This window comes from Gordionus sp. m RMFG-2023, chromosome 2, assembly GCF_954871325.1.
Source record: "Gordionus sp. m RMFG-2023 chromosome 2, tfGorSpeb1-WG-v2, whole genome shotgun sequence".
NCBI lineage: Eukaryota > Metazoa > Nematomorpha > Gordioida > Chordodea > Parachordodidae > Gordionus > Gordionus sp. m RMFG-2023.
Genome location: NC_088776.1, coordinates 50,848,897 through 50,920,985, shown reverse-complemented (window position 1 = coordinate 50,920,985; position 72,089 = coordinate 50,848,897). Strand labels below are relative to the sequence as shown.

The window sequence follows — 72,089 nt, the reverse complement described above, 5'->3', positions numbered from 1 at the left end:
TATTTTAAAAAAAACAGATCATTTTGATCATAAACAAGCACAACCTATGTTTTTTAAGATAATTATGAAATAAATATTTAATGTTTTCTTATAAAACGTGTGACATTTCGAAATGAAGTCAGAATAGCTTTTAAGAAAATTACTTATTTTTTTAAATTGAAAGAAAATTAATATGTCATGTCATAATATTAAATCACAATGGTATCTATCTTATCTATCATTTATTTATAAGGTGATAAATAAGTTATAGTTTTAATGTTAACTAAAAAAAAGAGGATGATTTAATGATTTTTAGTTTGAAAAACATTGTTTAACATGAATGGCATATTTAAATAGGGAAAACTTGTTAAATATTATACTCAAATATAATATAATTCTGAAAAAAATAAATAATTAAACATGCAGTTTTGTACCAAATTAAATCTACGAAATTTTTGAACGCAGGAAATATCTTATTTACTTAATTCAGGTAGTAATTTAATTTGTCATAACAACTGTAAGAAAGTAATTGAATTCAGGCGTAGCGAGGAATTTTCTACGGGTGAGGGGTATTTCTTTTATATTGTAATGATTTTTTTTTAAAGCAAGAAAAATTTATTAAAACTAATCCTCATATAAAATTTATTAGAACCAATCATATTTGAAAATATGATAATTTCGAACACAAATAATAAAATATTGAAAAATACATATTAAGAGCGAATATAATAAGGTTCAAAAATATTATAGCTATATAAACCGGTATTTAAATCACAATAAAATATAAAATTAAACATTTTTATAATGATTTAAAAAGTTAAAATATTGTTCATAAATGAAAATTTAAAATTCTTTGCGATTGCGTCAATTTTTTAATAATTTGTTTGGTGTTGGAGATTAGATCTCGATGAGTAAAGCTAGTCTATTCAATCAATTTTAAGATGTCATACTTTTGATATAAGTTTTTATTCTCTTTAATGAATAAAAAATCCTCCCATTTGTGCTTCTACTAATTGGTATCATTGCTAAAATATACAGTAATTTTAATATATTTGTAAAATTTATAAAATATATTCTAAAGGAAGCAATTCTCTGTATTTCTTGGAGGATTATCTACAAAAATGAATCTTTCATGCCATTTAAATTCTGAAATTAATTGGCCTTCAGATATATTTATCTCTCAATAAAATTTATCTAAATATTTAATTTTTCAATATCAAGATTTGATATATCCTCAAACCAGAGGGAGTTATGATTTTAGTTTTTGTAAATTGGGAAAATTTTCGTGAGATAAAATATTGATATACAAGAAATATTTTGAATGTAAAAATAAAATAGGAGCCTAAATTATTTTATAGAATTTATTAATCAATAAAATTTAATAAATTTTAGCTTAAAGTTTATAAAGTTGTGAAACTTTTACGAAAAAAAAAGAAGCAATTATTTTATATTATTAAAATTTTAATAAGAAATGAAGTATATAAAAATAATTTGGTAGGAATCATAAATTACAAAATTTATAAAACTTTAAAAAAATTTAATGAAAGATTTCGGACATGTTTAATAATTTTATAAAGGTACGAAAGTTTTAAAATTTTGAGGATTTTTAAAATATTTATTAAGTCATAGAAATTTAACATTAATTTAATTTTGAATTAAATTCAAACTTTTTAATTCTAATTTTAATATTAAATATAAGGGAAACCAGGGCTAGTCGGCCCAATTTTTGTCAAAATCATCATAGCTCCGAATGATTGTATAAGATCTTACAAAATCCAATCAATACCTTAAACATTTAGCTATAAATATAGTCTGTTATAATTTATAAATTTAATAATTTTTTCTCTAAAAAAGGTTAAAAGTGATTTTATAAACCTAGTAGCTCCAAACCCGTGGTTAGTTGGATCATTGATGTAGCTAACCAAATCAAGTGGTTTATTAGGCTATCTATGAGAAACAAAAAAATTTTCTTCAGATCTTCATATATGCTTTGTTTATATAATATTATTTAAAATTCAAATAAAATAGCAATCTTTCTATAGGACCCATGCGCCCAACCTTTACATACTCTGCATTGAAACCAATCTTCAAAATTATTAAAAGTTTATAGTCCTGTTCATATAATACAAACATCTTTTAATAATATTTTAGTAATATGCTTTTTGACTTTTTATTTTGCTGTTTTAATCGAAGTTGCTTTTTGAATGGTGATGAGTTAAAAATCTCGGATATAATTTTTTAAATAACTTTTTAACAGATAAACCATAGAAAGTTTTACTACATGAAATTAGATATTCAACCATTTTATTTTCCTCCTCATCAAATATTTTTTGTTTATATTGACTTATCTTGGGCATAGTGCCAACCATTTTATATTTTTCATAATGTCTTAAAAAATTTTGGTCTGGGGGGGGGGGGGGGGGGGGATAATAAAATTTTTTAAGAAATATCATTGAGCATAAATTTATTAGGACTAATAACTTTTCTAATACACAATTTTAAATTAATGTGAATTATAAAAAAATTATATTAAACCGGCATTTAAAGAACTATAAAATAAATGTGAATTAAAAAATATTGAACGGATATAAATGGCGGTATTGAAAAACTATAAAATAAATGTGAATTATAAAATATAAAGTGAATATAACCATCATATGAATCACTTAAATGACCCAAAATAGAAAATTGAATTTTTTGATTTAAAATTTATATATAAAGTATAAAAAATTTAATTGTTGGAAATATAAATTAATACACAAAAAGTTTCTTAGGAAAAATTGTATTTTGTATGTTTTGAGCTAATTTTTCAATTATCTCATCCTTGCTTGGCGTTAAATGCCTAAGAATATTCAAAATATTCAAACTATTCAATCTACTTTCCGAAGTTTTACTGAAATTTTTTTCAAAAAAACGCCCAGGCTGGGGCCTGAAAATTTTTTTAAAAAAAAACCCCGAACAGAGTCGAAAAAAATTTTGAAAAAAAAATCCAGGCCGTGCCCTGCAGGGCTCTGTTATTCTTCTTAAAAAGAGAATGTTCTCTCATTAGTTTACTAATGGGAGGAGTTGCTAATATATTTATAACCATTTTAATACATTGGGAATCTAAAATGTGTTTGAAATAATGCAAAGCATCCATAGCATTTTTTGGGATTATATCAACCATAGTTAATCTTTTAATCATAGTTATTCAGCTAATAAGGCATCATAAGATACTTTAATATATTCAAGAAATATTTAATATATATTTTATTTTTCTCTATCACCATCAGAAAAAGGTTGAAGACTTTTGTGGAAGTTCCGCAGATTGGTAAGTTCTGCATGATGAATTAAAAACCATTCATTTATTTGGGTTATAAATGTATCTAAGAGTTGGGACATTTGTTTTATAATACTGATCCTATATTAATGTTACGATGAGCTTGCTTGCTGCAAGTCAAGGGGGACAAATATTAAACACGTATACTGCCTATGACTCAACAATAATATATAAAATATGAAATTCTTTTCAACATTAGCTCTAATTTCCTTGAGTTCTAATAAAATGCTCTCCGCTATTCTCATCTTCTTAATCAAGTCAATGTCATGTTTATTACATAAAATAGTTGTATAATTAAATAATACATTCTAATGAGAAAATAAATTTGGAATAAGTATTGAATCCAATAATTTTCTTGCTTCTGAGGAAATATTTCTTTCAAACCATTATGATATTTCAGTAATAGCATTAATTATCGGCTCTTCTAACTCCATAAAAGCTGTTACTGCTTGATGGCGGAGACTCGATCTCGTTGTACAAGCTTGCAATTTCTTTCTCCCTGTTAGACAAGGAGTTTCAGAGATAATTATTATTTGACTAGAAATTTAGATAAATATTACGCCAATAATATTTGAAAATAATTTGTAAATTACGCCAAGGAAAACTTGAAATCGAAATTAATTGATAAAATAACTTAGTAGATGAATGTGATAAATAAATGTATTTAAATATATATGAGAAATATATATTAACAAATATAAATAAATATTAACAATAATATTTTTGAAAAATATAATCCGGCATCTGCATTTTTTGGCTTTGGAGGGGGATTTGTTCCCCTGCCTCCCTCCCCCCGCTGCGTACGCACCTGCTAGTAGGTATACCTAATAAAGTAAATAATAAATTCACTTATGGATCTTATTAGCAGGCCAAAATAAATATCCCGATATAACTAAAATGTTCATGTCTATTTAAATGTAATAATTTAAATCATATATATTGTCAATTTATATGAAAAACTTTGTTTGCTAGATATAATTCATTTTAAATAATTGATTATGGTAAATAAATAAATGTTCATATCTGTCTGATCGATTAAATATAATTATAAATAGAATTTAATCAATAATATGTCAATCACAATATACGAAGATTTTAGTTTTCAAGATTTTATTTAGGTCTGATATTTTATTAAAATTGAAATGTATTATGATAAATTACATTGATAAATTTATAAAATATTATATTTTAACCTGTAATTGATGTTACATTTCTTGATGACATATCACTTTCATACAATTTTATTGCTTCTTCATAATCCTTTATGGTTTCCTATTTGGAATTTTTATAAATTTGATTACCATAATATTATAAAAATTAATATAATGATTGCCCCGACAAGCTACAATTCTAATAACCCCAATGGTGATAATATTACTAATATGATTTTAGCATATATTTAAGCCTTGCATATCAATCTAAAACTTTCCCGAATATTAAAATAGAGTTTAACTTTCATATTTTGTCCATTTTATCATGTTTAAAATTTTAATTTTTTTTAATACAACCTAATAATGTAAAGGGAAAATATTATATAAATTATTTACTTCCCCAAATATGGATATCATAGAACTCTATTTTAGTACAAAATTATACTTTATAATCGTTACTGGGTTTAAAATAAAATTCTCTGAACCGATATAGCCCTGGTTTCCCCTAAAGATTGAATTATATCGAAAAAGTAAATATTTCAATTTAAGAATTGAATATTTTAATTTAAGAATTAAATATTAGAACATAAATTCTATGTTTAAAACTTTACACTTGTAAAATTTTTAAATTTTTAAATTTAATATATACCAAATGTATCAAAGATCATACATACAACTCTATGATCCCCTATTATATTAATAAAAGGTGTCGTAACTGTCGGTTCAGGATTATTTGAATATATATATTTGAAAACAAATAACATTATAGCTTTCAAACTCATATTAAGCATTTTACCAGCTTCCTACTTTGGAATAAAAAACCGCTTGAAGAATAGGTCAGCAAGAATTTTATTAATATTTTAAACTTTGTCACTAAATCTAAATTAGCATGCTTAAAAATTACGATTTTATAAACATAGAAATAAAAATAGAAAAAGTGACAATTATTATAGTATATAAGACGTTGAAATAAATAGAAAATCACACAAATTTTGTAGTATTCTTTCTTTCTTTCTTTCTTTCTTTCTTTCTTTCTTTCTTTCTTTCTTTCTTTCTTTCTTTCTTTCTTTCTTTCTTTCTTTCTTTCTTTCTTTCTTTCTTTCTTTCTTTCTTTCTTTCTTTCTTTCTTTCTTTCTTTCTTTCTTTCTTTCTTTCTTTCTTTCTTTCGAATCTGATTATGTTACATCATAAATATTGACAGTTTTTACCGCCAATGCTATTAATATGTCGAAGGTAAATATCTTATTTTATAGATCTGAAAAAATAGTATCTAAAACAATCTTTTTTTCCTACTTAAAAAAGAATAAAATTTATATTTATGAACTTGCCTCCTTATTAATTTTTTTTTTGTTTTGAGAAATTTAAACAACTCTCATTTTAAAATTATTAATAATTTTTTAAAAAAGAATTTAAAAAAATCGAAAATAAAATATATAAATGAATTTAACGAACATTAGTTTTGCACTAATAAGATCGCCCAAGATTAAATTTGGGAGGCATTACCCAGAACATTGGCTGAAATACCCTCCTACTCCACATTATTTGCACCAGATATTCACATTTTTTATATTCATTATAGGAGCCCTTGGTATATCCGAGAATGTTGTTTCTCTTTACCTTTTTGCCACGTATAAATAAAATATATAATTATTTTTTGTTACTTTAAAAAAATTTACGAGTATATGCAAAGTATATTACTAATTTGGAAAGGTAAGAATTTTTTTTAAAATTAATGAGTAATTATTAGTGTTGTTAAACGGCTCGTTTTGAGCCGATTTTTAAAAACGGCTAACTCACTATTTCATCCAGAATAATTTAACTCAAGCCTGAAGATTTTGTTTGTAGAAGGAACAAAGGTTTGGACATCTATTAGCGAAATCTCAAGGCTTAGGCTATATTTTTCAGGCTACAATATTGAGTTAACCGTTTTTAAAAATCGGCTCAAAATGAGCCGTTTAACAACACTAGTAATTATATATTTGAATAGATTAGCTAGGCTATGGCAAAAATAAACTTCAAACAATATGACAACTGTTAAGAATCATTTTAATTTTTTATTAAAATAAGGCGCGCTTGCAAGATATAAAAAAAATATCGTATTAAGATATGCACGGGGATTTGAATTTATATCATTTATTGAGAGATTTTCAAATTTGAGAATTCTGATTTCACCGGAAAGACTTCCTACTCTATAAAATTAGACAATTTCCGCTATAAACTTTTGTGTATTTTTTACAATTTATATGGAAATTTATTTAAAAACGGATTTAAATTAAAGTTATTTAAACAGTTTTAAGAAAAATGGTTCGAGAATTCTGATCTGTATGTTGGGTTACATATTTTTGATCAAATCAAATTTTCTAATTAAAAATCGCCTTCAGTAAATGATATGATTTGAGAGATTCCCACACACATCCCAATGAATTCTATATCCCAATACTACATATATGTATGAAAATCTAACTATAAATTGATCAGGAGCTTTCAATTACGTCGCTAGCTTGTTCAACTTGGAGGGCTTATTTATTTTATTTTTTAATTCAAAATTTCCAAAATTAGTTGTTTTTTTTTCACAAAAAAAACGAAGGTTAATCAAAAAAATATTTTTTTTAGGGAATTCTTCAAAGTTCTCAAGGAGTCTTGAGTTTTCTGTGCCATTCACTAACTACATAAAATTTGTAAGAAGTTGTCAAAAACATTAAAATAAATAAAAGGGTTTAACAATACAAATCGAAACCATCTAATAATGAATTATATCAGCGGGAAGTAATAAAAGAAATGCAGTGTACTAAATCAAGGATTTACCTAAAGACCAAAGTAATACCTCGGTTTAGCCAAATTTGGAAAAAAAGATTTTTCATTTTTCAAGTTATTTACTACTTTCAAAGTTCAGTAAGCTTAAATTATACTTAAAAGAATTATCATATTAAAAATAACACAGTATCTTGTTTACCTTTTAAAATATATATGGATTTAGAAAAAAATACGATTACTATTTAGCTATTCACCTTTGGAATTAGTCTGCCAAAGTTGTAAAGATTTATAAGCAATATAATAAATATTTAAAAACCTCATATTTATACTATAATAAAATTTTAAAAAGTAGCAATAAACGTAATTCATTTACTAATACAAATAACGTTTCCGTCATTAATTTTAATTGAGGAATTGATGTTATACTACAAATTGTTGATAATTTATTAGGATTGAAGTTACTAGACCCTTAAGGTTACAAAAAGTTTAAAGAATAAAAAATCTTAAAGGTTTTAAAATCAAGGAGTTTAAAAAAGTCCGATGAACACTCAAATAAAATTGATTAATAATAACATCCAGCGTAAAGTCAATGCTAGAAATCAAATTTATCCTGCTTTCACAGAGACATTTTTGCCCACTTCGCTGGGAATTGGCCCTAACTATGAATTGCGAAGTTGAACGGATTCAAAAAAATAATTTAATTTCGCTTTGTTTAAAATATTGTTACAGATGATATAAAAACTAGCTGAATAATATACAAACTATCAGAAATATTTTTGTTTTGATTATTTTTAAAGATTTTAGAGGTATATATGATTATTTTAAATAAATTTGTTAATGTTTCTCATTTTCAATATATAGACTTTTGTATATTTTTCCCATTTTTTAAATATTTTATGATTTTTAACTTTTTTCTTTTTTCCATTTTTCTAATGTTTTCGAAGTATTTTAAAAATTGTAATCTTATTTTTTCTCCAATGTATTTCTACTTTTGAACATATTTTTAACCCATTTTTTTGATTCATTTTTTTAAAAAAGATTTCTTATTTCTTTCTTTTTTAAAATTTTTATTTCCGCTTGTTTTTTCAGTTTATTAATAGAAAATTTTTAAACTTATTTCTTCATTTTAAGATAGTTAATTTATATTTTCATTTTTCTGTATATTCGTCACGTACCATATCAAAACATTTTCAGCTCCCACTATTATACTCAAAATAGGGAATCCAGATATTAACCTAATTTCCTACTTTCAAGTGAATATAGGCATTTCCGGTATTTTCATAGGGTGGAGGTTTTTGAGTGGCTTTTCCCGATTTAAAGTTTTTAGCAAGGTTATTATTCAAAAAAAAAAATGGTTACATTATACTTATTGTTTAAATTTTTTTTTATTGTTTATGGGATGCTATTTCCTTTAAATAATATTTTTAAAAACCTTGCAAATTTTTCTTGGGGAACAATTTCCTTCCTCTCAGGTTACTTTAATACTCAAGGAAAAACTGTATTAGATGGAGCAAGCATCTTCTCAGCTTGTTTTGGCATTTTGATTAAAAAAAATTCTACAACCTGGCATAACGTTATTTAAATAAAATTCCTTTTTTCATTTTTCATTTTCCTCGTAGAAACAAAGTAATTGCCAAACAAAATTCTCAATATAAATCGGAATTTTCGGCTAGAAATTGTTTTGCAAAAAATTGTTATTAGTGCATTATATTTTAATAATTTATATTAGATTTAGTATTTTTAAACGTCTAGATATTAGCCGATCTTTAAAAACTACTAACCCAATATTTTAGCTAGAAAAATGGTGCCTAAGTCTGGAAATTTCGCTAATAGATGTCCAAAACCCTTGTGCCATCTATGAGCAAAATTTTCATATCTGCGTAATATTTTTCCCGATAAAATATTGATCGGCTCTAATCGAGCCGTTTAACAACACTAACTAGATTAGATGAATGTTTTTTTTTAAAATATATACAATTATTATAAATATCATGACAAAATATAAATTAATCTGAGACAGTTTAAAATTTGGGTTCGTATTCACTCCAAGAATGCTCTCGCGTTATTTTTTTATAACGAATTATCTCAAGGATTAAATCCCAATTACCTCTAGAATCAAACTTTTAAATATATTTTTTTTACCAATGATTAGAGATATGGCTATCCCCTTGATAAAATTTTGTATGTTATTACAACACATTTCCATTATACTAATTAAACTTCTTGACATTATATAAAAAATAAATAAAAATTTTTACATTTTAATTAAAATTTTATTTATTAATGTAGCTTTATAAAATAATATTCTGAAGTATTCGTTCGGGAGGCACGATTTAAATACAAACTATAAATTATTTTTTACAAATCAATGACATTAACATGATAGATCATGTAGAAAAAAAAATAGATTTAAAAAAACCATTTTTCGAAAAAGTTTTAATTAATTTCAAAAAATAAATTTTAATTATTATTTTTTTTTAATCTAAACAACTATCAGAACAGATATATATGTTTTACTGGGAAAGGGATCCGTGGGAATTCGTAATATCTCTATTTTAAATCCTTTACCTAGAGCGATTTAAACAATTTTAAAATCCGATTTAACCAGAAGTATATTCTAGTATGAATAGAGTATTTACCCTATAAATTTCAGCCACCCGCCATTGACATTTTAGTACCTTTTTAATTTATATGAAAAATCCATATAAATATTTAATATAAAATAGTAGTTTCTAAAGTTCATGGCAAAATTGTTTGAAATTTACAGTTTGGATTCTCTATACTTGTTGAAATACAATTTCTGTCAAATCAGATTTTTAAAATTTAAGAATCGCCCTTAATAAATGATTCAAAATCGAGGGATACTAAATTCACATGGATTCCATATTCCAATACGACATGTATATTATATTACAAGCCATGTGCATAATCGGACAATATATTTGCTTAATATCTTATAGAATCCTCTAAAAAAAATTTAGGGTAAGTATTTTGCACATGCTGGATGCCATTTCCGGAATAGGTGGATTTTTTTAAATATTAAAAAACTCGCTTACCAAATGATGGAACTATTTTTTTCCCCATCTTTAAATCATTTTATTTATGGTGTTTAATAAATTTGAAATTCTGATTTTACCGGAAATGTATTCCAGCATGCGTAGAACCGTATTTACGTTAATACCGCAAAACTTTTTCGCTGAAAAGATTTTATAGCGAATACATAACGGCGAATGTTGATTATCGAAAAAATATATTTCTGCGAAAACATTACCGAGAAGGCCTTACAGCGATTTGGCGAAAATATTATCGCGAATGCATTAAAACAAATTTATTGACTCAAGGGGGTTATGGCGATAGCGGACTTATTTTTGTGAGTGTATTATCGTGAATACGTTACAGCGAATTACCGCGAAAAACATTATCATGATTCTATTCCAGCGAAATCAATATCACGAATGCATCACAGTGAATTTATTACAGCTAAAACATTATCGCGAATAACAGCGAATTCAAATATAAACTTCACAACGATTTATCCTTATATATATTTTTTTTATAAAAATTAATGAATTTATAAACCATTTCTGTTAAAATCATCTGACGAGTAATTAAATCAACTTCATAATTGAAAATCGTGTTTCATCGCCTAATTCGGGAAAGATTATTTGCCGATATAAATTCGTGCAATTAATACTACACAAGTCACTTAAAAAATTATATATTAAAATTAATGACAAGAAACTCAAAGATGGAAATGAAGTGCTTAAAAAAGGATGCTTGCGTTTGCGTAAGCACCTATGATGCCTGTCCTATAAATTCGAAACTTAAAGTAGCTATCATCAATTAAACTGCAAGTTAAGAATAATTTTGGCTGGGCTGAGAAGTTTTTTTTTTCTCTTTAGCTTTCACTTTTTCTGGTGGTAAGCTCCTTCAACATCTCTCTCCACTTTATGTTATTCATACAATCTCTTTTATCTAATTTATACTTCTTTATATTGGCCCTAACTTTATGGCCCCATTGAAGTTTTGGCCTTCCTCTTTTACGTTTGCTCACTTCCAAACTCTCAACCTTATTTCCTATGTAGTTCATAGGCCTTCTCATTATTCGCCCATACCACCTAAGTCTGTTTACCATTAACTTAGTCTTAATTGGCACTACCTTTAAACTACTTAGTATTCTTGTACTGCGAACTTTATCCTTTCTTGTTACTCCAGCAATCATCCTCAGCATTCTCATCTCCATATATGTAGACTTCTCTCGTCTGATTCCTTAGTTGGCCATGTTTCTGAACTATATAGAATAGTTGGTTGTACTATGGAACTGTAAATTTTTCCCTTTAATTTGTGTGGGATTCTTTTGTTAAATAGCACTCCAGATAAATATCTCCACTTTAACCACCCTTGATTAATTTTACTCTTTATCTCATTTTCTATTGTGCCGTTTGTTTGTATAGTGGAGCCCAAATATTTGCAGCTTTCAATTGCCGATATCTGCCATTCATTTATATCAATGCTCTCTGTTTCTTCTCCTCGTATCACCATATACTCCGTCTTTTCTCTATTTACTTTTAGTACGTGCTTTTCTAGGATATTTATCCAGTTCACTAATCTTTCTTTCATTTCATACTAGGATTCGGGCAAGTATCACAATATCATCTGAAAATATCATATTCCACGGGACTGTTTGTGGTATAGACTCTGCTAATACATCTATTACTGTTATGAAGAGAAGTGGGCTGAGACCCGACCATAGATGAACTCCCTCGGCTATTGTGAAGCCTGTTGAAGTACCAGTTGTGCTATGGACCATTGTTGTATGGCCCATATACATATCCTGTATTATTCTTATATATTTTTCGAGAACCTTTTTGTGGCGTAGCGCCCGCCAGATAGGTTTTCTTGGGATTCTATCGAAGGCCTATTCTAGATCGAGAAAGACCATGTGTAGCTTTTTGTTCTTTTTCCTGTATTTTTCACTCATTTGCCTAATTGCGTGGATAGCATCAGTTGTTGATCTTCCAGGCATAAAGCCAAACTGAGTCTCTCCTATTTCGAGTATGTCTCTTAATCTTTTTTCTATTATTTTTTCGTATAGTTATATACATTATGACCTATTGTTTCAATGTCTGCATTGATAGCAAAAGCATCTGTCATTGATTTTAATCTACCCCATTTGATGCATGGTTCTAATTTTATCTTGTTTAAAGTGGATTTATTTGTGAAGTGTAATCCATGACTTGTATGTTATTAAATGACTGTCTTTTTTCCGATAGTAGGTATTGGTTAAGGCAAGGTCGAAGGCTTGCGCAAATTTCAATACGTGCTCTTCTTCATCATTTCTTTCTCCATATCCAAAACCACCATGATGCCTTTTGTAGCGGTCTCTTGCTTTCTCCACATCGCATTTAAGTCACCACCAATTATGACTAGATCATCCTTAGGGATTTTCATTACAGCTTCATCAAGGATAGCTCTAAAGTCATCTTTCTCTTCTTCCTTGCAACCCGTTTGAGGAGCATATACTGAAAAGATGTGTAGTATTGATTGACCAATGCAGAGTTTTATCTTCATTAGTCAATCAAAGATCCTGTTGACTTCTGCTACTGAGGAGGTTAGATCTTGCTGAGGGTGATGCCGACGCCGTTCCTATTGCTAGCAATCTTGTCTTCTTTACTTTGACCTTTACTTTACTTTTCACAGGATGGAGGTCTACACCCTGCGCGTCGCTTGGAGGGAACGCCCTAGCTTTCATATTCATATTTCCATTTGTTTCCTTCATTTTGTTTATTGGATAGGTATCCTTAGCACCTGGCTGTCCAGGCTTGTCGGTTACTGGGGTTCATCTCGCTCTGAAATTCATCTTACCATATGTCCTTACACATTAGTCATCGAAAAAAAACTTGAAAGTATTTATGTCCTTACCAGGATTGAACCTGCGTCCTTCTTCGTCCTTCTGTTTCCAAGCATACATCTAAGGCCACCCCGGGGATGGGCTGAGAAGTATTTATAATAATTAAAATTAAAATTCTCAATTCTTTTACCTTTTTAAATCTAAACGTGATAAAAAGATACTTTTTTTCTTCTTCTTAAATTTTCGAATATATATAATGATTTTAAAAAAAACCAGAGGGTGTATTTTCAGAGTTGTTAAAGTATTCTAGATGTGTCTGTATCTAGACTTGATATATTTTTATAAAAAGTAACGGTATTGGTATCTAGACACTATTTTGGAAGTATTGTTATCTATAGATGCTTTGATATAATTTTATTTTACATTTTTTTTAAAATACCAAAACAAATAATATTTGAATCAAATTCATTTAATAATATGTCCGAGTTTGTTTAATTAAAAAGACAAACCAGACAAATTTTATTTTACACAATGGATGACGACAACATGGTAAATTTTATATTATTATTTGTATAGAAATATATATTATAATTTTTAGATTATATTTCTAGACAATCTCCGAAAAGAAATCAAAATATTAGATTTTGGGCACCCCTTAGATGATATAAATATTTATATAAGTTTTGACACTCAAATTTTAAATAATTTTTTTTAAAATGAGTATCGGAATTATATTATATTTAATGATTATACCAATTTGGAAAGTTATTCATTAATTATAATTTACAGTCAAGTGCCCTGGTAAGAGTTTAATGTCGGTAAAAATGACTTTACAGTTAAACAAGGGTGCTAATGATAAAAATTTTGAGAATATTTTATCATTAAAATCTAACAATTATTTTTTATATTAATAATCAAAACAATCATTATTATAAAAGTCCTTCAATATTCATTTCCTCAGAATAATTTAATAGAAAGATAATTTATTTGGAATAATAATTTTGTAGGGATAATTTAAAGGAATACTAATAGCTAATCATATTTTTATTTCAAGTCATTTTATTTATAATTAACATTGATTAAAAATTTTATTATATTTTAAGAAAAAAAACTTCTTCTGTTTTAAAATATAAAATCAACTAATTAAAATATGCAATAATTGATCGACATTTCATAAAATCTATTTTTTAATTTATATTATTTAATTTATATGTTCGCCAACTGCCACAATTATATTAATTATATATTTGTATACAGATACTATATAAGCTCAATAAATGTTTTGGCTCACTTGGAAATTTGAATTGCAATAATAGAATCCTATATTTAGTATTATGCACACCTTATATAAATAAAAATTGTATCTTTACTGGATTCATTTTCAATTTTAGACGATGTATCTGTATCTAGATTTATTTTTGACAATGTATTTGTATATAGATCCATTTGGAAAATATCTTTTAACAACTCTGATCCTTTTTGTTTTGAGACATCATATAATATTTTACATAAATTTAACAATTTTGTGGCATTTTTATATTATTAGCCAGAAAAACAGTGCTTACGCCTGGACTTTTTTATTCTATATGTCCAAACATTTTGTGCCATGAGCAAAATATTTAGGGCATAAAATATTGAATTAGCCCTTTTTAGAAATCGCCTCAAATCGAGCCGATTAAACAACATTTAGGTTTTAAATTTTGATATATTAACAAATTATTATATAAATATGTATATATATATATATATGGAATTCAAACATCAGCGAAAAAAATCTGAGATCACCTTCAAATTCAATCATCATGAATTTAGCCCTGTCCGATTTATTCATGTTAACTAGTAATTGCCCATTGAATTTTGTATCAGGCTTGTACGGAAGATGGGTATTTGGAGAAATAGGTTTTATTTTTTTTTTTGCTAATATGAATAAATGTTAACAATATCATATACCTAATCTAGATATGTAATTATTATTAACTTCTACTACATAATATTAATGAGATGCATCACCTTGTAGGTAAAAAATTTTAAATTCCACCCCTAGACACTTTCACAATTTATAATGTAAAATCAACAATTAAATGATAATTTCATATTTAGTGGTTTTTGATTTATGAAATCCACTAGGAATTAGGAATCTCGCATATTTTATTGCCCGTTCTAAATCACTAAAAAAAATCACTAAAAACAAAATAAAAATTGGGAATTTTGCTTATATCTTCTACAAAATTTTTATGGTAAATTAGATAGGGGAAATATCCAGGGTTGACAAGTCGGTCAGTTGACCGGTCAAATTCATTCAATTGACAGGAAGAGTATTTGACCTGGTCAAATACGGTCAATTACTCTAAAATATCTGAAGAAAACAATTAAAAATATGTTTGAAAAGAAGAAAAAAGATATAAATACATGTTATCACAATGCTGCTTATCTATTGGATCCCCAATATCAAGGGGAGCTTCTTATTAGTAGTGGATTCAATTATGTGATATAATACAAGAAATATGCATTTTGCAAGGTCATGATAATCAAATGTCAATAGATATTAATTTCAGAAGTAAAAGCTGAATGTGTAATAGAAACGTATGTAGAAAGCAGTAACTTCCATAAGAAACAATCAGATTCCGCCTCAAGTTAGTGGTATGAGTTTTGCCCACCATTATCATTAAGAGTAGTGACATTTTATTACTAATTCCTAGTTTTACTTCTTCTCTAGAGAATTGGTCGACTTGGGTTGACATTCTTACTAAATCAGAAATCGATTGAAGATCCGGACAACGGTGAAAAAAAATTGATTAAAAAATATTTTATGAAATGCTGATATTGAATATGAAACAGTAAAGATTCTGCTATGCAGAGCGAAACATTAGTTAATTACAATAAATTTAAAAAATATTATAAAATTAATATTATAAATCATAAAGTCAATATTATCTTAAAAATATTCATTTTAATTTGTCATATTTGATTGTTCAAATAACATACCCTGAAAATATCATCAATATTCCCAAAAGTTGTTTCCAATTCTGGGTACAGTAATTGTATTTCCTCCATCTTTAACAATTTTTTTTTTAAAAATCAATTTAAATGCAAAGATTTACTTCCCTGGCATCCATGATTATTATTTTTAATATTACTTTAATAATTTCCTAGGCGATATAAGAAAGATTCCCAATTTTTAGAGATTTTGTTTTCGCGATTTCGAACGTTATTATCATTTTTACTGGGTGCGACATTTTAAATTCTAAAAAACCTGATTTGAACGGAAATGTTGGCATGTGTAGACTTACTCACACTGTCAAATTCCAGACTATCTTGCCGTTGAAATCAAAAATTGTTTGAAAATTTATAGAGCAATGTTTTCTCTATACACGTGCTAGAATTATACATTTCTTATCGATCAGATTGATTTTTAAAAGTTTAAAATTTGCCCATGTTAAATGATTTTAAAAAATTAATAGATTATGAATCCTTAAAAATTGTTTATCCAAAATACAACATATATCGTATGAGAGTTATTAGAAGTATTCTAGATAACTTATACTCAAATCGGATATCTTAAAATTTTTTTTTACAAAAAAAACAAAAGGTTGTGATATATATGGGTTTTCGGGTTGTGTTTTTGGCCTGACCTCTATCAATACCATAGCCTTAATATCCATAGACCGCCTCTACAGTGTTATGATGTCGCTTCAAAGAAAAAAAATATCCTATGTCCTTACGACAAGCTACATCAGCGCCGTTTGGGTTTATTGCATAATATGGTCTGCTCTGCCCTTCTTCGGCATAAACGAGTACGCGTTAGAGGGATTTTTGACCACTTGTACCGTCAACTACACTTCTCAGGTTAAAATTTTTAACGATCGTCTTGCTCAAAAGAAAAATTCATTAAATTTTAAAATTATTTTTTTAGTAAATTTTAATTCACTTTTTATCGTGAAAAAAAATTTCGTAAATTTTTTCATTTTATTAAACAGTATCTATCATAATACTATTAATAAAATATTCAATTTTCTTTATAAATTTAATTTAACAAATTCCAAAATATATTGTTACACATGGAATAATATTACTCCATTTTAATAATATATCAATGATAGAATTAAATCTGTTATGATGATACTGACTCATTATTTCATTTTTTTTTTATGATTTAACACCAGTTTAATGAGTTAAGGATTATAAATATAATTATATTTATGCTTCTATTAGGATTTCATCAGTAATATTAGCGGATCGATGACCTATTTTAAAAACGGCTACTTATTTATCCAGAAAAATACTATGCAACCCTGAAGATTTTGCTCATTGATGACGCGAAGGTTTGGACAACTATTAGCGAAATCTTAAGACTTGGCAATATTTATCTGGCTAAAATATGAGTTACCCGTTTTATCGGTTCAGAACCGTTTAACCATTAAACAATATTACATCATTTTAAAAAAATCATCGTTAAATCCACGTTTTATTTGATTTAAAAACAAAATGTATTTTTTTCATTATTATCTAGAAAAGAGTTTCCAAGATATACAATCTATGCTTATTTTTGTTCTGTTTTATCCTACCTTTATTAATTATTGCTGGAACCTATACCAAGATATTCCACATCTTGTCCAAACATCAAGCAGATATGAAAAGTCAAATTAAGAATCTCACATCATCCGAAGGAAAACTTTTGACAAAAAACTTTAACAAAACAGTTAAAATGGCCAAAATTGCATTATATTTGTTAACCGGGTATGATATTTTACTTTAGACTATGTCAAAAATATCAAAAAATTTGATTCGCAAACTTTTAAAAACTTTATCGAAAAAAGAAGAAATAAGATTTTTTTAAAAAAAATAAATATATGAATCAAAGATCTGCAGAGGTGTCATTTACTCGGCCCGAATTTTTTAAAAAAATTTTTTGGTATGGCCGGGTCCGGGATTTATATTTTCAGGCCCAGCCCGGATTTGTTTTATAATATATTATATTTATTTTTAATTTTTATAGGTAATAATGGAAAATTTTGGTTTTAAAATATAAGGCCCGGTCTTTTTTTATGCCCGGTCAGGTCCGGGTATATTTAAAAACTAAAATATGGCCCAACCTGTGCACCTGGGCCGGGCTTAGGGCCGGGCCTGCAGGTCTCTGATAAAAAGAAAAGTCCAATAGTTCCAGAAAATTTAAAAAATTTTATAAATTTCGATTTCATTAAAATTTTAAAACTTTTGTAAGTTTTAAAACTTTTTGAGTTTTTAAAAAAAATATTTTGGACCAAGTCTTCAAAGAAATTTAAAAAAAAATAATTTCCTTTTTATTTCATTTAAAATTAAATGAATTTATGGTAAAAATTAATCACACAATTCAGCCAAAATACCTCCCCCCCCCCTCCCAACACTTCTTAATTGCATTTAGAAGGCTTAAATGTGGGAAATGGTGTGAACTAAAATTTAAAAAAAAATCGTCTTCTTCAAAATTCTTTCTATCATTTTAAATTTTTGAGATCACGTACTAGGATTTTAACCAAATAAAAGTTCCAAGTAAAAAAGTGGTTATATTTATTTTAAATTAGCATTTATATATATGTTAGCGGAAAAGTGTTTTCCCGGCTGGTAACTAAATCATTATTTGAGCGCAAAATATAAAAATATCTTTGGAATACCTACCTTATGAATTTCAGATAATGTTACCATGAACTTTTTAACTTAATATAATTTATATTAATTTTTACATAGAATTTTTATAAAAATTATAAATGGCTCAAAGGATAATGGCGAAATTGTCTATAATTCGTAAGATAGATATTCAAAACATAAATACATTACCGGATTTTCAAATTGAAAAAATAAGCGCTTAAAAAATGTTTGAAGTTGAAAGAATAACACATTCCCGGAAAAAAACACATATAGCTAACATATATATTTTTTTATCATTTATTTAACTCTTTTTTCTATATTCAAGTTTAATTCTGTCCAGCATGATAAATTTTCAAACATTTAATAAAAAATTTTAAAATTATTATGGAATTTTTAGGAATATTTCTAAAAACAACACTGTCTATTCACGAATTCGAAAAAAAATAAAATAGTGGTAGACAGATTTTTTTCTTTTTCTTCTTAGTTAATTGTACTACATTAACTAGTGGTGAATTTATTTAACATCTTACTTCGCTCAATCACATTTTTCTTATCGATTTTATCAGACTCTTTTAACATGTGGTCCTATTTTAGTTTAATTTATTTTTAAAAAAAAATTTTCTTTATCTAATATTCATATTATTCAGTAATCCATTGTGCACATAAACTGGAGAGGGGGAGACAATATCTTAAAGGCTTTTCGGGGAGGAGGTTAAAATGTAGAGGACTGAATTCCAGCATATTATCTCCAAATTTTCTTGTCCCATGTAGACCCTGCACTAATTTACTTAAATGATTTTTTCCACATCCTATGAATTATCTTACATATTGTAAACAGGTTCTTTATACGTTCATTTTATGTTGTATCTACTGTCGCTTAATCCGAATATCCCTTCATCATCATTGTCTCGAGACGAACATCCTCCCTTTTCTCATATTTAATTCTCAACACTATATAGAAGAGTAAGGACGCATAGACTGTGTCGCTAACCAATTACATTTCGATTTCGGTAATTTGTGTATTATGTCTGTTTTACTCCGCACAAATCTCATCATTTCATCCAAATATCTGCATCTTTTAAATCCTATACAACATAAATGCCAATTATGATCTCAATTGTGATCTTAACTAAAGTTTGCCCTCATATTCGATCTTTTTCCTATTTACTCTCAACCCATAATTTTTTATTTATTTATCTCATTCATGTCGACATCATAGCCAAAACGGAGTACTTCCATAAATATCTGTTTTGATTATAATTTGCACATTTGTGATAGATATGAGTAATGATAACAGGGCCTTTAGGACACCTACTTTTATGGCAAAAATTGATTGATCTTCCGTGCATCTGATATACGTTTTATGATTATGAGATGACCTAGCATATCTCTAATAGGTTATCTAAAACTTGGAACATTTTAATTCCTGAGACAGGAACAATATTTTGACCTTGTTGTCTAAGTCGATAAAATGGCGGAAAATATTTCTTCGGAAAAACCTCATATTTTTTTCCTGAGAACGGAGAAGGGCTATTTTTGATGTTTCCAGGGCTTTAACTTTAAAATTTCACAATCAATTTTCTGATTTAATTTCCCGGTAGTTAATATACCACAATCCTATATATCAATATCGGATTACTTTCTCTTTATTAAAATGCCTTACCAGTGCGTCTATCTTCTTCATTATCCCTATTCTTTTGAGTTTTGATTCGTCATAAGTAGGGTGTGTACCATTGGTTTAGTGTTTGCTTTATATCTCTAAGGGGTATTCATTAGTTATTAATTTATAATCATCTCCTACACTACCTTTTATTTAAACTATCTTTACTTCAAAAGCTTCAATATTTCCATTTATCTATATTGCCTTTATAAAATATATCATATTCTCGCTATCATCATACCTTCATCCTTTATTTTCAAAAGTCCCCTTAGGTGTTTACCTAACCTTATACATAAGCATCTATTTTCTTTTTCTTTATCCAAACTTTATATAATTTTCTTTCAACTTATCCTGACACTCCTATTGCCAACTTTTCTTTTTCATAAGTTAACAAGATTTATTTTCTCCGATAACCCTTCATCATCTCATCTCATTCACATAAAAATCTTCGCATTTCTTAGGTTTTGTGGTTAAAACACCACACTTGAAGTTTCTCTCTATTATTTTTGATATTTACTTCGAACCTCATAATATAAAATGATATTTGGTGCACTTTTGTTAAACTACATAATAATCATTCATTCTCGAAATAACCTCGATATATATATATATCAAATATAATTTGAATAATTATAAATTAAATATTTTAATCTAATAAATAATACGAGGTTTAACTTTCAATCAGTGTCAAATTATATATAAGTAATACAAAAAGGTTATTCATTTATTCAAAAATATTATAATAAGTTATTTAAATAACAATTCAACAATTTTATTATTCATTTTTTCGTTATGAAATCGGTTTTATTATTTTAATGAGGAATCTTGGCGTATATACGATAATTTGTCAACTCAGGGAATGTTCAACTGAAGGATATTTTTTAATTGGATGAAATATATTTAATATTGACCAAATATCTGAAGTATACGAAGTGGGGATTAAAGGTTAGAGAGATATGGATTAGGGGTTATTTACAGGTTTGAGAAATATGGTTTAAGGTTTTAGATTGGTTTTTAATTAAATGTAATTCTTTCTATTAATAACCTTCAAAACCTGTCAGGTCATGTGGTTATAAATAGACGAAATTTTATAAAATTAAATCAGCTGTTATTTGGTCCATAATAATATATTTCAAATATTTAGTTGTTTAAACGTCTATAGGCTTATAACAGAAAGGTTGGGCAAAACAAAAGCCTCTACGCAAGAACTACAATAGAATTTTATTACTAAAAAAAATTAATCATGTAAATTAAAAGATCAAAATCTCTTTATTTATAAATTTAAAAATAGTTTTTATATTATAAGAGATTTATAAAATAATATGGGGTGTATATAAAAAATTAATTTAAAAAAAGGAATATTGAGACCAGTAAATAACTAATTTTAAAAAAAGTTGTGGAATCATCCAAGGGTGGAGAAGATGATCAGGAAGTTAGGTCGACAGATCTTTATAGAAAGAGATCCACCATCTTAAGTAAAAGTCTCTGGTTTTGATCTTCGTTGTCTAAAGTTAATATTTTTCCTAATTTTTTTAATTAATTGAATGCTTCTTCCTAATAATTGGAAAGTCACTTTCCCAAAGATTTTTAAGGCGTTTGTAATTAAAATTAAAAATGTAGTTTTTGAAGGTCGGAGTATTTTTTAAGATTTCAGTGTGAACCAGGGCAAAGTGTCAATTATTTTATATAACTGATACAAGTATAGTCCGTCCCAGGCTGGGGAAAGGTCGACTCATCCATGGAAATATTATCAATGTAGTCGATATTGGGGTTTATCGTCGATAGTTTTACCATAATCAATGTGATTAGATTATGTTATTGTATTACAACCTAGGCAGAGTGCGATAAAGATTAAACTGTTCTGATGAGAGGAGCATCCCGAAGTCGGATCTGGGTATTAATCTCAAGCCATTCAATGCCAGTTTTAGGCTTTAAATATTATTGGTATTGATCTGAAGGTCACCATTCGTAAGGAGGCAATCAACGGAATAAGCAACAATTAGAGAATCCCAGTTTTTTGTGAATGGGAAGTTGGTCTAATATGAGATAGTGGGCAAATTTTGTCCCACCTTTTGGCGAAGGTTAGGACGTCATAGGTTGAGGTGGTTGATGAATTCATGGAAGGAAAGATTAGATAAAAACCGATCTAGATAGGCACATAGGTGTGCGGATATCAAACCCATTTGATTTACATGCCAAAGTAGTGGCTTGTAGTTAAACAGAAGGAAATTTAGCGATTCAATTAGGCTTTTATTTTTAATTCCTGCGAGGTCGGAAGTTCCCAATTTCGATTAAGTGGATAAGAATCTATATATATTACTATAAATATTTATTAATGGTTTGTTATAGATACCTTATAGCATGGGGACCTTACTCTATAGTATACATTTTAAGTGCCATAGGATATGGTGAAAATATTACCCCTTTCATGTCTATGCTGCCAGCAATATTGGCGAAAACGTCTGGCATATATAATCCTATCATTTATGTTGCATCACATGAAAAGTTTAAAGAAGTAATTTTATGTTTCATTCATCAAAAACTTATTATACATGGTCCAGTTATTTAAAAAATTAATATAAAAATAATGAATATATCCAATGTTGAATTAAAATCAATTTAATTATTTTGAAAATAAATTCTATTAGAATGCAATTCAGAAATTTTCTAAAAAATAAGAAAATTAAGACGCGGCCCTTAAAATCTTATTCTCTATAAAGAAAGCAAATTATATATTTTTTTTTAAATAACGGTTATTACTTCAGTTTTGACTGTGACCTAAATATTAAATATATAATTAATAAACTTTCGTAATTTTAACAAAAAAAATGTAAATTAGCTATTTTTAAATAAAATAGGGCCTAAATCATTTTTTTGAATTTACGAAAAAGCAAGAAATATTAATTTATATTTTTAAAATTATAATAAGAAATTGACAGTTAGTTATATTAATCAAAATGTGAAGTATTTAAATTAAATGAAAAAAATAAAAAATAATTTGGTGCAAAACTCTTAAAAAAATTTTAATGGAAGATTTTGGACATGTTTCATAATAGTTACGAAAGTTTTGAAATTATTTTAAATATTATATCACTCCCAAATATAATTTTCTTGCTATGAATTTAATTATTCAAAAAAAATAACTTTTTGTAAAGCTATTTTTGATAGTCCACAGAGTTAATTTCCCCTTGTCTAGCCCAATTTATTCACACCTATTTGTTTTATATAACATTTATATAAATATTTTTTTACTTATCGTTTCTGTAATAGATTTTGAAAAAGAAATACAAAATATTCCGAACTGTATTAGAATCCTTTAAAGAAGAAGAAAGAAAACGAAAAGTGGTCAGAGCGGACACAGACGTTACTAACGAAACGTCTTATTCACAAAATGACCCTGAAATTGGATCTCTAAATATTAACCCCGCTATATCATATATCGCTACCCCTGATATATCAAAAACTAAAACAGTTGATAATTCAGAATCAAATCCCAAAAATGTTGATAAAAGCCCCAAAAAGGTATTACAGGAACAGCCTACTTCCGACTTTCATATTAAAGAAGCCCAAATAAAAATTGTGGTAGCTGAGGTAAACGAGACTCTTAATAAGAATTTAGAAAAAAATATAATGGTTATGTCAAATATAAACACTGATTCGAATATATCAAACCTTACTCCTATACCCACGAGGTCATCAGAAGTCACCGAATTATAGATATAAAACCCAAATGAAAAGTAATCTGCTTCTAGCATTATTCACGTAATCATATTATGTGTTTCAATTCACCTAGCTAGCTTAAATGTTAAAGAAAAATATTTGTGCACCATTGACAACACCAAATAAAACTTTTGTTTTTATTACACTTATTAACAGTTTCAAATTATTTATATAAATTTTTAAAATTATTTTGTGATCTATGCCTATTTATTATATAAAATAAAAATTGATAATCTAAATTCACATTTTAATAACACGATATTTCCAATTTTTAGAACGAATAAAATATATGTTACTCACGCTCATAGCTAATGTGTTATTTTAATTTTACCGATTTTCCATCAGTTTTTAAATATTTTACAGTTAAACATTATTTCTAAAAATAGTAGCGCATTGTCGTTACTTGTTATTTTTCTGAAAGTAACGCGTTATCACTTACTTTTCTAGACTGAAATTAATTGCGAAATTAAATTAAAATAAATTTAAAAAATGACCTTTTATTCTATCATTTGAATAAGGTAAAGATAGACGACGATTCATTTATAAACGTTATTTTACAGCATACGTATTTTAAGTATTTTTCGCTAAATTTGAACTATTTTTAAAATAAAATTTTTTTTCTCTAAGTTTTTATCGAATATAATTGATTTTGATATCTATTAATTCGATAATTCATTATATGGCAAGATCCAATGCAGATAGTATTAAAAAATATATAAAGTTACCTTGATGTTGTTAAGGTTATTTATGGTATCTTGATATACGAATATAAAGTATTCGAAGGAAATGTACTGCATAACTAGTATCAAAAAAAATTACGATTATTCGATTCATATTTTTTGTTTTTTTAAATAGAAATAATTCAAAATACTTAAATATCCTTTTTTTTAAATATATATTTTACTAAAATAATCTTAAAAATTTCATACACAAACTTTTTATCAATAAAATTCTGGTTAAAATTGGAATTAAAATCTGGAACTATAACGACTTTTGTTTTATAAAATATATAGTTTCATTATTTATATAAAATGAATCGAATCGAAAAATACATTATGAATATTCGACAAATAATAATATTCAAATTCAATATTCGATTAAGGAAAGAATAATAGGTCTAGCCGATGGAGCGAATGTAGTTTGCATTGATTTGCATTTAGGATAGCTATGGACATCCTCTATTCTAGAAAAGGTCTCTCGAGGCTTGTCAGAGAGCTTACAGATATAAAATCCCAAATCTTTGAAGAAAAATAAAGGAAGTTTAGTTGAGAATTAATGAAGTAGATATAATTATAGGTATGCCCATATTTGGGCCGATTTTAAGGCTTGTTGGAGCAGAAATATTTATTTGTTGTGCCTGACGACCTTTACACGATTTGCATTGAAACTAATATTTCATATAAATATTCAATATTGAAAAAAAAGGAAATATAAAGGGAATTATAAAAGAATATCAGCAATAGCAGGCGCGTACGTAGCGAGGGGGGGGCAGGGGGACAACTATCCCCCCCCCCCCCCCAAAGCAAAAAAATGCAGATGCCGGATATATTTTTCAAAAATATTATTGTTTATATTAATTTATATTGTTAATATTTATACCTATCTCATATTAAATATATATTTAATTACATTTATTATCACATTCATCAACTAAGTTATTTTATTAATTAATTTCGATTTCAAGTTTTCCATTATAATATTTACTTATTATTTTCATATTTTTAGTGGCGTAATATTTATCTAATTTTTAAATTTCTAGTCAAATAATAATTATTCTGAAATTTTCCAACAGAGAGAAAGAAATTGCAACCTTGTCCAACGAGATAGAGTCTCCGCCATCAAGCAGTAACAGCTTTTATGGAGTTAGAAGAGCCGATTATTAATGCTATTACTGAAATATCATAATGGTTTGAAAGAAATATTTCCTCAGAAGCAAAAAAATTATTGGATTCAATACTTATTCCAAATCTATTTTCTCATTAGAATGTATTATTTAATTATACAACTATTTTATGTATTACTTTTCAAAAACATGACATTGACTTTAAGAAGATGAGAATAGCGGAGAAAATTTTATTAGAATTCAAGAAAATTAGGGCCAATTTTTATGAAGAATTTCATATTTTATATGTTATTGCGATATGGGATCACGAATGGCTGTGAACCGTTAATTGAACGTGGTTAGCTAAGGCCCAACAAACACCCCTTCAAACCCCTATAACAGTGGAGTGTCCAACAAAATTTTCCGGATACAGTGGCCTTAAGAGATCTCAAATTATGGAAAGGGGCCTCATAATCTTTTTTTATAAGGGAATATTAGGCAAAAATGGAAATTTTATTTATTTACTTTAATAAAATCAAATATGTAATAATATTAATTGTCCTTTTTTATTTACAAATTTAATAAATGAGGGTTATATTTGAAATAATCTAGTTACTAGTCCGATACAGGAAAGGTTATCGCAAGTATAAAATGAGTTATTACTAGATTTATTAAACGATCAAATAACACACTAGACAATTGAATAAATATTATTTGGAATTTTAGGTGAAATTTGATCAAGAGCATTCATAAAAAAAATCTTCTTTTAAAATAGCCATTATTTTTAAAAATCTTCCATGATCAAAATTTTTAAAGAATTTTTTATTTTTGAGAAAATATTAAACTCATATTTTAAATGATATTTTCAAATTGGTAAACGTTTTTTTGCGTTTTATAATATTTAAAAAAACGCAAAATAGTTTTCATTTAATGTTTTATTTATTTTAACATTATTTTATCACATATTGCACACTTTTTCTAGTAATATTATATTAAACCTGTCTGCTTCTAAAAATATGTAACCCAGCCAAAAACCTGCAATAAGAGGACTTAAAGTTTTGAAATCTATGGAAAACCGAACTAAAAGTCACCCACCCCCCAAAATTCTGGCTATGACTGCGATTTAAAAATGATGCGTTAATTTTTTTTGTAGATATATATTGCAAAGAACCAATCTTTATTTTGAACTATTAGATTGTTTGAAAAAAATTCGGAATAATATTATGGCGATAGTATTTTTAAAAAAATTTATATCAAACTGTCACATCGGTAGTGACAGCTAACAAATATCGTGTCATAATTTTCAAAGTATCAGTGTATTTAAAATAAAATGTTTAAAATTGACAAACATAAATCCAAAATTAATCTTAGCCATACATTTACTAATGAGAATGAAGTATTGGACATGGGTTGTGATGAAGAGGCATTATTAGAAAAATTGGTATTAGGAAAATCTTTAGTTAAAAAAAGAGTTAATAATTAATTTTATATCACTTACAAGATGAATATTAGTTCTTTGATGATGGAGAATTAGACATTGAAGAAGATAAAAACTTTGAATTTAATAAAGAGGAAACAAATAAAGTACCAGCTTGGGAGGATCCTGATGATGCACAAGAGTTTATTTTATTAAAAATTATATTTGAATATCATTTGATATAGAATTAATGTAAATAGTAAAAATTTTGGAATTGCAAGGCCTCAAGAGAAAAATATCCCTGGAATGAAATATAATCAGCAAATTAAAAAAAGGTAATAAATATAAATAAGGAGTTACTATTTTTTTAAAGATATCAAAAATCTATGGCTCATAACACTGATTGGGTTACAAAAAAGCATGATATACAAGATGAATTTGAAGGTAATGTCTATCATTATGTTCTATATTCATAATCTTATTAAGATTTAGAATTTAGTCATCAGGCTTATGATTATATTGCAAAGGGTGAAACAGGGGATCCAATTGCTGATTCCTTAAATGATTCCAATCTGTTAAAATATAAATGGCTGAGAAATTTAAAAAATTATAGACCATCAATAGATTCAGATCCTATAGAGCAAAACTCAGATAAAAGTCCCACATTTAATTTTAAAATGAATATTGACAGAGCTAGAATAACCAGCCTAAAATTTCACTCAAAATATCAAGTTTTGCTATCATCAAATATCAATGGTCTATTTAGATTGAATCAGGTTATTGTCATTAATTTTTTTCATATATATTGATGCCATTTATCTTTACTGATGTTCAAGGAAAGGTATTGGGGATCCTACCAATACTACCAACTAGTGTGGTTAATTAGTTGAGCTAAACCATATTGCCTATATGATTATGAGAATTTATTGTAAAATATTGCCAATTTTTTCTCCCTTCTAACCCACATATTTTTGACTGATCTGATCTAATATCAAACCTATTCAAATGCTAATTAATTTTTATTTACCATCTATCAAGCAATGCCATAAGAGTTCAATATTTCATAATTAATGTAAATATTGACCCCATCCAATATTTTTTTAAAAAAAGTTAGTATCAGCACAGCCCAAAATTTTATCAAATGTGGAATAATATAATGGTTTTTTAATAAATATATTTTTTTATATTATCCATTAAATATTAATTATAGAAAAGCCAATTTTTTGCCAAAAAATATTAAAATTGTTTTTAAACTTATAAACTCAATAAAGAAGGAGGTATGAAATGAATCATAAAAAAATTATAGCTTTCTGTAATCGGCCTTATATTTGGTATATATACACCTCCATATAATATCATTACTTTTTGTAAGATAAATCTCACAATGTTTTTAAAATTTAATGAACCATCATTCATAGATTGATGGAAAAGGTAACAAAGAACTACAAAGAATAGAGCTTGAAAATTTTGCAATATCTGGCTGTGATTTTATTACTCCTGAAAAAGATCAAATATTATTTGTGGGATCCAATGTACGCTACTTACACACTTTTGATCTATTAAGTGGCAAAATATCAAAAATATCATTAAAAAGTTTGTTAGATTACATTTGTACTAAATATACTTAAATTATATATATTTAAATTTTTTAAAAATTAACTTTTGAAATATATGCATAAAAGCTAAATATACCTCAGTCAATCCCAGATTTTGTCAGATGTCTCAGGATGGTCAATACATTGCATTATATGCACACCAGTCTGGCAAAATATCTCTTTTATCTCAGAAGGTTTGTACACTCATTAAATCAAAATATATGTTGAAATAATCTTGTGATTAAATCCTTACAATTTTTAAACTAGATTTTTTTTAATTCGAGTTTGAAACTGAAACCCTTAGAACTGCGTTAAATCAAAAACCATATTATTTTTTTCCCAAAATCAATCTAATTATCAGGGATCCAAACTGAACCGAACCACTAAAAACTGGTATTTTTTATCGAACTTAAACCGAACCTAAACCACTAATAAATTTCTAGCCAAACCTGAATGAACCGCTAAAATACCTCTGAACCGGTTTGAGTCTCATAATTTTATGCTTATAAAATAATGTGTAAGTTGATATCATACTGGCATTGCCAGCTACCCAAGTTAGTGTGGAAAGATGTTTTTCAACAATTAAATTTTATCTCCTTATAGATGTAATTCGAGTGAGACGAATTTTGAAAATATATTAATTGTGCGGCTTAATAAAAAAAATTTAAGTAATTGTTCATATTAAAATTATTCATTGATATATTTATTTGTTATATTTATAAATTATATATTATTTTATAATATGCAATTAATAAAAATGAAGGTTTTTATTTTAATTATGTAATAAAAAAAAAATTCCTTATACATAATCCTAAAGTAGGTTTGAATACAAGAGTGTTCAAACCGGTTTTTAGAGGTTCGAACCGAACCGATATTTTTATTTTTGCGAACCCAACCTGAACCTTGAACCGTTATTTTTATTCGAACCTGAACCGAACCGATATTCGTTTCGGTTTGATCCCTGGTAATTATAATTTTTTTTCTACATATAATTAATCATTTGTAATAAATTTATGAATAAATTTTCGATAATATTGTAGTAATTTTTTACATGATTAACCTCAAAGTTTTTGGAAGTGACGCTTCATAGAAACTAATTTATTTATTTCTAAATTGTTATATCTAAAATTCATGCATATCACATTTCTTTTTTCAATTGAATACATATATTTAGTCAAAGGAATTCTTGCATAACTTTTACACAACAAGTTCGAATACCAGAGCAGTGCTATTCTCACCCGATTCAAGATATTTATTAGCCATATCTGGTTTATTTTTTTATCATTTTCATCAACATATTTAAAATTCATGATTGTACATAAAATAAAATTATAAATGTCGTGTTTGAAATTATAATTTTTATCATAAAATACATTATTTGAATCAATTTATATGTCTTAAATTAAACTTATAAAAACCAAGTTGCTCTACTAAATGCGGACGAAAAATATAACAGATTGTTGTTTAAAGTAATGACTAAATTTTACATACAATATAAAGTTAATTGATAAACGATTGATTCAAAACCTATATACTCATCTTTATTATTTTCCGTAATAGAGAACTGAACCTTCTTGAATCATGACCTAAGCTAAAGTGCAGCCTTTACATAAAATGGTTTTGGCCCCTGATTGTGATAATTTGATGAATATTATTTTTTTTTAAATAAATGCTTAATTTATCTCATTTAGAAATTGTTCAGCAAAAACAGACTAAGAAAATATTAATTTTTTAAAAAAATTATTAGAAATGGGAGAAATATCTGCTTGGGATCTATACTACTTTCGGAACTCTAAATGTTCGCTTTTTAATGTAAATCTCATGTCATTTAGCGACAAAGGCAATTACCAAGCCACTGTTTTGGATCTAACTGCGGATGGAAAATACTTATTCACAGGGTTTGTTTTAATTATATTTTTTAAGCAGTTTAGAAAGGTACCATTTTAATTGGTCAGCCAACTTGACAATTTGAGACATTTTTTTGCAAATGACCTATAACAAAACATTTTAAATTTAACATAAATACTTCGTGTTGTTAAACCATTCAGTTTGAGTCCATTTTAAAAAAACGGTTAACTCAATATTTTATGTGCCTAAGCCTCGAGATTTCGCTAATAGTTGTCTAAACCTTGGTATCATAGGCGCGAAAACCGAATCAAATAATGAGTTAGCCATTTTCAAATTGGTTCAAGTCGAGCCATTTAACGACACTATAAATACTCATCATAGCTATGTATTATTTTATAGAAATCACTAACTTCTATCAATTTTATAAGAGTGCTAACCATTTTAAAAGAGAACTATATCACCTGACATAAATAAAAAAACTATATTTAAAGTTAGTTTTTTTTTATATAGTTTAACAGTTAGCCTTCACACTAACTTAATTTAAGTGTAGATATTTAGATTTTTTTAAGAAAGTATAAACTTTTTTATACAGAAGTCATAGTGGTGTAATCAACGTTTACGACATAAATTCGTCTTTTTCGACTATCGGTATGAGTAAATTAGAACCGGTATTCGTTAAAAGTCTCAAAAATATATCAACGCCTATTACGCTACTCAAATCGAATCCGCAATCGCAATTACTCTTGGCCGCATCTAATTATAAGCAGGATTGTGTGAAAATGGTTTTTTTCCCTTGTATTAAATGATGTGTTATAATATAATACAATATAAAACATACGAAATACTGAATGCCAAAGAACAAATATTTTCTTCTAGTTTTAGGATAAAGATCACTAAATTACGGAATAAAATCATATTTATTAAATTTGATATTGAATTTTGGGACTAGATATTGAAATATTATTTTTTTGTGACTTATCGATTAAATTTATTATTTTTTAATAATCACAGGGGGGGGAGGGCGTTTGAACAGCTTTTCATATATCAAGTTTTAGGGCTTTCATATATTAATTTATAGAAAAAAATGAATGTATCTAATATTTTATGTCATTTAGTTTAAAACATGCTTTACGTATTTATGGGTTCCAGATTTTTGTTTGATTATTTTATCGTTCTCCCATACATTGTATATATTTTAAGAAATCAGTGTTTATTTTTTGACTATTAATTTTTAGACAATTTATGATAACCTAATTAATATAATTTGTATTGGGGTTTTAATTTATTTATTTTAATAAATCGTTATTATAGGTGAACTTGCAAAATCTCTCAGTTTATTCAAATTTTCCAACGGCACCCAAAAAGAGTAGACTTAAAGATGACCAAACTACCCTTCATACTTATTTGAATAAAGTCAATGCATCCGACTTCTCCCCTTCCTCGGGCTATATAGCCATCGGATCCGATAAAGGAGACATTAATTTATACAGGTTTTTTAAAACAAAATTTTAAGACTGTTAAGATGATATTTTTGATTTGGTTAAATATATTTGTTTAAAACTTTCTAAATTGTTGAATACTTGTAAGATAAAATTGTAAGAAAATGAATAAATTATCCTAGTTATGAAATCGATTTTTATTAAGGATTATTAATTTTTTTTAAAAAGGTGAAAAAAGTTATTAATTTAAAAGCATTTATATATATTTAATACTTTTTCTATCTGGCGCTCTTAGAAAAATAGTTATTTTTGAATCCAAATGGCTACTGCCTGTTACGATTAGTGTTCTTAAATGGCTCGATTAAAAACGGCTAACCCAATATTTTAGCCAAAAATATTAACGCAAGCCAGGAGAATTTTCCTATAGGTGACTGAAAGGCTTGATTATCTACTAATGATTATTTTGGCTAAAATCTTAATTTAAAATCGGTGAAATCGTGCCGCTTAACAACACTAGTTGCTGTTTTATTAATTTGTTGTCTTTTATAACTCGATTTTTAAAAATCTTAATTATAATTTTTTTTAAAAAAACATTTACCTTTCAGATTGAAAGCATATGGCCAATATTGAAAAAGGAACATATTTTCTCATTAGGTAAATATGACAAGATATCTTAAATATATCGAAAAAGAAAATGGCGATGAATGAATGTGTTTACCAAATGTGAATAAAAAAATATATTAGTGAGTCAGCTGTGTCATAGCTCTTCATTTTAGAAATTTTAATATTCTTAAATAGCTGGGTGAATATATGATTTTAATAATTAAAAAAAGAAAGAAAACACACACCTTTAGTCTTTGGGATGTAAGGTAGGAAAAAAAATAACGCTAATGGTTATATAAACCATAGCTCATTTCACCTTCATTTTAAAATTGTTTCAAATGTCTATATTAAGCTTTGATATTTTAAAAATGGTGCATTCTGCACATATAAAAATAATTAGATGGTTTAAATATGACATTTTTTCAATTTTTTTACAAAAGTGATTTTTTAAAATATCTTTAGCTCTTGGTCAAATAGTATAAATTATTTATAATTAAATATTATAAGTCAATAAGTTTTTTGGAATACTTCGTCGTTATTTATGAATATTTATTTGGCCTAATTAGTATATTTAAGAAGTGTATCGAATAATATTCCAATTGTTTTAACTTTTGTTAACGTAAATTTTATTATTGGAGAAAATTATTTTTTAGTTGCATAAAATGATCTTACTAACCCCAGAATTAATTTGCATCAGTAGAACTTCCTCGTCAGCATTTCAATTAGTTTCGGAAAGTAAATATTATATGACATCTACCATATCGTATCATATACTGGGGAGACTATCCTACAATTAAGTGGGCACTCCACCGCACTTAGGGGGCGGATCCAATGCAGTGGTTTAATGTCCATTTAATTACTAAAAGATGTGTTTATTTTTATAGTGAATTTTGTGGGAGGTAATTAGTTTCTTTTTTGTATTCTGAGGTTACTTTGGGATGAATTCTAAAAGCCGATAAAATATTAAAGTGGATAAAAAAATAACTGTTGATTGTGCTTAATTAGCCTTGTGTTTGCCCTATTTTTTGTCATTAAGTTTAATGGTTCTTTTTACCATTTTACAAAAGCAGATGATAATCAAATCACCAGATTTAAGATTATACCATATTTTATATGGTAACCTCAATGACGAGGCGTGAAGTTTACAACTATTGTATTACAAGGATCATAGTGTATTTGTAACATATTATAAGCATATTGTCTGAGTAATACAATTTTTTATATTTGTTACCAATTTGACCATTAATTAAGTTCAAAGAGCAGATCGAACTAGATAAGCTTATGGATTATTATTAAATCCACTCCAGAAATTTTAACTCCAAGTGGTCTTGTGTAAGCTAAGAAAAAGCCTTCAACAAATGTTATTATTTTATAGTAATTGATAAGCTTAAGTTATAATTTAAATATAATATTCATTTTTGGTTTTACCCCAATAATAATTCCTTCTCAAGTTCAATACTTGGCATGGGAAATATTAACCCGTTAGCACTTATAATATTTTGGCAGTCTTATAAACTTACTCACCTGTTAGTTTTAGAAATTTTAAAGTTTTAATGCATTTTAAAATGCAATTCATATTTTAGAATAGAATTTTTTAATAACAGGGCTTTAAATCCTTTCCCAAGAAAATTTCTTTTATTAAGATAATCAAACATTCTATAAGATTGTTTATTGATCAGTCTTATTATTTATACTGATCTACCATCAATATATAGTTAATTTTAGTATCACAATTGTGAAAGTCAGGAATGTCTTGTTGAGTATAAACTAGACTTTTGGCAATGGGCACTAAAAATAAAAAGTTCAAGTTATAACTTTAAAAAAAATTCAATATATTGAGATATATTATCAAACTTTCATTTTTTTTGTATGTGGAATTCATATGATCTTTACGCAATTTATTAGCATCGGTTATTCCTTCTAGCATTTGTAGTTTGTGTAAATTCTCTATATCCAATCTATTAAATATAAATTCAAAATAAATAGTTAGGCAAATTTAATATAGCCATATCTCCAGTTGAATCATTTATTAAAATTTCCTCTTCAGCAGAAAAATTTCTTAATAATTTTAGTAGCATGTATCCATCTTCCAACTTAACTTCCTCTCTTTATAGCACCTGTAAAAGTCTTTCAGCCTATTTTCTATTTTACAAATGAATTCAGATTTCTTAATAAATTTAGTGAGAAGCATTGCTCAATCTATATGAAACAAGAGTTATCTGTACAGCCATAGTCTGTTAATGTAAATCGATAAATAAAAAAAATGGGCAAACTATTTAGTGCTAGCATGGATCCAGATAATATAATATCAAGGAAAGTAATATAATAAGTCAGAAAGATATATATGTAACTTAGATTTTTAATTTCCCTTTAAAAACAGATGGAACTTAGAAGAATAATCCTCAGCTGGCTTGAAATATTTTTAAAAAAAATCAAGGTATGGAGAGAAAACCGAAATTTTTTTAATGCGCGCCGGCTTAAAATTTAAACCAGATCATATCTTTGGTTTAATAGTTAAAAAATAATACAATTTAAATATATATTATTCTTTTAAGTTATATAATACCCACTTATAAAAAACACAGTCTTAATAAAAAGCTATAGAAATTCAGGTTGTATTATAATTTGCCAAAAAAATTTGTCATGGTGGTTTAATATAAATTCTTAAAATAAATCAAGATTTCTCAAAATATTTTGAATTATTTACCTTAGTTTTAGAGGGTGTCACAGTTAGTAGAATTTAGGATAGGAGATTAGAACCATTGTCAAATAATGAAAAATTATAGATTGAATATGTCCTTAGAACATAATGTTTCGGCCAACAAATGTAGTGGTTGAGAGAATTTAGAGAATAAAATAAATAGTATAAATAAATTAACTACTAATACTTTATTAATTAATATAAATAGTAATTACATAATCATAACTAAAATTAAATTAATATAACAAAAATTAAATGATTAAAAATTATGTTCGCAAATTCATAATAATAATTAACAAGTAAAATATCCTCGATTATATACACTTTTCTACCCTGTTCATTTACATCGTCACCACTCAAATAATCTAATAATTGATTTCGTTTTTCTATTTAGCAGTCGACTTGAATATTACTTTTTTTTTCGATTTTATTTCAAAGTAAATTTACATATTACAACAGAGGGCTTCCCTTTCTTCTACGGAATCTTTCATATTTATATAAGGATTGAGAAAAATTAGATCAGTTTTCCGGAGCTAATTTTCTGGTATTCTATAAAATTATATTATATTCGACAAATAACAAAAAAAATTTCACATCTCTAATTCTTTAAATAAATTGGGATCAGGCTCGGATTCATTTTTTAACCGGAAGATTAATTAGTTTCAACCTAAAAATAAGTAAAAATTTATCTCTATATTCTCCTATTTGTTCATTAGAACATGTTATTATAGACTTATAAACAGAACTATAGGCATAGCCATAATTTTTTGTGGGAGGTGGGGGAGGGTTGGCAGTACTAGTAGATTTGGTTTTCCTTAAATTTTATTTCAGATCTTTAAGATTACCAATTGTAGGCTTTTTATGTTAAATTTTTTAAATACTAGCTATTTTTCACTCTTTATTCTATAATAAGGCTTTTATACCAAAATAAATGTACATAATATTTTCAAGATTCATGTATGTAATGAAAAACAAATGAAATTTATACTAAATAACATGCTCATTTCAACCCAAAATTTATAATCACATATTATACTCTTAATGAAAAAATGATAATGGCAAAAAAAAAATTATTTTAAGAGAGTAGGAATTTATAAACATACATTATTATAAAGTGCCTGCTTTCCAATTAAAAAGATGTAAAATATTTGCTAGAAATAAAGTTGTCAAATCATTTAGTCTAATGGTCCGATCACATACTGGTTAAAATTTTAAAATTTTACTAAGGTTTTTTACTATTTCCGGGTTTTGTATAATTTAATGATAATTATATATTTTTTTATGAACTCAGAATAATTATTTTATTAAAATATTAAAAGTTTATAATAAAACTAATAGAATATATGTTATATTTCTTAATTTTAGTATAAAGCATTGATAAAGATAATAAATCAAGTAATATAATATAGCCACACCCAGAGTTGGGCAGGTCCTCCAGAAAAAGAATCTAGATACAGATGCAGATTCTTTATAAAAAATGAATCTTAGATATAGATACTAGTATCTTTTTCAAAATTTCAAAAAGATACAAGATAAAAGATACTCGTATCTTTTACTAAATTAGAGTATCTTAAATACAAGATACTTTTAAATTAAAATTATCATTACTAATTAAATTAGAATAGCTTATAAAATACAGTTTTTATTATTTGTGTTTGTGAAGAACATAGCATACACATATAAGAATAAATATTTGCAATAATTAATAAAATATTTATTAATGAAGTAATTATAATAACCAGGGATTTTAATATTAGTTTTTGCTTATTAATAGTTTAAACAGGGAAGGGAGAGTAATATATTTAATGGGAGTTGAAAATTTGCAAATAGGAAGAAAATATAAATCAAATGATTTATTTGAATTTGCAGGTTATTTTCTGTGTTGTTTTAAATATAGCTTATATTCGGAGTATATGGCTAAATGGCATATCTAAAAAAAATATACTAGTTTTATTTTATTCATTATCTTTAATAAGTAACTTGTTTGTGATATTTATGTATCTTGTAAAATTAGTTTATTTTCCATTATTATGACTAATTAATTCTTGCGTCTGTAATATCATACATATAAATATTATTTAAATCTCTTTTCAAAATATTTTTATATATTTCTTACAAAATCATTAATTATATATAAAAAATATGAAAATAATGTACAACATTTTATTATAATTATTAAATACATAACAATTTCCTTTAATGCATTTAAAATTGATTAAATTTTGTAAATAAATACTGTAATGTAATTTTTATATCATAAATATATAAAAGTAACTAATAAAGTTAAATTCTACCTCATTATAATTATTTTATTAAAAGCCCTTTAAAATTATCTAATTTTATATATCAATTGTACCTTAAATATTTCCTCTAATAAGAACTTGCTAAAATAATTATATAAAAAATATATTAATGATGTGCCGATATTTTTTATCGGATCGGATCGGGCCGATTTCACCCATTTTAAAATATTGTTTATCGGCCAATATTATAAAATTTGATCCGATATAAAATGGCTTCTTTAACAAAAATAAAATTTTAAAAAAAAGTTATATCTAAGATTTATTTATAGAAATAAAATCGAAATCCATTTTTATGTATATTTTTTTAATAATAATAATTAATAATAAACATTCTGCCATATTTTTATTTTTTTTGCTCATTCTGTTAAAGTGTGCGATATTCTCTTCAGAATCTGTTTTTAGTGAAGCAGGCGATATTGACAGTTACTATCGCCGCAAGCTGACCTATGATAAATTGGAAATATTGGTATTTCTAAAAAGAAATCTTCGATATATTAATGTTAAATATTATTAAAAATATTTATTTCAAATTATAATATAATTGTTTATTACTTATTATGTATATAGATTAATGTTATTATCTATTATATAAAAGTGATTTAACAATAAAAATATTTTATATACTTTTAGAATTGCAATTGAATTGAATATAAACATTAACTATAACTGATCATTATAATATATTTAAATGACATAAGTTATGGTATAGTTAAATTAAAGATGTTATAATAATAAAAAGAAAAATTAAAACCATTGGTATCTTTACAGAATACATTAGATATGATATCGGATCGGTAATCGGCCAATATCAATTTAATATCGGGAATATCGGATCGGCCTCCAAAAAGTGGTATCGATACATCCCTGAAAAATATATATCCAAAATGATTTTAATTTGATAATCAACAATCTTCTATAAAAAATTTTAATAAATTATCTAAGAGGGACTTAAGTGTAGGTATTATTATGTTAATAATTATAAAATAAAAATGTATAATATACTTTAATATGTTTAACAAAGTTTGTAGAGGAGTTTGTTGAATCTTTAATAACTTTTTTACTTTGCAATTTTGACATTCAGCTTGTACCTTGTTCTTTTTCACATGAATTTTCCATCTAGAATTTTAAGATTCAGATTTGATTCAGGAGAACCTATCTCCATAATTTCATCTTCACTACTATGATTGTTAAACATTGTACAAATTAAAAAATATTACATATAAAATATATCCTTCTCTTATTTAGTTTTGGAGTTATTATTTTTAATCTATCTATCTTTGTGACCTGCAAAATTCTAACTAATTTTGGTTATCAATATATTTAAAATATAGTGGGAAAAAATAAAGAAAATAATACAAGATTTCACGAAGAAAATAAAGTTACATTGTGTGATATGTAAATGTTTTAAACATGAATATTAAAAAGAATCTGTATCTGTATCTTTTTAAAGAAAATGAAAAAGATACAAGATACTTTTCAAAATAAAGGATCTTAGATACAGATACTAGTATCTTATTAAAAATGTCAATAAGATACTAAGTACAAGATACAAAAGGATCTTGTATCTTGTATCTTGTATCTTAGATACAATTATTCGTGGTACTGCCCAACTCTGGCCACACCATATAAATTTGTGAAATTCTAAGATTCCTTATTTCTGTGCACTGACTACATTATTACAAAATTGTCGCAAAAAAATTTAAATTAAACAGTAACAAAAATATTATAATATTTTGTCGATTTGGAACAAAAATCACATTTTTTTTACAGCTGAGCTTTAATATAATTTTTATGAAATTATGAATTTTATTAAATTCAGATCTATAATATTTGCCCAAATTAGTAAGATTATTAATAATATAAATTTAATTAATAATATATATTATCAGGGCATAAGCATTTAACTTTGAATGTTAAAGAAGGTGTTGGAGTTATCAAATTTGATTCTCCAGGGACAAGAGTAATGAATTTATTTATTTTCTAAAATCTTTATTTTATAATAGGTCAATACATTATCGAAAGAACTTATGGGAGAGTTTAATGATATTATCACTAAATTCAACAACTCAGAAGAGATAAAAGCTGGTGTTATTATATCAGGAAAGCCAGATAATTTCATAGCTGGAGCAGATATTGGGTTTGCAAATATTAAAATAAATTATGTTTATATATATTTTAGTATGATAGCAGAATGTAAAACACAAAAAGCAGCCCAAGAATTATGCCAATCTGGCCAAGAAATGATTAATAAAATTGCTAAGAGTAAAAAACCTATAGTTGCTGCCATAATGGGATCATGTTTAGGTGGAGGAAATGAAGTAAATATTAAATATTACTTTTTATTATAATTGGATAATTTTGTTTTTATATTACCAAATGAGTTTATTGTTTTGTTATTTTATATAAATAGTCATTAATAAATTATTTATTAAATTAATATAATTAATATTAAAGTTAGCATTAGCATGCCATTATAGAATAGCTGTGAAGGAAAAGTCTACTTTAGGGCAACCTGAAGTTATGATTGGTTTGCTACCAGCAGCTGGAGCCTGTGTTAGATTAACAAAATTGGTAATATATATAGTTTATTAATAAATCATTTTATAAGGTAAATATCTCTTTTTGAATTTTTTAAAAAGATTATACTTTTATTATTACCTAAAATGGTTAATAATAGTTTATATAGATACTAATACCCTAAATCATATTAGATTGCCAAACAAAATATTTCAACTAACAATTTAAAAAGCAAAATTTACCACATTAAAATACTTTAATTTAACCAAAAATTTTGAGATGAGATAGTATTTGATAAAAATGAATGCCATAAGTGTTCAAGCCAAATCAAAATACATCTAAGCTGGGCTGGGCAAAAAAAATTTTAAGAATGGGCAGGTGGGTAAGTGGGTTAAAAATTTAAACAATGGGCAGGTGGGCTAAAAAAAATTCAAAATCATTTAGTAAATATTAATAAAAAAATGGTTCTTGTGAACTTTTTGGATATTAAATATTAAAATGTCCTTTTTTGGTATCATAAAACTCTTTTGTGTATTTAAAACTACTTGGTCGAAATAACAAGAAAGAGATTTGCCAAAGCTATCAAGATTAGTAAGAAAATATTGGTAATTCCTTCAATGTGCTTTTTCTGAACCAGAATTTAGCATTGCTGGAAGGTTTTTAAAACAAAGAAGAACGTGTTTGAATCCAGAAAATGTCGATTTATTATTATTTATGCATTATAATACATATAATATCTTTATATTTATATTTCTTCATAAGTATTTTATTAGATAAATAAATTATCCATAATTTAAATTGAATATTTTTTTTATGCTTAATATAGTAATTTCCATAATTATAAAACTTCTCGTAGAGGTGTAATGCTTAAATATTTTTATTAGATGCTTAAAAAATTGAAAGAATGGCTGTAATTAAATTTTACAATAGTAGGCTTGGGTTAAATTTTTTTTATAAATAATGGATGGGCTATTAAATTTTAGAATGGGCTGGTGGATAAGGAATTTTAGACTAATTGGCTGGCTGGTATATATTTTTTTGAAAACTATGGGCAGGGCGGGCAGGTTAAATTTTTTTAAAATAATGGGTGAGGGGCTTATGTATGGTTCAAAAACCCGCCTTAGATTTCTTTAGAAATTTTTTTCAAGTACTTGACTTTTTTAGGCATTTTCTGTTTGGATTTAAATAGGGGCTTGGTGCAGGCCATTCCAAATAAAAATGATTGCCATCTAATTTGATTTAGGATATCACATAGAATTTTAATTAAATGAATAGCAAAAATAACCTTCAGAATCTAACCTTTTGATTGGGAAGAAACACTTTATAACATAAAACCAATAAAATTCAATACATTTAGATTCCATTCCCAAAAGCTATGGATATGCTACTGACTGGCAGGTCTGTCACAGCTCAACAAGCTAAAAAATTAAGACTGGTGGATTTACTTGTTGATCCTCTTGGTAAGATTTAATTTTTTTTTTTTAAAAATGCATGGAAATTAGACTATTAAATACCAAAATATTTGCCAGAATGACTATAGAATAACTCCAATCAAATGAACAACTCTTATTTATTTTGATGATTAGGTCACATTTTTTTGTAAATGAAATTTAATTTATATTCTTTTCAATTACTATAGTAGGATAAAGTGTTATAATTTCTAAATCAGTGACGTTGCTAGCATTTATCAGTTAGGTAGGCATCACATTTACAAAAATGTATTAAGAGTTGGCTTCGGAAACCTTTATAAAATTTTAACGGGGCATTCTGATACCTATTATAATATAAACCCGGCCCTAAAATATTCTCTAAAATTGTTTTTTTTTATATCCAGCATCTATGCTTATATTTTAATTTCACACAATTTTTTTAACAAATATAAGGGCCCGGTATAAAATCTCCAAACGACAGAACGATGGAATATCTGGAAGAAATTGCTATTAAAGCTGCTAAGTATCTAATTAATAAAAACCATTCATTATTTATAAAATATTTGCATTAATTTTTTCATTGTATGGTTTCGCTAGTGTTGATAAACGGCTCTATATGGTCCTATCTGGAAAAAAATTACGCAAACCTGAATATTTTGCCTATAGATTGACCGAAGGTTTAAACATCTATTACCAAAATCTCGAGGCTTGGGCAATAATTTTCTGGCTAAAATATTGAGTTAACCGTTTTTAAAAATCGGTTCAAATCGAGCCGTTTAACAACACTAGGTTTTCACATGGTTTTTCATATAAATTTATATTTTTTTAAAAAAATTCATTGATAAAATCATGATAAGGAATTATTTAATCATATCATTAAGGAACTGATTTTTTAAAAAAATAGAATAGTCATCATTTAAAATAATATTATTAATATGAACTTTTTATTGGGTTCGAGATTAGTAACCCATTCATAAAATTAAAATAACTACAATCCGTTTATAGGGGGGAGGGGATGTTATGAGATAAAAAGTTAATTAAATAAAGTTGAAAAGTATAATATAAGAAATAGAAAACGGAAGGAAGGAATGGAGGAAAGAAGATATAAAGTGAGAAGGAAAACTTGAGGGGATAAATGAAAATTAGGAATCGAGGAGAATAATTGAATACCTTGAATTTAATTATCCCAAAATTCTTTTTCATTATTCAAGAGATTTGGTCACTCAAAAAACCCCACAAAAAAGAAATTTATCCCTCATCGAAAGTACTATCAAATTGTATTTAAATATTTAATAGCTATATAATAGTGCTGTAAACATTTTTAAAAAAATCGAACGCGTTCAACGTTCATTGACAAAATTCGAACGCGTTCACGTTCTAATTCAAAAAAAGGAACGCGTTCAAGTTCGTGAACGCGTTCATGCGTTCAAAATTTTATGATAAATTTTTTTTTAAATTTAATTTAATATAAATAAATGCCTTATATTTTTCAACCCAATATATTAGCCATGATAAAAAATAATAGTTTTATTTTGATAATATAATTATAAATACAATATAATAGAGCGATAAAAAAATAAATTTATAAAAAAATTTTCTTATTAATTTTTAATAATAATTGCTTTTCAAAATTTTCATCTGATAGGCATGAACGCTTGGCACTTAATACAGCGTTAGCTATACTAAAAACTCGCTCAACAGGGGCAGATGAAGGGATTGCGGTGTTATACTTGATAAACAATTCTTTTAAAAGGGGGAATTTATTAAAAACATTTAATGTTTTATCCATTGTCTCAAAAAATTGAGCTATGTTATCATCCTCCAATCTGCCCTCTTCTTCCTCGTCAAAAAAAAAGGATATCTCGGAATTGATTTTAAAACAGTGAAATATTTTTGATAGGGCCATGGTAATTCTAATTCATCTAATATTGAATTTTTATTTTCAGAATCTGATGATGAAATATTTATATCCTTGCAAATCCTAATCTATTAAATTAAAATATAAAATATTCAAATTAATAAACTTTAATATTATCTTCTCTAGCAGTAGCACGTTATGGTACGTTAATTGCAATATGAAAGAGGAAAAAGTAAAAACAGCTGATTAAAAAATATAAGACTTTTTTGTTAAAAAATTGGATTAAATATTAATTTTTCAAATAAATAAAAATATAAGACTTTTTTGTTAAAAAATGCGGATTAATATTAATTTTTCAAATAAATAAAAATCAAAAGTGTTTTTAAAATTGAACGAACGTAAAATTGAACGCGTTCATCAAAGAAAAGGAACGCGTTCACGTTCAAAGTTCGTCAAAAAAAAGGAACGCCGTTCATCACCTTTTTTCAAAAAACGAACTTCGTTCACGAACGCGTTCATTTTGAACGCGTTCGTTTACAACACTACTATATAATGATAAAATTACTTTATTAAAGATATTTTTTAGATATTCACTTTTTAGAGGATATATTTGTTATTACATTCCTGCATTTACAAAACTGTTCTCTATGGTTATTAGTAAATATCCTAGAAAACAGTTTTGCCTCTCAAAATCTGGCTAAAATAAAGAGACCATTAAAGGTCTTACCTTAGAGAAATATCTGATTCATTGGTTAATATGATATTAATAATATATTTTAATAGAACTAACAAATATGGGTCTCAAAAATGCCTTTTTAAGGAAATTGATTTTCAATCAGATGAAGGATAAAGTGCTGAAACAAACCAAAGGCCACTATCCCGCCCCCTTGTCAGTCTTAGAAGTATTGTCCTATTCTATTTCATATTTTAACAAATCTTTGCAAATTGATTCACAAATTTATTTTAATTTATTTCAATGATTGGCATTTAAAAATAGTTAGAAAGGAAGGGAGAGAAAAAAAATTAAGAAATTATGATTAAATTGATTGATCCTTTTGTGACTCCTAAGGTTTTTAGAATTTCAAAGCATGCACCCTGGCCTATTTCTCAAAGTTGAATTATGGTTTTTTTTTGTTGTCAAGATTAGACCAAGAGGGGAAAAAAATGCTAAATCATTCAGTATATCCTAAAGGATTAATTAGGTAATTGTTCCCTTTATACTTATCAAATAAAGTGGCATACATTAGAATAAATGGCCAAAGAGTGAAGACTAATTGGAAAATAAAATTCACTGAATTTTTATTTTTATAATATAGGTCGTTCAAACGGTCATAGAGCACGGGGACGAAGCAGGATTTTTGGCGGAGGCGCAAGTTTTTATAAATAAAATATATCATATTTCTCCCATTTAAAAAAAATAAATTTGAATCACCATTTTATATATTTTGGAATATGTAATGATTTGTATTATTATTAATATTATTTAAAACCATAGACATTGCCTGCTTATTATCTTTTAAATTCTGCTTTACGCTAAATTTTTATATATTTTGATGCTTAAAATAGAATTTTTTTTAGATTTTGAAGGATCAATGATTTTCATTGAAGTGCAAATTCATTATATTTAAAAAATAATTAATGCAAAGGCATTCGGTAAAATGGCTATGACATCCCAGTGCAAATCCCTCATAGGACTTTACAACGGACAAGTGGCTTGCAAGAAAAATTTATATGGTACCCCTAAACACCAAATTAAGTTTTGCTCAATTTTTAATTTGAACGTATTTTTAAATGCAAACGATAATTTTCGGAGTGTAATATTCTCGTTTCGTTATTCATTGTAAGTTATAAGAATTTTAATAACACACTTTAATTTAATATTTTTAATAAATGTAAATGCTATTTAAAATAAAGGTAGAATCCCCCCCCCCTTTATTATATCAGATCCTTACTTTTTATTTTTGTTACCCATTTAAATTTTAATAATGAGGGTACCATTTATTTATTTGATATTTAGGGATTTATCAATATCTTTTATCGGATCCTATCGGACCTATTATTCACCTTTTTTAAAATATTGGATATCGGTCATATTATATTTCCTGATACGATCCGATAAAATGGTCTTTAAAAAATTTCTAGCTGGTTTTATTACCAATTCAGCGCATTACAGAAGTCGGTGGAGGAAATGCATCAATTGATATGTTATTCCATTCATAGAATTTAAAAAAGAGTTTGCTAATCATGATGAGAATGATACAGGTGTTTAGGCTCTGAAGGATGCGATGTATAAAAATCACCATATGTTTTTCTTATGAAATAATTTATTTTCTATATAAATAATTTTGGATCCCCTCTTCAAAACACTTTTTTAGATTCAATCATTACTTTATAGATAAAAACTACTTCTAGAATGCACTAACATCAACTTTTAAATTAATTTGTCCAGTTTATATAAAAATGAATATTAAATTTATATTATTTTTTTTATTATTTATATAGTGTAGAAAATCAAAACATGGAGATGGAGAAATTCCATCATTATCAGCTACCAATTCATCTGGCATATTTAGTTTGTGTGAAAATTATATCAAGGAACCAATATTTAAAGCAATAAAAGATAATACTCCAGTGGATTCTTTAAAATATTAGGCTGTTAACTGCCATAAGTATCTCACTTTTTCTAAACTTCTTTATCAATATCAAGCAACACCACCTATCAGAATCTGTTTTTAGTGAAGCTGGGGATATTGAAACAGAATCTGTTTTTAGTGAAGCTGGGGATATTGACAGTTCCCATTCTGATTAACTAGAAATTTTGGTATTTCTGAAAAGAAATCTTTGATATATTAATTTTAATATTTATTTAAAATTTCTTAGTATATTTGTTTAATTAATATACAAATAAATGACTGTATTTGTAATGCTATTATTATATAAATAAATGATTTATTAATAAAAGTAGCTTTTACACATTTAAAAATTAAATATGTATAAAGAACACAGGATCGGTAATCGGCCGGTATACATTTAATATCGGATCGGATAGAATCGGACTTAAAAATAGTATCGGTTCGGTATATCCGATATTATTATTTCATTCAATACCAGAAAGATCTAAAATGACATTGTACTGCTTTTCTTAAACGCATATATATATATGAGCTTGTTTTGGAATGTTATAAAAAAATATACTTGATCCCAGCCATAGTGATGATTAAAGAAATACAATTATTCTTCTATCTAAAAGGTATTTCACTTTATGCTAAATTAAAATATCTTCCTTCTATGAACAATTCCATTTGAATTCTGTCATTTTGTAGTAAATGATCCAGACCAGAATTTATCAAGGGAAACGTTAGTTGTTATGCCAACTATCTTTAATTTTTTTAAAAATATGTTTTTATTTGTATATATTATATAATATTTTTTAAATAAAGCATAATTCTTTTTAAAAACCAGGAATGTAGGTGTTATAGGATCTGGTCTCATGGGGGCTGGGATTGCTCAGGTTACTTTACTCAAAAAGGTTTACAACGTTACGCTTAAAGATGTGAGTACCGAGGCGCTTTTCAAAGGATGGCAACAGATATCGAAATCCCTCAAGACTTCTGTCAAAAAGAAGAAAATTAGCGAGTAAAATCAAATAAAAATGTACAGAAAAGAGAGGAATGGAAAAAAATATGAAAGAAACAAATGGAAAAGGATCACATTAATAAATTATTTTATAATAAGATAAGTATTTTGGGAATGAGCAATTTTTCAAAATGTTGATATATTAATCTAATTGTTAAGATTTGAAAAGGATAAAATGCTAAGCACTCTCAAAAGTACGGTTAGTTACCAAGACCTCAAAAATAGCGATATAGTCATAGAGGCCGTTTTCGAAGACCTAAACCTCAAACATAGGGTCTTGAAGGATCTTGAGCAAGTATTCAATTCATATACAATCAACTTTAAATTATTAATTTTAGTAAACCAATATAAACATAGTTACTAAATTGATATATTTGCTTGTAGCTATGTGGCTTTCATAATTAGACAAGAGATGTATTTACATATTATAATATAGTAACTATTTAACGTTTGATATAATTTGTAGTGATTTGTTTAAAATTTATTTCATTAATGGTATCTTCTACCACCGTTGATAAGCCTTTTTCTAACCCTGGTGCCTCAATCTTTTAAAATAGTGTTTATGAACCTTGGATATCTTATTATATTTTTATTTATGTTTAAATCATGATATTTAGCAAATTTATTAATTTGAAATTTTATAGAATTATGCTATGCCTATAATACAACTGACTACTTTTTGTGGGAATTTTTAACTCCTGAGAAAAAGTTAATAGGGCTAACATGAAATTAATCAAAGTAAAATTTGTATGTACTGAGAGAATAAAATTAATATTTTTTATAATTAAAACTGTATGATTTTTTAGATCATTTTTATTTAAATATTGGCATATCGAAATAATTATAGATAATTTTTCCTTTACTTTTAACAACTAAGATAACTTTTTATAGGATGTTAGAATCATTAAATATCCTGTATTTATGATTATACTCAATTTATAAGATCATACCTAGGATACAATTTATCAATTAAATATGAGTTCAAAATACAGGAAAAAAATGATTAATTAATAATGTTTTATATTCTAAAAAAAACGATATGATTAGTTGTAAACTGTAAGCAAAAAAAAAATTGTCTTTAATTATCTTCGATATGTTAATATTTAAATAAATGTTGATTCTCTTCTCATACATGATTTAAATCACTTTGATTAAAATCATATCTAGCCCATATTAATTTCGTGAACAAATGATAATTTCATCGATATAATAGATTGTTCCCGAACATTGTATAATCGCGACAAACACATCCGCCCTACCTATCCACAAAATCGCGAGCGTTAGCAAAAGACCTGATAAAGTTGAGTATCTTATATAGTGAAACGAATATAAGTTAATTTATCAAAGGAAAGAGGGAAGGGAAAGAAGAGAATGGAGAATTAATTTTTCAAATCATCGTTTGATTTTTAATTATCAGGTTCTAATTTGATTTTTGATTTAAATAGAGGGAGGAAAAACACCTCTAGAAAAATTTTAAAAAATGAATAGGTTTTTTTTAAAAACTTATAATATTACCATCTTGTTATCTTAAAGTGGAGTTAAAACTCTAATAATAATCGCTTGACAAAATCTAAAATTGTATTTTTAAAAGATCTCAAAATGGGGTATTTCGAAATCGTTTACAATGCCCATCTAAAGAAAAATCATTATTTAAAAATATATGATTCACAGGTGATTGGCATGCATTATTTCTCTCCCGTCGACAAAATGATGTTGTTGGAAATCATAACGACCGATAAAACTTCCAAAGATACGATTGGTAAGATTATAATATTGTCATTTATGTCAGAAAGAAAGAAAGAGAGAAAGAGATGGGCTAAGGGGGTGTGGGTGTTTTACTTGTATAAAAAATGCTCATCTTTTCCATTCTGAGGGGGAAAAAAGAAAACTATTTTTTAAATTAATTTATCTTAATCCCTTTCACCGCCAACGTTCATTTAAAAAACTATTGGGAAATTGGCTCGATAAAATTTTGTTCGGGTAATTCTTATTTTGAAGGGTTTGATAATAATTATATATTAAATCAAAGTTATCTCGTTTTTATGCCATTTGATTTCGTTCCAGAAATTTTGTCTTACAATAGATTATTACTTTTAATTTTTACTTCCGATCCAGTTATTTTTGAACAAGATTATATTAATATTTTGATTTTTTTTAAATTTAACCCATAACCAATCGAAAATATAAGGTTAATTTTGTAAATTATGCGAATGCTTTAAAATAAATATAAATTCATAAGTATTTATAAAGGTTTGGTTCTCTCCTTTGAAATTTTATTATAACGGTTCGTGAATATGAAAGTTTTGCAGTTAGGGTTTATTAAACACCTTAATTTTGATTGAGTTCTACTCCTCTCCATATAGCATTTAAAATAGTTTAGTATCGTGTAAATTAAAAGAAATATCACTATAAAATTTTGAAATCACTTTGAAACAGTGTCTTTACCATATTATATATATATTATTTTAATACCTCATGACACAGCGAGTGCTATTAACTTAGGTCTCAAACAAGGCAAGATAGTCATAACGGTAAGAGACGGTCCCGGTTTTTACACGACTCGTATTCTCACGGCCTCGTTAATGGAGATGCTCAAATTACTTAGTGTAATATCGCCTAAAAATATAATTATTTTCCCCGTTCATCTAAAAGGAAGAATAATTTTTTTTTAAGAAAAAATGTAAAAATTTCATCCGATTCACATATAATTTTGTTTGGTAGTTTTTTTATTGGGAAAGCATTGCTATTGTGTTATCCCCCTTTCGCTCTCTTTTCTTACGCAATTATATTAATTAACTTTTCACCTTACCCTCAAAATTCATGCAACAAATATAACATGTTTATTATAATTTTTCTTTACCACGTTAGAGCGAACATCTTACAAATTAAATATTTAAAATAAATACAATTTCTTCTTTTTTTAAAAAAAATAGGCAAATACTCAAGCTTCTTTCCATTTCATCATTTATTGGAATAATTTTATTTTAAAACTTATGTATTTATTTTATTCTTTTTCTCTGTAATTTTTTTTTACGCGCGAATTCCTTAACGAAGGAGGGAGTGGATCCTATACGACTCGACGATGTATCCAAAAAATTTGGCTATCCTTTGGGTGCTGTTTCTCTCACCGACGAAGTAGGCATAGATGTAGCATCTCATATAACCAAGGACCTCAGAGAACCATTGGGTGTTAGGTTCAGCGGTAAAGATAAGCTCGAAAACATGTTGGAAGATTTGGTTAATGCCGGATTTTTGGGTTAAATTTTTCTTTCTTTCCAGTCACACTTTTTTTTAGTAAAGTTACATGCCGATATACAATTCGATGATTTTTATTTATCTCTGTCTTACACTCTTAACCTATATAACCTGTAATATTTTGTTAGGTTGGATATTTTTTTATTAATTTTGGCATGCGCCAGAGTTTTGGTTCGAATCAGGGTAGTGGAGCGAATTATAAACAAGATTTTGTTTTTTTTTTAAATAAACAATCTTAATAACATACAATAAATTGTGATGATGGAAAAATCTCTAACATAGTTTTTAGCCTATAAATCTATTTTTTGTTAACTAATATATTTTTTTGTAGGGCGTAAATCGGGAAAAGGAATTTATATCTATGAGGAAAATAGAGTGTCCGGATCTAAAAGACCCCTTAACCAAGAGGCTCTTAAAATCATCGCCAAATACCAAACCTCTCCCGCGAAAAAGTAAAAAATATAGTAAAAAATATTCGATTAATTATTTCATAAGAATCTTGTTTTTTTTTTGAAAAGATTCATATATTTGTGATCGAAAATAATTGCTTCGATTATTAGCTATATATCTATAAGTTATATTATAACTTATCAATGATAGATTCACTGAGAAATTTGCCTTATTTTGTAAATGGTGGTTTCAAAGGCAAAAGGTTTGGAAAGTGGATGAGCGTTTATTGATAATAATTTAAATTTAATGTATTGTAACCATTTAAAAAGTTGGATAGGCCATTTTTGACTAAGTGTCTGTATCTCTAACCTTTAATATAGAAACTGTCTATATAAAATTATTTTTATGGTACACAAACCATTTGAATCTACAATACCATTCATCTTGAAGATTTTGTTACAGTGTAAGATATCGTATCAATTTTAGAATCTGAATTAAGATAAATAAAGATTTTTATAAATTAGCATACATTATAATTAAAATTTACTTTTTTTGATCATTACTATTTAAAAAAATATCCTAGCATAAGTGACGATGATATTCAATGGAGGATGGCTTGCAGATTTATCAACGAAGCTGTGTTATGTTTGCAAGAAAATATTTTGAAAACACCGGTTAAATTTTTATAGATTATTACCTAATTTGATCAGAGATAAATTTAATTAAAACTAAACAAATCAATTTTTTTTTAAAAAAAAGAAAAGAAAAATCAAAACCATAATTAATTCAATTTGATGATTACAAAGTTTATTAGGAAAATTTTTTTTAAAGTTATTTACATGCTTTAACTTTTTAATTTAAAATAAAGACAAACATTTTAAGGCTTCCATATTATTGAACAAGAATAAATACTATATAATAAATTGTGTGTAATTGTATTGCATAATTAAGGAGGAATGATATGATAGTCTTTATTGATTATATTATTAGAATATTGACGTTGATGTGGTCTTTATATTTGATAATATGGTTATACAAAAGAAAACAAGTGGTCTTTTTTATTCAATAATATGGTTATACAAAAGAAAACAAGTGGTGAAAAATGAAAATATATATCAATTTATATATGTTTAATCGCCTTGAGATGTATTTATATACATGTTAATTTCATTGAATAAAAAGATAATATGAACATATTTAAACATACAATTACAACAAATTGAATAAGCGAAATATTTAAGAAGTATTTGAATATACAATGAATTACAACATGCAACACATATTATGATATTTAATAAAAAAATTTTTATCCATATCTATAAGTTTGACAAAAATAATTTTTAAATTTATTATTTTAAAAAAATTATTAATTACCTAGGAAAATAAAAATTAAGAATCTATACTTATCTTTAATATTTGCGTATTATAAAAAAAATAGATCGAAGGCGATATTGGTGCTGTGTTTGGTTTAGGATTTCCACCGTTCTTAGGAGGTTATACTTTATTTTTAAATTTAAAATAAAATGTTACGAAACAAAAATGAGGGGGGATGGAGGTGAGAGGGTGGCTAGATAAAAGTAGAAGACGGGTAAGATAGTAGGGAGGACCGATATAATTACAGATAAGAGTTGGGATTAAAACGTTAAATAGGAAATAGCAGTATTTTCCGTTTTACATACTTTTCCCCTTTCTAGGTCCTTTCCATTACGTCGATGCGATCGGTGCCGATACCCTGGTCGACAGAATGAAAGCTTATGCCGACATTTACGGGGAAACTTTCAAGCCTTGCCAATTGCTATTGGATCATGCATCAGACACCTCTAAAACTTTTAGAAAAATATGACGAAAATAATAAAAAAATCAAAATAAAATATTTTTTAAAGGAGTCAGTCACTCAATATTTTTTTGATATTTAACAAGAATTTTTATTTAAAAAAGACAAGATTAGGATATCAAACATAAATTGATTCGACGTAAATAAAAGTGACATTTTATCATTTTCGCGTTAATTCTCTTGACAAATATTTTATGTTTTACGGACACTCCTCAATCATTCAAGGTTTATCATAATTTTAGCAAATTTTTATATCAATTTTAAAATAATTTATGAACTTCGTCGAAAATATTTTGAAACAAACTAATATAAAATGTGATATTTTTAATTTCGCATTTTTTTGTCGCATTTTATATAATAATCGCTTTAAATCTTTTCTTGATTTTTCCTTGTGTAAAATAATAAACATAATTTTTTTTATATATATTTGATATCAAGACTCAGGAAGCCGTATGCTAAGTTAGGCTATAATTGATAAAATGAAATGGTAGGAAGCGGATAAAAAAAATCGTAAGCAAATTTGTTAATTTGAAACATTTTTAAATGAAGGATAAATAGCTTTTAGTTCTATACTTTTTCTTTTTCGTCATGTGACTTCCAAATTTAGCCGGGTAGGCCATTGTCCCTTCTAATCGCCACACGGTCTTGGCATCACCCAGGGTCAAACCTAACCTTTTCATATAATTATCTACATTTTCACCCAACATGTCTTTGGTCGCCCTTCTAGGTCAGTATCTTTGATACTTCGTTCCTTATTTGTTGACTTTAAAATATCATCAGCTCCTGAACCCCACTCTGACGATTAGATTTTTGGGATGTCAAAAATGGTATTATTTTTTTCAGATTCATTTCCAAGAAAAATGTCGAGGCCTTTTTTTTCCAAATGTGACCCTTAAAATTTTGATTATTTTATGAAACATTTTTGTAAGGTCACCTCTAAATGACTTAAATTTTAGAGGTAGTACTCCCGGTCCCGCCATTAAAAACAGCACACGGTATTTCAATTTCACATGCCCTTCAAAAATTTCTAGCTACTTTTATATAACTTGTAACTTGTTGCATCTTCGACACTAATTTTTATACTATTAATTTTAGTTTTCATTGTCAAAAATAAAATAAAATTCGAAGATAATTTTTTTTCAAGGGGAAAAATTTCGGCGGCACTAATACAGGTATATAAATTATAGTGGGAGTTTTGAAAGTAATAAATTAAAAATAAGTACATATCTGATTGAGCCTTTCAAGTCGGCCTAAAACTCGGGTTCCTATCAAAAAAAATTAAAAATAAGTTTGGATGTGCTAGGGCCTTAAAAATAATTCAAAAAATAAATGTAGAAAATATGATATATTTTTATCAAAAAAAATGATATTTAGAATTCCTCTGTGATAAAGGAACAAGGGAATTGGTTATTTTTATATAACTTCATTTAATATCAATAAATTATTTAAGATTTTAGGCATAAAAAAATCTCAAATTAATGGGGATAATGGATCCTCTTAATATGCAATCAGCCCAATATTTCTGCTTCCCGAGGCGATTATCTTTATTTAGTTTCTTCGGATTTAAAACCTTTTAAATTCATTGTTTGTCTCCGGTCTTCTGTTTTTTTTAAAATTATGTTTAAAAAAAATTTAATATAGTTTATATGTTTTTTATACTTTATTTCAATATAGTTTTAAAATAAATAAAAGTTTTATTTTTAGAATAAAGAAATGGGTATTAAGGTTTTTTTTTCCGTAGTAAAACATCCACCAAAAAATGGAATCTTTATAATATCTAGTGCTGTAAAATTTAATTCAAAAAATAAACGCGTTACTTTTTACATTTGAAAAAAAGGAACTCGTTGCTATTACTTTGTGGAAAAAGGAATGCGTTACTCTTTATTCAAGAATACTAAATATTATATATAAATTTCAATTAATTTTTTTCCCAAAAAGTAATATATTATAGTATATATTCTTTTTGTAATAATTTTTAATTTATTTTTTGACAATTGATTTTCAAATATTATATTACATTAACAACAATGCTTAACACACTTTCGCTGTGCTAAACATCTTCAGTTGGTGCAAAGGATTCCCTCACTGAACTTCTGATCAGACTTACATTAAACTTTGTTCCAAACATCTAAACTTCAGAATCATTTTAATTAATCTTCATTTATACTTCATTTGCGCGATCGAATTCACGCAGTATGAAATGAGGAAAGCCAATCTCAAATTCCATCGTAGGCCCTCGATTTTGACGGAATTCTTCCTATATTTATACAGGACATTTCCTCCCCATTAATTTGCGCACAGACTTCAATCTTAATTATGTTAACTAACTTCTGCAATAAAATTTTAGGCGTGGATGTTCCAAGCTTTGTATCTTCCTTACTCTTTTGTGCACGACTCATTGCCTTGCAAAAACCCAACAATTATATCAGAGACCATTCTTCTTGTTGCCGAAATAATTTCTGCAAGAATAGAGCATAAGACATCTCTCATTTTGAATCCATTTTAACTGGGTGTGGGAGTTGCAGGAGGTTGTGAGGCCCCTATTTACTTGACTTGAATTCATTTAGAAAACATTCCCACAAATGTAATCTTTCGACTTCGCCACTATCTTTACTTTGTCTTGAAATTCTTTCTTAAATTCTCCAAACACTCTTTATCAGATTCTTGCACTCTTTCTATCAATATCCATCTACATAACACGTTGATTCTTTTTTTTTACATAATAATTTTTAATACTTCAATATCTATTAAATTTAAAAAAATATATAAAAAAATTACATTATATAAAATTATATTAAATTATAACAACATGTAAATAATCTAAGACAAAACAAATATAAAAACTATATTTATTAAAACATATACTATGGGGGGTGGGGGGCAAAAAAGTTCTCATGAAATTTGAGGAATTTAGCTAGGAACACAGCGATTTAAATTGATTGTAAAATTCTAAAAGGATCCATAATCACCATTAATTTGAATTTTTTTTTACCTAAAATCCTAAAAAAATGATAGCCTATGAGGCCTTGGGATCTATTGGTAAAAATAATTGGGATAAAGTAAAAATCTGAAATATGGTACTTTCTATTTTTTTGACTTTCGGCTGTAATAATCGGGTCAATATTTGGGTTAGAGGAAAATTGGTAGGGACAAGTGAAATCTAAAATAAATATTTTCCTGTAAACCAAGGAATGTTTGTAAGCCCATCTGTCCTTTTCTCATTAGACGTGGATAAGTGGAAGAATTCCAAGAGGTTTCGGTAGTTGGCAAACTAATTTGTTCGAGATTATAGAGTTAATAGTGGGACTGATCCATCTTTTAGAATATAAATAAGTTAGACCATATCAGCCCTTAGAAGTTTTTACCACGCTTATTAGATTTATGGAGAAAGCTAGGTCATAGCCTAGTCTATACCCTGTGGTCATTCTCAGCTCCTCATTGGATAGCAAAAGTTCCTCATAAATTGTTTTTTCTTTTGAATTTTTTTAAATATATCGCGCATTCTTTATGTTCATATGACTACCATTGTCTTCTAATATCCTATTCCTTTAAACGTATACGAAACTGAAATCAAGGCACTTATGAAAGAAATCCTAAAATTTAAGTTCAAAAAAATTGACTTCTCTCCAAGCAAAATTTGACGGACATGATATCAAACTCTTCCTGATTTAGCTTGAACTATTTAATTTCTAGCTGTCTATTAACTAAACCTACCGTTAACGCCCACAATACCAAGGGTGATTTGTCCTACACCGAGAATTAGTTTTATGAAGATCCTGGATCCATTCTGATACCCCTTTACCAATCACTTGCAAACAAAAGGAATGGGATGTCTAGCTAGTTGCCCGCTGCCTCGAAACTCTACTATCATAAATATAATCGAGTTTTATTAAACGACCTTATCTGGGTCTTTTTAAAAACGCCAAATTAAGATTTTAGTCTGGACAATATTATGTAAGCCTCGAGATTTGGCATATAAAGGTCCAAACCTTTCTACCATTAAAAATAAGGTTAAACTAAAAATAAGGTTAAACAAATTTGTTAAATATTTTATTATTAAGTCATGTCTAAAAACATAGTATATATATATAAAAAAAGTTAATTGAAAAATATATAATATCACGTTTTTGTGAATAGTTAAATTATATCAAACACATCAATTTATAATATAAGATTAACTATTCAAATTTAAGATTAATTCTTTAAATTTATATATGATCAATCAACATTCCCCCTCTTCTACAAAGAACGAAGCTTCTTCTCAGCAGTCATCGAGAGCTTGTTGTCCCAGAAGTTTTTTCCCGTTTCGATTGTACTCGGTTTTATCTTGGCTAGCGCATAAGTCTCAAATGTTCTCGTAGGCATGATTCTATCACATAGGTTTGATAAAATCGTTTATTAGAGTTGCGTGAGTTTGTACGTTTTTTGTAGGCTTGATATCCTTATCGTATGTTGTTCACATTTCTCAAAATTGTTATTATCATGTTTCATAATTAATCCAGTCGAATATTGGAATTTGGAATAAATCGGAATATGTAATTTGGAATAGTTGATCAAATCAAATATATGAATAATATGCACGAATAAATTTTGAATTTCGGAAAAATATGTAATAAGGAATGATAATTTAAGGAATAAAATTTTAATCCAGAATAAGGAATGATAAATCATAACGATTATTATATTATTTTTTAGGTGTTAAGTTAATCATAGCGTTTTATACTTTTAGCGTTTTATGCGTTTTATATTTTTAGCGTTTTATATTTTTTGCGTTTTACATTTTTTAGCGTTTCCATATTTAATTAGTAGCGTTTTAATATTTAATTCATTTTTATTTATTTTCAATCTCCGAGGTTAAAATATGCAAATATTATGCACATTTCCCTCTCTTAAAAAAAATTTAAATTTCACACAATATTTTTCTAAAATAATGATGTTTAATTTTTACATAACCTTTTGTCTTCAAAAGCTTTATTTCAAAAACATTTTTATCATATTAAGTATTACTTATAAGGGTTATTTAAATCAATCCCTTTTAATTCATATGTTTTAATTTAAGAATTCATTTTTAGGATTAGTTGTTAATTTACAACAATTGGTCATCATTCAAGAAATCAAAAAATAATATTTCACTAAGAATTTAAGTAAATAATTTTTTAAAGGTTTTTTGTGTGTTCAAATATATCCATTATGATTTTACATTTTAGTGATTTTAAAATTATAACATGCCTTTATCCTGGCATAAAATTTTAATTTTTAATAACTTTTCTTCTTACGTGGATTTGAATAATAAGTAATCATCATTGGTCTCACAAAATAGAATTCATAACCTATCGTTCAACTTCCATATCAGTTCTTCCTAGGTTGTCACATTAGATTAGGTGCTGGTTATCATATTCCAGTCCAACATCCAGAGCCGGGACACCATGAAGAAAGAAGCTTTTTGCATGAAAGAACGTGCTAAGGTTTGATTCTTGGTCATCTTCATAGATTAAGCAATCCACACAATAGGTAGTCAATAGGTAGTCATATAAATAGAGTCATCTCAATGGATTAAACAATCGTCACAATAGGTAGTCACCACAAAGGTAGTCATATAAATAGTCATCTCATTGGAATAAGCAATCGTCACAATAGGTAGTCACCACAATAGGTAGTCATATAAATAGAGTCATCTCAATGGATTAAGCAATCGTCACAATAGGTAGTCATATTAATAGAGTCATCTCAATGGATTAAGCAATCGTCACAATAGATAAGATAGTCATAATAGGTAAGGTAGTGAATAATATTTGATTCTTTTATAATTTTGTAAATTTGGATAAAATTTTGACTATCGAAAAGAAAAGTCAAAAAATTTTATTTGTCCTTATATCATCTCCAATATCGAACTACGAATTTGACAAGTAATTCGTTTACTTTTTATTTTTACAAAAGAAATCAAGGTAAGGATATTTTTTTAATTTTTTTAAACTTTTATTATTTACTTTATTTTATTTTTTTAAAGAGAAAGAAAAACGAAAAACGTACCACCGTAACCGGGGCACCATAAAAATAAGGTTAAACAAATTTGTTAAATATTTTATTATTATGTCATGTCTAAAAACATAGTATATATATATAAAAAAAGTTAATTGAAAAATATCTAATATCACGTTTTTGTGAATAGTTAAATTATATCAAACACATCAATTTATAATATAAGATTAACTATTCAAATTTAAGATTAATTCTTTAAATTTATATATGATCAATCAACAACCATCCATAAACAAAATCTCCAGGCTTATATAATATTATTTTGGCTAAAATAATAATCGAGTCGTTATTAAAAATCTACCAAAATTGGGCTATAACAACATTAATATAATCCCTCTATTATCGTTTTCTTTTTTCTTCACTGTTCAAAGCGAAAATTTCTCGTGCCTATCCCTTATATTAATCAGTAGCAACTTACTAAAAACTAACTAACACGTGTCATTAGTATCCGTCTCAATTGTTCACAATTACCGAACAGCACTTTTGGGGTGTGATGTTGACTGGTAGAGACAACCCAGCCTGCTCTGCATTGCTGGCAAAAAATAAATCCCTAGACACAATCAATGCAATTCCATTATTCAGTGCTCTGAATTCCTCAGATTCCATCGACCTTATAAACTTCTCGGCTTCTTCAAATCTGATTAAAAAAGACCAGATGGCATTACCCATATCCCATAGAAGGGGTAAATTCCTAATATGGGACTACCCCTTTTATTGTTCCTTCCATCTAGTAACGCGTTTTGAAAAATAACAAATCTGGTATGCGTGTTGTTTTTTAAAGGAATAGAAGTCTGCATTTTCTTTGTCAAGATATTTTATCAAACTGGAAATAAGTTCAATTCTACCTTCGTTGACCCATAATTTTATAGTGAGCTAATCTAATTTAAATAGAGGGTGAATTATTGTTGATGTATATATATATTCATCTTTATAGATATGTTTGAACGGTTCCATGTCAATTCAGCGAAACTTTTATCGCGAATGTCGTTTATCGCGAATGGATTTTATAGCGAAACTTTTATCGCGAATCCATAATAGCGAATACTATTCCGCGAATGCAATATCGCGAAACAAATATCGCGAATTTTTCATAGCGAAACCTTTATCGCGAAACCTTTATAGCGAATACATTACCGCGAATACAATATCGCGAAACAAATATCGCGAATTTTTTATAGCGAAACCTTTATCGCGAAACCTTTAATGCGAATACATTACCGCGAAACTTTTATCGCGAATCAATAATCGCGAAAATTTTATAGCGAAATCTTTATCGCGAAACCTTTAAAGCGAATACATTACCGCGAAACTTTAATCGCGAATCAATAATCGCGAATCAATAATCGCGAAAATTTTATAGCGAAGTTATTATCGCGAAACATATATCGTGAAGATATTATAGAGAATTTAATATCGCGATAATTGCTAATAATGACTAATTTATTTTGAATCACTTTTTTATAATTAAATTATTTGAATAATATTTTTTTAAAATAGGTTGAAGATTGATTCACAATGATAGTTTGTAATTTTCTTTTAACCTTAAAAAATTTATATAATGATTAATAAACTTAGATCTGGTTTATGAAATTTGTTATTGAAATACACTTTTTCGCTATCCTATCCTTTTCTTCGAAGTTCTTATTTTATAATAATCGCGCACAAGGAACTCAGCTTTATCAATATATTAATCATTGAGTTTATTAGTTAAATCTTGATATTTACTGGCGAAATTGATATCTGGGTAGCATTCCTATTTAATGTCTGATGACCTAATTAGTGTTGTTAAACGGCTCTTTTTGAGCCGATTTTTAAAAACGACTAACTCAATATTTCATCCTGAATAATATTAAGCAAGACTGAAGATTTTGTTTGTAGAAGGAACAAAGGTTTGAACATCTATTAAAAAATCTCAAGGCTTAGGCAATATTTTTCTGGCTAAAATATTGAGTTAGCCGTTTTTAAAAATCGGCTCAAAATAAGCCGTTTAACAACACTAGACCTAATATTTATAAATTTATCAATCAATTTTGGCCAGGGTTAGCAGTCAGTCAATTAACCAGTCAAATGACTAGATTTTGACGGGTCAATTAAACGGGGGAATATTTGACCTGGTCATATAGTCAAATATTCTATAAGATCTGAATATAAAAATATGTTTGAAAAAGAAAAACGATATAAATACATGTGATCACAATACTGCTATTTATTGAGTTCCTAATATTAAGGAGAGCATTTTACTCATAGTGAATTTAATGAAGTATGTAATATAATAAGAGAATTAGGCATACTACAGGTGGTGATCAAAATATTTCAAGTTATATTTTACGATCTTTATAGATATCTTTTTATCTTTTCTGTTTATTTGGGAAGGGGGGGGGGGGTGCGTGATTTAGTATAATATCTCGGCATGAATCTCAATTAATTTAAATATAATATTTTGATTTGGGTTCTTATTGAATAAATAATTTTAAAATATAATAAAAATATAGCCACACTTATAAAAATTAACAAATAATTAATGACATAATTGATAAATTATAACTATTAAAAAAAAAGTATTGCCGAAATTTAAAAAAAAAAATTTCTCGTCTGGCTGGTGCCATTCCCTTGGTTATAAATTATAAATATTTTCGCCATTCTTTCCTCTTTATTTCAGAGTCTTATAAAATACAATAATAAATTTTTGTTTGTTTTTATATTATAGGCTCAAATTTTTTATATTTGCATTATTTTTTGTGACAAAATATAGGAAGGTCTACTTTGGTATAAAATTTAGCAAGCTACATACCGACTCATTCGTCAAGATACAGATTTTATGAGGATATTTACAAATTCTTTTATATGTGATCTTTCTCTACCACATCAATCCTACGATTAATATTTCAAAAATAACTACCTTTCGTCATGCATTATAAAATTATTTTAAATTTCATATTCCTACCCCTTGAGTCATATAGTTGTTTTCCCTTACAAATATGATCACTTTTGATGAGCAACATTATTAGTAAAATATTATTATAAATACTCAAGTATTACACTAAAGGGCAAAGTTTAAAATGAGGATTACATTTTCCTTTTATTCATTAAAGCATGTAAATTTTTTTATATTGGGATGTTTTTGTCCGATGTTTTTTCCCATGGTTATTTTTAACCAGTCTTTGTCCAAATCAGTGATTCTTTTAAAATTTTACACTTCAGTTATATATTTAACAAACAAACTATTGGCTTAGACGATATGATATGACAATGCTCTACTTTTTCCTTCACATATTCAATAAATAAAAAAATCATTTTTTAAAAAACTTTTTATAATTAAATTTATTTTGTAAGGATATTTATTCTAAATGTGAATTAGATATCAAAAAATATGGCCTAAAGGGATCTATTAAAATAAGATAATACGCTATACCATTTCCTATTTTAACTTAAGAAAAGGACTGTGGAGAATATAATCAGGGGCTTGTATACATATCTATAAATGATATCAACCCTCTCAAAACTTTTAACCACCTACCAAATAAAAATTATTAAAAAAAGAAAATACAATTCATCCCTTTCCAATTTTATTCAAATAATGATAATTATTTCATAACTAACTATCCCCCCTCTAATTTCAATGATGCTCCTCTAATGAGTTCGCAGTTCAAGTTACGATGGAAAAAAAATTGCTTGAATTAATTTTGTTATATTATAGCTCTAAAATTCCTTAAGGTTCATAATTATTTAAATATTGGCATTTTGTTAACTTTTTTAAATATACTATATTCTCATTTGATTTGATAACAATGTAATTGAGCTTAGGTGGCTTCATGTGCATGTCATTGAATAATAAAAATAAAACTAAAATTAAAATACATCATTTTTTTTGGTTATATTTTTTTAAAAAATATTTTTATTTACCCGCGAAGAGTGGCATTAAAAATTAAAAAATCTCGCTGAATAATAATAAATCTAAATTTTTTTATGAAAACTAGATTTAAGAAATTTACGTAAGAAATGTATATGAGATGTCTTACCTTTTCACTTATTACAAAGAACTTATAGGAATTTTGAGTTATTTTCTCTAAAACATCCACCAATAATTTTAAAATCATTCTTCGCTAGGCTTTATTTTAATTGTATGCGGTTTTAGATTAAATAATTAAAATGCTAATGTAATTATAAACGATTTATTATTAATTATGGAGAATATGGTAAGAATAACTATTATCAGCTTGGATTTTACAGTTTATAAAATCGTTTTTAAATAAGTGTTCTAAACAGTGGCGTAGACAAAGGGGAAGAGCTAAACCTCCCTCACTGGGAAATATGATTAATGACAACTTTCTTGTAAATTGATAAAACTCCTTCCATAGTCTAAAGAAAATTCTTATTTAAAAAACAACATAAAAAAATCTTACAAATCTAGGAATAAACAATACCATCATTTTATTTTATAATCCATTTTCACAATTTTTTTTACAAATTATAATTATAAAACGGAACGCTTCTCAGAGAGGTTAAGCGCACTTAATATTACGTTATTAAACAATAGCTCAACCTATTCACTTGATGAAAATAATTAGCTATCCTAATTGTTTTAAATTTTACCATAACCAATCCTTCTCATTTTGATATAACATTTTCCAAAGTTGCCGCAAGTTATGTCATCTGTCGGAAAAGTTTCCAAGCTTAATTTTCTTTTGGCTAAAATATCGAGTATCTTTAAATCCTCATATTTTGAAATAGGAAAAAAGTTGATTTTATAAATAAATATAGTAATATTTTTTTAAGATATTTCATTTAATTTTTTTTATTATAATTGCCTTCTTTAGATTCTTTGTTTAATCTTATAATGTTTCAAATTTTTGAAATTCTAATACTTTTTGGTTCATACTTAAAGGTTTGCTATTGTCTATTTCGCTTATTAAAACTAGTTTTTGTTTATTGACTGGAAAAACTGATTGATGTAATACTAAGTAATAATCTGGCATTTCATATAGTAGAGCTTACCTAAAAATATTTGTTTGTTTTCGCATGTTGTTAATCTTGGCAATTTTATCTTATTTTGTCAGTAAAAACTATCTACCAAATGAATTGAAGAATCAATGTAATAATTATTGATTTAAGTTCCAGATTTATTGCTTCCGGAAATTTGGTTGATTTTACGCTTTAATGGGTGATATAGATTTTATTTTTCTTATAGCACGGTTGCCTTTTTGTGTGTGAAAAAAATGACTGAAGAATTAATAAATATTAGCGCAAACCAGCTATTTTCCATTCTATCAATAATGCCTGAATTAGGCAATTTTTCTTATTTTGCTAATAAACTTTTTCTTTATACTGTCTAAACGAATTAAATTATAATTAATAAGGAACATCGATGAAATTTTCGGAATAAATTATTTAAGTTGCTTAAATCATAGATTTGCCAAAATTTTGTTACTAATAGTTTTTTTCCTTTTACTAGCTATTATACTCGTTTAAGTACTCAATTGGTACTAATAAAGCAAGAAATATTGATATAATTTACAATTAGTTCGTAGAACTATACAGTCGCCAAATTTAACGGCGATGATATTAAGTATATAAATCCTGTCTATGCCACTGTTCTGATACACAAGTTGAAGCGATAAAGAAATTGCTCAGAATTATCAAATTATTATGGTAATTATAGATATAAATATCTTAAACATGATATTTAAAGAAGTTCGAATATTATAAAAGAATTAAATAAAAATGTAAATATAAGCCTTCCTGATATTGGAATATCTTTATTTTCTTGATTTGGAACATTTTCTATTTATTTTCAAAAAATCCTAATTTATTTTAATTCCATTTTATTAGAAAAAATGAGTAAAAGTGCTTACAAATTGAGAAGGAGCGTTTAGCGGTGTTTTCATAAAAACGCCTGATTTAAATTGAACTGGTATTATTTTATAAAATGATGAAAACTATTATACGTTTTTTTAATTTTTATATTGTTTAGTTAGACTTGTGAAATCAGCAAAAATAAAAAACTAAAATAACTGAAGATCTAATGATTTATTTCCATAATTTATTCTTCATAAATATTACAATTGTAATCCAATAGAATATTTTGAATTTTTTTTTGATAATCATAACTTTGCAGTTATTTCTATTTATTAAAATGCGATAAGAAGAAAAAGGAGAGGTCAAAATATTCAAATAAATTAGTTACTATTATATCAGAAAGTTATATCGATGTGCATTATCTAAAAATTATAATTAGGAGGCATTAATTATCAGTAAAATCTTCTATAATTTTTAAAAATAATCTGAGAAAATCAATAAAAAATTCTTAGCTTTCTATATAATTTTTCATCTAGATTGGAAAAAAGGTATATCAGAAAATTTTCTTTAAATGACATAAAGCACATGGGGGGGGGGGTTAACTTATTCTGGTAAAAACTTAACCCAAAATGTCCCCTCCATACTTACAACCATGAGTGAGTGAGACCAGAAAGAGTAATGTATTTTGTATCACATCAGTTAAATGTTACATGCTTATTAAATAAACAATACGTAATAAAATATTCTTAAAACATTCGCGTTTATGATTTAAGAAACTTCGGTTGGTAAATTGATATTGAATATATCAATTTCACTTAAAATGAATTCGTAATTTTCGAAGTCATGCGCTCGCTATAATAATTTCGCGCACATACATTCGCGGTAGAAAATTCGCTATAAAGAGTTGGCGATTAAAGTTTTGCTATAAGTTTCGCTAAAATTTATTCGCTCTAAAGTATTCGCGGTTTAGGTTTCGCGGAAATAAATTCGCGATAATGAGTTCGCGATCAAAGTTTCGCTATAATGTATTCGCTATAAAGTATTCGCGGTTAAAGTTTCTCGAAAATAAATTCGCTATAACGAGTTCGCGATCAAAGTTTCGCTAAAATGTATTCGCTATAAAGTATTCGCGGTTAAGGTTTCGCGGAAATAAATTCGCTATAACGAGTTCGCGATCATAGTTTTGCTATAATGTATTCGCTATAAAGTATTCGCGGTCAAGGTTTCGCAGAAATAAATTCGCGATAATAAGTTCGCGATATTGTCTTCGCTATAAAAGTTTCGCGGAAAAAAATTCGCGGAATTGGTTTCGCGATATTGCCTTCGCTATAAAATTCCTTCGCGATAAACGACATTCGCGATAAAAGTTTTGCGAAAAAGTGTTTCGCGATAAAAGTTTCGCTGAATTGACCTGATACGGTTTGAACCTATTGAAAATAAATATAATCAAATTATAAATTGTTAACAATAATTCAATTGTATACCTTTTATCTGTGTTTTGCAGGATTGTATTACTAAGTGGCTTACAAAATTTGAAATTATTTAAAGCAAATTTTTAAAGTTTTATTGTGGAAGTAAGATATCCCAAATGTTCTAAAATCGAAAGAGCAGTAGCAACAGGTTGCATAACATATAAAATCATTAATATACATATAATATTTTTTAATTAATGCTAACCATACTATATATATGAATAACTTGTTTGTATCTAAAAATCTCTGCAATTCAGATTTAAACAAGGTTCATCAAATGGTTATTCTCCTTAATAAGACTATTAATTTCACGGAGTTATAAAAAGAGTTCTATTTTGTTATAATCGGTTTAATCAGGTATCTTCCCATTTTTTCTTTAAAAATGACTGCACCGTTTCGAGACTACTAACATTTATTCCACAATTAGTAATATTTGAATTGGGTTGGGACACAATTTTACAATATGTAGAATTTTAACCTTAATTTTTTTATTGCTGTAAAAATGTTTCATATTGGGGCCAGGGCAGGTTAAATCATCTTCATTTGATGAAATACGAACAATTACATAATATTTTTTATAAAATAAATTATAATATTAGAGAAGAAGAAGAAATAACATATCTTGAATGATTCAATATTAATTAGATTAACAATTGACTGAAAATTTAACAACAAAATATATATTAAAAATGAAGGAATTGTCGTTGATGATTTAGAAACTCGGCTTAAATTTTTTATAGAAAAATAAATAAAAATAATTTTATAATAAAATAAAATATGTTTTTTTCATATTTTTTAAGAAAAAATTATAAGTAACAAGTAAAGTTTGCGTTATCGTTATTCGAAAAAAGGAAACACGTTACCCTTGCTCGTTACTTCTAGAAGAAGATAACGAATGGCGTTCCTTTTCTTCAAAAAGATTACACCGTTGATAACGACGTTGCTTTTGACATTACTTTAGAGCACTAACGATAACTCTTTGTTTGTTTTCTTTATTAATTTTTGATATTTGACATAGATAAGTTTAAAAAGATAATAAAATTTTGTAATATAAATGAATGAATGCAAGAATAACAAATGTCCACTTTATAGAGGACAGTTGCCTGATTTTCATGACATTTTACCATAGTAGTTAATAGGAATTTGAGTGTGACTCAAAATTTGATGAAATTAGAGAGTTACCTGAATTATCAAGAGCCCAAATTAGAATGGTTTAACTTTATATCGTATTGGGATATGGAATCAATTGGGATTAAATCGTCTCAATGCAATCATTTACTAAAAGCGGTTTTAATTTAAAGAAACTGATTTGTACGAAAATGTATTCCAACATGTATAGAGTTAACCACACTGTGGTGAATATCAGACAATTTTGCCAAGAACTGTTGAAATACTTTTAATTTGTATTTGTTTTTATATAGATTTTTTAGCCGGTAGTCAAGACATGCTGAATCCGGTGAAATCAGATTTTCAAATTTAAAAATGGCGCTCAGTAAATGAAAAAAAATTGAAGGATTTCTAATTTCTCCGGATTCCATATCCCAATACGACATATGATTACAATGAAAATATTAGGTAAATCTGAAAGGTGTTTATATAATAAATGCAATACTAAAATCATCCAATTATTATAAAATATTTTATTTATAATCCATGTGTTAGGTAGAGTATATATAAATAGACTGCACAACCGGCCACACAGTTGTCGGACATTTTTTGGCAATTCCAGATATGAATTATAAAAATACTCTCGGTATGAGAAAATATTATATTATTATTTTTTATACATCTTTTTTACTAGCTAGAAAAAAGATAATATTATTTAATTTCATATGGTTAAATGTTCCATGATTAGAAATGCTGTTTGAGCAATGAATATCGATAGAGATTCTTTGTAGCAAATAGAATCTCGTTAGTATTGTCTATTAATCATAATTTCTGATCAATAGATTTGAATATTCGAAATGCCCGCAGTTCCTCTTATATAAATATTTCCAAATAAATTATTACATTATATAAATATAAAATTCAAAAATTTACGTAAATATAATTTCATTAACTCAATAAACCTTTTCGCCATAAATAAAAAAAAGATTCTGATTATTAAAAATATTTTCTTAAAATTTGAATTTATTATCAGCAAATAACCAGTTAAGGCATTTTTAATTTTAAAGTTTTATATATTTGTTTATGGATTTTCGTCACTTTATATGGATCCCTTTAAATGGAACTCAATCAATGTCTAATATATTTCTATTGATCGCTGATGCAGGATAAGTTTCTGGTTAGGTAAATATGATAACCATTTGGGCATGCATTGCATAATCTTGTCATTGTGGATATAATAAAGAAAGTAAGTAGAATATAAATTTTCGTGCGTTAAGCGTTAGGACTTCACATTTAGAAGTTATATAATTTCTGAAAATAAAAATATGGAGAAGGAATAAGCACCACTTCACACATATTAGATCTGAATATGGATCTCTATTAGGAACATTTAGAATTTGACCAATGTAATAATAATACACTAAATGTGATAAAAAAAATAATATAAAGCTAAATGTGCACGTTGGCAAATGATGAAGTGTCAATGTAGTCAAAAAAGGTTCGATTATCGGGTTAAATATAATGGAGAAACAGGAATTTAAATAATTTAATTATAATAATTATAATTTAGAGGAAGATCTCTTAAAATAAAGATAGAGTGAAATTTTTAGTCCTCTAACGTATGTTACCTTAAATTTTGCTTCAATATTTTGTGGTGAAATTCAGACTTGTTAACGCTTCTTTTTAAAGTAGTTAGCTCCGCCCTACCTTCTCAAAAGGAGCTAGCTCCCCCCGCTACTACATTTTTGAAAGGAGCTAGCTCCCGCTCCAGTAGCGCCACTCCATAACCGCTCCTTTGATTTTCATTTTTTTAGAAGGTACACGAAATAAAATCATATTTTTTATCAAAAGGTTTTATTTATATTAAATGATGTATCAAAATATTTATAATCTTTTATTAACCTTTAAAAGTAATAAATTTTCTAAATTAGAATCTAACAAACATCCACGTCTCTCCCCTAAGACCTTATTTGCAATACTAAATAAGCGCTCAGGAGCACTAGAGGGAAGCGGGGTATTGTATTTTATAAAGATATATTTTAATTCAGGTATAAAAAGGAGGTTGAAAAGTAATGAAAAAATTAAAATAAATATTAAAATATATTTAAAAAAGCATCATATTTAACTACCCAGACTCAACTATAATGAATTGCCCAAAAATAATTGTAACCATTTTAAAAAAATTATTCCAAAATTATAAAGCTAGCTCCAGCTCCCGCTCCTCATTTTTAAAAAAGAGGGGCGCTCCAGTTGTTTTTAAAAAAATGTAGCGCCGCTCCTGTAGCTCCGCTCCTTAACAACTCTAGTGAAATTCAATCATATGATAGCCAATGATTATAGATCTTCAATAACTGATCTTAAAGTTATTAGTAATATTATTATTTTATATTTTTACAAGGAATTAGCCGCTCTTTTAGATCCAAAGTTCCTAAAGTTGACATGAATTGTTTTCTTAAAAAAAAATTTTTTTTCACTCCCTTTTAATTTGATGTCATTGAACGGCCTAATTATTGCTTTATAAAATATTTGGAACAAATAGTATGCAATAGAGATGTTTAATCTGAAAGCAAATTATATTTATAATAAAATAATGTGAATAAACATTCACCCAAAAAAATGATATTCCAAGATTTAGAACAAGTTATTACTCTCACTCTATCTTCATTGATAAATAATATTTATAAAGATTGTGTTACATCAGGTTTTGTTAAATTATTTTGTATCATTTTAGATCATCTACATCAAGTTTTTACTCAATTTTTTACTCAATTTTTTACCATTAAAGAGAATTATTCAGATAAACGTTCGAGTAGTGATATAAGAAAGGGTAACTTAGTTTTATTAGGACATGGAAATATTTGGAAATGATGTTTCCACAATGTAATATAGTACTAAATATTTTCTAAATTAATATTTTTTAATTGAATCCCAAACAAGTATTATACAAGAACAATTAAACTATATCAACATTATTATATAACTAGTAGATAGCCCGTCAAAAATGATGGGGAATGAGAATTTTCTTCTTACTTTTTGATAGTTGTTACCTGTTATTTGAAAATAATATCCAATTTTTAATTTTTTCCCCCTCCCCCCTTCAGGCCAGGTTCAATCCTTTAAACCGTGTAAATACTATGGTTTGAGTAAAAATAAATTAAGCTTTTACTTGATAATACTAATATTATTTGTTAAATATTACTGATCACTTATATATATTTAATATTAAAAAAAATTCCCAGGCAAAGTACAAAGCCATAATAATTGTGAAAAATTCTTCCAAGCCCAATGAAAGATCATAATAATTTTGGTAGTTCAGAACTGAAATAAAATATTTAAAAAATCATAATGAATTTAAAAATAAAATCAAAATCAGATTTTCATGGGCCTTGGTATTTTGATCAGGCCGGGCCCAGGCCTGCAAAAAAAAATTTGTTTTAGGCAATGTCTGACCCATAGTTAATAATAAAAAAAAATCTCAAGCGTCCAAGCTCATAATAATTTTGAAAACCCCAAGCCCAGCCCAATATAATTTATGAAAATATTTTCCAAGCCCAGCCTAACCCATAATAATTTTATAAAAAAAATTTCTCAAGCCTGGCCAACCCATAGTAATTTTCAAAATTTTTTCCCAAACCTGGAGATAAGTAAATCTCTAAAAACCATATTTATTTTTTATTCTATTTTAACCCAGCTCAGCCTTACTTCAGACCACGGCCAACCCATTATGACTAAGAGTGAAGTGATTACTATTTTTTTGAATAAAAATATATTTAAATTAGCTTGCCATATAAATATTCTGTATTAAATATTACACCTATGCCTAATATTAAAAAAATTCACAAGCCAGGTCCACGCACTTGGGAAAATCAAACCCGCCAAAGACCATAATAATTTTGGTAGTTGAGAACTGAAATATATAAAAAGTCACAATGCATTTAAAAATACAATCAGAATATGAAAGTTGCATGGGCCTTGGTTTTTGATCAAGCCTGGCCATGTCTTCTAAAGAAATTTTCAGGCCAATTTCTAGCCCATATTTAAAATTGGAATTAGACTAAATTAATTTTGAAAAATGATTCCCAAGCTAAGTCCATATTAATTGTGAAAAATATTTCCCAAGCCTAGGAAACCATGAATAATTTATTTTTTCCTTGGATCCAGAAAAATAGGTCTGATGTAAGGGGTTTATAACAATTAAATCTGTCTAATATGTTTATATTTTTTTACCATTTTATATCATTGGGAAAATTTTTCAAAATTATCATCAAATGTAAGGGAAATATCTGATTTACCTATCATTCTAATGGTTTGCTCATGGTATTTATAGGAAATTCATGAATACATATTAAAATACCATGCTGAAAATATGTTCATCCTAATTTAAATTTTAAACAAATCAACACCCTTCAAAATGATTTATTACTTAGTTACAAAATATAAAATTAAATTTAAGACATTGTTATTAAATTACAATAGAAAAAATAAAAAGATATTCTAAGTTAACAAATAATAGGAGGTTAACTTCAATCATAGTCAAATTATATATAAGTAAAACAAAAAGGTTATAAATTTAGTCAAAAATGTTATAATAAGTTATGAATAACATACATTTTACAATTATAAGGTTATGAGAAAATATACAAAACTATGGAATGCATGTAGAAAGGCCAAATTTTCAGAATAGATAAGAGAGGTGCAAATATTTACTTATGCATTAAGATTACCTAATTAAAAGATATATAGTTGTATAAAATTCAATGTGGAATGGATCCTTCCTTAAGGTTTTTAATAATGGAAGGCACAAAGCACACCTTGTTAACACAAAACTCTCATCTAGCAAGAATAAATTTTTAGATTATAAATTACAAAAAAATAAATAAAAATTTATTTTAAAAGATTTTTTAATTGTGCACATAAATTAAAATTACTAAATATATAATTCATTATCATATTTTATAAAAATAATGGAAA

At 26.7% G+C, this 72,089-nt stretch overlaps 3 protein-coding genes across 3 annotated transcripts; all 3 read left to right on the top strand.

Annotated features, from left to right (window-relative positions):
• The first annotated feature begins 5,867 nt into the window (after positions 1-5,867).
• On the top strand, positions 5,868-24,170 carry LOC135924427 (compound eye opsin BCRH1-like). The gene is made up of 6 exons (XM_065459484.1): positions 5,868-6,077; positions 14,820-14,953; positions 16,644-16,900; positions 17,565-17,791; positions 22,686-22,851; positions 23,607-24,170. Exons 1-6 carry the CDS (start codon positions 5,887-5,889, stop codon positions 24,051-24,053), a joined length of 1,422 nt encoding a protein of 473 aa, XP_065315556.1. The 5' UTR covers positions 5,868-5,886; the 3' UTR covers positions 24,054-24,170.
• A 3,026-nt stretch (positions 24,171-27,196) lies between these two features.
• LOC135924528 (U3 small nucleolar RNA-associated protein 18 homolog) lies at positions 27,197-32,914 on the top strand. The gene is made up of 12 exons (XM_065459586.1): positions 27,197-27,349; positions 27,391-27,497; positions 27,541-27,630; positions 27,669-27,739; positions 27,782-28,071; positions 28,714-28,888; positions 28,978-29,084; positions 30,065-30,158; positions 30,638-30,788; positions 31,331-31,520; positions 32,050-32,228; positions 32,783-32,914. The coding sequence occupies exons 1-12, from the start codon at positions 27,209-27,211 to the stop codon at positions 32,805-32,807; spliced, it is 1,620 nt and encodes a 539-aa protein (XP_065315658.1). The 5' UTR covers positions 27,197-27,208; the 3' UTR covers positions 32,808-32,914.
• Positions 32,915-39,539: 6,625 nt separating this feature from the next.
• LOC135923199 (trifunctional enzyme subunit alpha, mitochondrial-like) lies at positions 39,540-52,901 on the top strand. Its single transcript, XM_065457820.1, has 21 exons — positions 39,540-39,626; positions 39,674-39,744; positions 39,788-39,921; positions 39,964-40,102; positions 40,239-40,355; positions 41,659-41,761; positions 42,185-42,254; positions 42,943-42,995; positions 44,373-44,491; positions 44,906-44,962; positions 45,236-45,345; positions 47,052-47,225; positions 47,385-47,520; positions 48,439-48,525; positions 48,897-48,984; positions 49,710-49,831; positions 50,280-50,481; positions 50,812-50,932; positions 51,454-51,544; positions 52,309-52,363; positions 52,565-52,901. The coding sequence occupies exons 1-21, from the start codon at positions 39,584-39,586 to the stop codon at positions 52,711-52,713; spliced, it is 2,241 nt and encodes a 746-aa protein (XP_065313892.1). The 5' UTR covers positions 39,540-39,583; the 3' UTR covers positions 52,714-52,901.
• The last annotated feature ends 19,188 nt before the right edge of the window (positions 52,902-72,089 follow it).

What these genes read in the sequence shown, in the direction of transcription:
- LOC135924427 (XM_065459484.1), top strand. Translation starts at nt 5,887, where the DNA reads ATGAATTTAACGAACATTAGTTTTGCACTAATAAGATCGCCCAAGATT. An exon ending in ATGGGTATTTGGAGAAATAG is followed by an intron (nt 14,954 to 16,643) that starts GTTTTATTTTTT and finishes AAAAAACAAAAG; the next exon opens with GTTGTGATATATATGGGTTT. An exon ending in GCATTATATTTGTTAACCGG is followed by an intron (nt 17,792 to 22,685) that starts GTATGATATTTT and finishes GGTTTGTTATAG; the next exon opens with ATACCTTATAGCATGGGGAC.
- LOC135924528 (XM_065459586.1), top strand. Translation starts at nt 27,209, where the DNA reads ATGTTTAAAATTGACAAACATAAATCCAAAATTAATCTTAGCCATACA. An exon ending in ATCAAAAATATCATTAAAAA is followed by an intron (nt 28,889 to 28,977) that starts GTTTGTTAGATT and finishes TATGCATAAAAG; the next exon opens with CTAAATATACCTCAGTCAAT. An exon ending in GGAAAATACTTATTCACAGG is followed by an intron (nt 30,789 to 31,330) that starts GTTTGTTTTAAT and finishes TTTTTTATACAG; the next exon opens with AAGTCATAGTGGTGTAATCA.
- LOC135923199 (XM_065457820.1), top strand. Translation starts at nt 39,584, where the DNA reads ATGAATTTTATTAAATTCAGATCTATAATATTTGCCCAAATTA. An exon ending in TATAATATTTGCCCAAATTA is followed by an intron (nt 39,627 to 39,673) that starts GTAAGATTATTA and finishes ATATATTATCAG; the next exon opens with GGCATAAGCATTTAACTTTG. An exon ending in AACTTCCAAAGATACGATTG is followed by an intron (nt 48,985 to 49,709) that starts GTAAGATTATAA and finishes CTCATGACACAG; the next exon opens with CGAGTGCTATTAACTTAGGT.